This window comes from Macaca mulatta, chromosome 6, assembly GCF_049350105.2.
Source record: "Macaca mulatta isolate MMU2019108-1 chromosome 6, T2T-MMU8v2.0, whole genome shotgun sequence".
In the NCBI taxonomy this organism is placed as follows: domain Eukaryota; kingdom Metazoa; phylum Chordata; class Mammalia; order Primates; family Cercopithecidae; genus Macaca; species Macaca mulatta.
In genome coordinates, this window is record NC_133411.1 from 50,641,899 (window position 1) to 50,713,987 (window position 72,089).

A 72,089-nucleotide genomic window follows, 5' to 3' on the forward strand; every position below is an offset into this window, starting at 1 on the left:
ATCTCACAGAGTTACAGCTTTCCCCTCAAGAAGCCTTTCGCTAAGACAGTTCTTGTGGAATTGGCAAAGTGATATTTGGAAGCCCATAGAGGGCTATGGTGAAAAAGGAAATATCCTCCGATGAAATCTGGAAAGAAGCTTTCTGAGAAACTGTTTAGTGTTCTGTTAGTTCATCTCACAGAGTTACATCTATATTTCGTGGATCTCTTTGCTAGCCTTATTTCTGTGGAATCTGAGAACAGATATTTCGGATCCCTTTGAAGACTATAGGGCCAAAGTAAATATCCTCCGATAACAAAGAGAAAGAAGCTTTCTGAGAAACTTCTTTGTGTTCCGTGAAATCATCTCACAGAGTTACAGCTTTCCCCTCATGAAGCCTTTCGCTAAGACAGTTCTTGTGGAATTGGCCAAGTGATATTTGGAAGGCCATAGAGGGCTATGGTGAAAAAGGAAATATCCTCAGATGAAATCTGGAAAGAAGCTTTCTGAGAAACTGCTTAGTGTTCTGTTAATTCATCTCACAGAGTTACATCTGTATTTCGTGGATCTCTTTGCTAGCCTTATTTCTGTGGAATCTGAGAACAGATATTTCGGATCCCTTTGAAGACTATAGGGCCAAAGGAAATATACTCCGATAACAAAGAGAAAGAAGCTTTGTGAGAAATTTCTTTGTGTTCCATGTAATCATCTCACAGAGTTACAGCTTTCCCCTCAAGAAGCCTTTCGCTAAGACAGTTCTTGTGGAAATGGCAAAGTGATATTTGGAAGCCCATAGAGGGCTATGGTGAAAAAGGAAATATAATTAGATGAAATCTGGAAAGAAGCTTTCTGAGAAAGTGCTTAGTGTTTTGTTAATTCATCTCACAGAGTTATATCTGTATTTCGTGGATCACTTGGCTAGCCTTATTTCTGTGGAATCTGAGAACAGATATTTCGGATCCCTTTGTAGACCATAGGGCCAAAGGAAATATCCTCCGATAACTAAGAGAAAGAAGCTTTCTGAGAAACTTCTTTGTGTTCTGTAAAATCGTCTCACAGAGTTACAGCTTTCCCCTCAAGAAGCCTTTCGCTAAGACAGTTCTTGTGGAATTGGCAAATTGATATTTGGAAGCCCATAGAGGGCTATGGTGAAAAAGGAAATATCCTCAGATGAAATCTGGAAAGAAGCTTTCTGAGAAACTGCTCAGTGTTCTGTTAATTCATCTCACAGAGTTACATCTGTATTTCGTGGATCTCTTTGCTAGCCTTATTTCTGTGGAATCTGAGAACAGATATTTCGGATCCCTTTGAACACTATAGGGCAAAAGGAAATATCCTCCGATAACAAAGAGAAAGAAGCTTTTTGAGAAACTTCTTTGTGTTCTGTGAAATCATCTCACAGAGTTACAGCTTTCCCCTCAAGAAGCCTTTCGCTAAGACAGTTCTTGTGGAATTGGCAAAGTGATATTTGGAAGCCCATAGAGGGCTATGGTGAAAAAGGAAATATCCTCAGATGAAATCTGGAAAGAAGCTTTCTGAGAAACTGCTTAGTGTTCTCTTAATTCATCTCACAGAGTTACATCTATATTTCGTGCATCTCTTTGCTAGCCTTATTTCTGTGGAATCTGAGAACAGATATTTCGGATCCCTTTGAAGACTATAGGGCCAAAGGAAATATCCTCCGATAACTAAGAGAAAGAAGCTTTCTGAGAAACTTCTTTGTGTTCTGTGAAATCATCTCACAGAGTTACAGCTTTCCCCTCAAGAAGCCTTTCGCTAAGACAGTTCTTGTGGAATTGGCAAAGTGATATTTGGAAGCCCATAGAGGGCTATGGTGAAAAAGGAAATATCCTCCGATGAAATCTGGAAAGAAGCTTTCTGAGAAACTGCTTAGTGTTCTGTTAATTCATCTCACAGAGTTACATCTATATTTCGTGGATCTCTTTGCTAGCCTTATTTCTGTGGAATCTGAGAACAGATATTTCCGATCCGTTTGAAGACTATAGGGCCAAAGGAAATATCCTCCGAAAACTAAGAGAAAGAAGCTTTCTGAGAAACTTCTTTGTGTTCTGTGAAATCATCTCACAGAGTTACAGCTTTCCCCTCAAGAAGCCTTTCGCTAAGACAGTTCTTGTGGAATTGGCCAAGTGATATTAGGAAGCCCATAGAGGGCTATGGTGAAAAAGGAAATATCCTCCGATGAAATCTGGAAAGAAGCTTTCTGAGAAACTGCTTAGTGTTCTGTTAATTCATCTCACAGAGTTACATCTGTGTTTCGTGGATCACTTGGCTAGCCTTATTTCTGTGGAATCTGACAACAGATATTTCGGATCCCTTTGAAGACTATAGGGCCAAAGGAAATATCCTCCGATAACTAAGAGAAAGAAGCTTTCTCAGAAACTTCTTTGTGTTCTGTGAAATCATCTCACAGAGTTACAGCTTTCCCCTCAAGAAGCCTTTCGCTAAGACAGTTCTTTTGGAATTGGCAAAGTGATATTTGGAAGCCCATAGAGGGCTATGGTGAAAAAGGAAATATCCTCAGATGAAATCTGGAAAGAAGCTTTCTGAGAAACTGCTTAGTGTTCTGTTAATTCATCTCACAGAGTTACATCTGTATTTCGTGGATCTCTTTGCTAGCCTTATGTCTGTGGAATCTCAAAACAGATATTTCGGATCCCTTTGAAGACTATACGGCCAAAGGAAATATCCTCCGATAACTAAGAGAAAGAAGCTTTCTGAGAAACTTCTTTGTGTTCTGTGAAATCATCTCACAGAGTTACAGCTTTCCCCTCAAGAAGCCTTTCGCTAAGACAGTTCTTGTGGAATTGGCAAAGTGATATTTGGAAGCCCATAGAGGGCTATGGTGAAAAAGGAAATATCCTCCGATGAAATCTGGAAAGAAGCTTTCTGAGAAACTGTTTAGTGTTCTGTTAGTTCATCTCACAGAGTTACATCTATATTTCGTGGATCTCTTTGCTAGCCTTATTTCTGTGGAATCTGAGAACAGATATTTCGGATCCCTTTGAAGACTATAGGGCCAAAGTAAATATCCTCCGATAACAAAGAGAAAGAAGCTTTCTGAGAAACTTCTTTGTGTTCCGTGAAATCATCTCACAGAGTTACAGCTTTCCCCTCATGAAGCCTTTCGCTAAGACAGTTCTTGTGGAATTGGCCAAGTGATATTTGGAAGGCCATAGAGGGCTATGGTGAAAAAGGAAATATCCTCAGATGAAATCTGGAAAGAAGCTTTCTGAGAAACTGCTTAGTGTTCTGTTAATTCATCTCACAGAGTTACATCTGTATTTCGTGGATCTCTTTGCTAGCCTTATTTCTGTGGAATCTGAGAACAGATATTTCGGATCCCTTTGAAGACTATAGGGCCAAAGGAAATATACTCCGATAACAAAGAGAAAGAAGCTTTGTGAGAAATTTCTTTGTGTTCCATGTAATCATCTCACAGAGTTACAGCTTTCCCCTCAAGAAGCCTTTCGCTAAGACAGTTCTTGTGGAAATGGCAAAGTGATATTTGGAAGCCCATAGAGGGCTATGGTGAAAAAGGAAATATAATTAGATGAAATCTGGAAAGAAGCTTTCTGAGAAAGTGCTTAGTGTTTTGTTAATTCATCTCACAGAGTTATATCTGTATTTCGTGGATCACTTGGCTAGCCTTATTTCTGTGGAATCTGAGAACAGATATTTCGGATCCCTTTGTAGACCATAGGGCCAAAGGAAATATCCTCCGATAACTAAGAGAAAGAAGCTTTCTGAGAAACTTCTTTGTGTTCTGTAAAATCGTCTCACAGAGTTACAGCTTTCCCCTCAAGAAGCCTTTCGCTAAGACAGTTCTTGTGGAATTGGCAAATTGATATTTGGAAGCCCATAGAGGGCTATGGTGAAAAAGGAAATATCCTCAGATGAAATCTGGAAAGAAGCTTTCTGAGAAACTGCTCAGTGTTCTGTTAATTCATCTCACAGAGTTACATCTGTATTTCTTGGATCTCTTTGCTAGGCTTATTTCTGTGGAATCTGAGAACAGATATTTCGGATCCCTTTGAAGACTATAGGGCCAAAGGAAATATCCTCCGATAACTAAGAGAAAGAAGCTTTCTGAGAAACTTCTTTGTGTTCTGTGAAATCATCTCACAGAGTTACAGCTTTCCCCTCAAGAAGCCTTTCGCTAAGACAGTTCTTGTGGAATTGGCAAAGTGATATTTGGAAGCCCATAGAGGGCTATGGTGAAAAAGGAAATATCCTCCGATGAAATCTGGAAAGAAGCTTTCTGAGAAACTGCTTAGTGTTCTGTTAATTCATCTCACAGAGTTACATCTATATTTCGTGGATCTCTTTGCTAGCCTTATTTCTGTGGAATCTGAGAACAGATATTTCCGATCCGTTTGAAGACTATAGGGCCAAAGGAAATATCCTCCGAAAACTAAGAGAAAGAAGCTTTCTGAGAAACTTCTTTGTGTTCTGTGAAATGAGCTCACAGAGTTACAGCTTTCCCCTCAAGAAGCCTTTCGATAAGACAGTTCTTGTGGAATTGGCAAAGTGATATTTGGAAGCCCATAGAGGGCTATGGTGAAAAAGGAAATATCCTCCGATGAAATCTGGAAAGAAGCTTTCTGAGAAACTGCTTAGTGTTCTGTTAATTCATCTCACAGAGTTACATCTGTATTTCGTGGATCTCTTTGCTAGCCTTATTTCTGTGGAATCTGAGAACAGATATTTCGGATCCGTTTGAAGACTATAGGGCCAAAGGAAATATCCTCCGATAACTAAGAGAAAGAAGCTTTCTGAGAAACTTCTTTGTGTTCTGTGAAATCATCTCACAGAGTTACAGCTTTCCCCTCAAGAATCCTTTCGCTAAGACAGTTCTTGTGGAATTGGCAAAGTGATATTTGGAAGCCCATAGAGGGCTATGGTGAAAAACGAAATATCCTCAGATGAAATCTGGAAAAAAGCTTTCTGAGAAACTGCTTAGTGTTCTGTTAATTCATCTCACAGAGTTACATCTGTATTTCGTGGATCTCTTTGCTAGCCTTATTTCTGTGGAATCTGAGAACAGATATTTCGGATCCGTTTGAAGACTATAGGGCCAAAGGAAATATCCTCCGAAAACTAAGAGAATGAAGCTTTCTGAGAAACTTCTTTGTGTTCTGTAAAATCGTCTCACAGAGTTACAGCTTTCCCCTCAAGAATCCTTTCGCTAAGACAGTTCTTGTGGAATTGGCAAAGTGATATTTGGAAGCCCATAGAGGGCTATGGTGAAAAAGGAAATATTCTCAGATGAAATCTGGAAAGAAGCTTTCTGAGAAACTGCTTAGTGTTCTGTTAATTCATCTCACAGAGTTACATCTATATTTCGTGGATCTCTTTGCTAGCCTTATTTCTGTGGAATCTGAGAACAGATATTTCGGATCCCTTTGAAGACTATAGGGCCAAAGGAAATATCCTCCGATAACTAAGAGAAAGAAGCTTTCTGAGAAACTTCTTTGTGTTCTGTGAAATCATCTCACAGAGTTACAGCTTTCCCCTCAAGAAGCCTTTCGCTAAGACAGTTCTTGTGGAATTGGCAAAGTGATATTTGGAAGCCCATAAAGGGCTCTGGTGAAAAAGGAAATATCCTCCGATGAAATCTGGAAAGAAGCTTTCTGAGAAACTGCTTTGTGTTCTGTTAATTCATCTCACAGAGTTACATCTATATTTCGTGGATCTCTTTGCTAGCCTTATTTCTGTGGAATGTGAGAACAGATATTTCGGATCCCTTTGAAGACTATAGGGCCAAAGGAAATATCCTCCGATAACTAAGAGAAAGAAGCTTTCTGAGAAACTTCTTTGTGTTCTGTCAAATCAGCTCACAGAGTTACAGCTTTCCCCTCAAGAAGCCTTTCGCTAAGACAGTTCTTGTGGAATTGGCAAAGTGATATTTGGAAGCCCATAGAGGGCTATGGTGAAAAAGGAAATATCCTCAGATGAAATCTGGAAAGAAGCTTTCTCAGAAACTGCTTAGTGTTCTGTTAATTCATCTCACAGAGTTACATCTATATTTCGTGGATCTCTTTGCTAGCCTTATTTCTGTGGAATCTGAGAACAAATATTTCGGATCCCTTTGAAGACTATAGGGCCAAAGGAAATATCCTCCTATAACTAAGAGAAAGAAGCTTTCTGAGAAACTTCTTTGTGTTCTGTGAAATGAGCTCACAGAGTTACAGCTTTCCCCTCAAGAAGCCTTTCGCTAAGACAGTTCTTGTGGAATTGGCCAAGTGATATTTGGAAGCCCATAGAGGGCTATGGTGAAAAAGGAAATATCCTCCGATGAAATCTGGAAAGAAGCTTTGTGAGAAACTGCTTAGTGTTCTGTTAATTCATTTCACAGAGTTACATCTATATTTCGTGGATCTCTTTGCTAGCCTTATTTCTGTGGAATCTGAGAACAGATATTTCGGATCCGTTTGAAGACTATAGGGCCAAAGGAAATATCCTCCGAAAACTAAGAGAAAGAAGCTTTCTGAGAAACTTCTTTGTGTTCTGTGAAATCATCTCACAGAGTTACAGCTTTCCCCTCAAGAATCCTTTCGCTAAGACAGTTCTTGTGGAATTCGCAAAGTGATATTTGGAAGCCCATAGAGGGCTATGGTGAAAAAGGAAATATCCTCAGATGAAATCTGGAAAGAAGCTTTCTGAGAAACTGCTTAGTGTTCTGTTAATTCATCTCACAGAGTTACATCTGTATTTCGTGGATCTCTTTGCTAGCCTTATTTCTGTGGAATCTCAAAACAGATATTTCGGATCCCTTTGAAGACTATACGGCCAAAGGAAATATCCTCCGATAACTAAGAGAAAGAAGCTTTCTGAGAAACTTCTTTGTGTTCTGTGAAATGAGCTCACAGAGTTACAGCTTTCCCCTCAAGAAGCCTTTTGCTAAGACAGTTCTTGTGTAATTGGCAAAGTGATATTTGGAAGCCCATAGAGGGCTATGGTGAAAAAGGAAATATCCTCCGATGAAATCTGGAAAGAAGCTTTCTGAGAAACTGCTTAGTGGTCTGTCAGTTCATCTCACAGATTTACATCTATATTTCGTGGATCTCTTTGCTAGCCTTATTTCTGTGGAATCTGAGAACAGATATTTCGGATCCCTTTGAAGACTATAGGGCCAAAGGAAATATCCTCCGATAACAAAGAGAAAGAAGCTTTCTGAGAAACTTCTTTGTGTTCTGTGAAATCATCTCACAGAGTTACAGCTTTCCCCTCAAGAAGCCTTTCGCTAAGACAGTTCTTGTGGAATTGGACAAGTGATATTTGGAAGCCCATAGAGGGCTATGGTGAAAAAGGAAATATCCTCAGATGAAATCTGGAAAGAAGCTTTCTGAGAAACTGCTTAGTGTTCTGTTAATTCATCTCACAGAGTTACATCTGTATTTCGTGGATCTCTTTGCTAGCCTTATTTCTGTGGAATCTGAGAACAGATATTTCGGATCCCTTTGAAGACTATAGGGCCAAAGGAAATATACTCCGATAACAAAGAGAAAGAAGCTTTGTGAGAAATTTCTTTGTGTTCCATGTAATCATCTCACAGAGTTACAGCTTGCCCCTCAAGAAGCCTTTCGCTAAGACAGTTCTTGTGGAAATGGCAAAGTGATATTTGGAAGCCCATAGAGGTCTATGGTGAAAAAGGAAATATAATTAGATGAAATCTGGAAAGAAGCTTTCTGAGAAAGTGCTTAGTGTTTTGTTAATTCATCTCACAGAGTTATATCTGTATTTCGTGGATCACTTGGCTAGCCTTATTTCTGTGGAATCTGAGAACAGATAATTCGGATCCCTTTGTAGACCATAGGGCCAAAGGAAATATCCTCCGATAACTAAGAGAAAGAAGCTTTCTGAGAAACTTCTTTGTGTTCCTGAAAATCGTCTCACAGAGTTACAGCTTTCCCCTCAAGAAGCCTTTCGCTAAGACAGTTCTTGTGGAATTGGCAAATTGATATTTGGAAGCCCATAGAGGGCTATGGTGAAAAAGGAAATATCCTCAGATGAAATCTGGAAAGAAGCTTTCTGAGAAACTGCTCAGTGTTCTGTTAATTCATCTCACAGAGTTACATCTGTATTTCGTGGATCTCTTTGCTAGCCTTATTTCTGTGGAATCTGAGAACAGATATTTCGGATCCCTTTGAACACTAGAGGGCAAAAGGAAATATCCTCCGATAACAAAGAGAAAGAAGCTTTCTGAGAAACTTCTTTGTGTTCTGTGAAATCAACTCACAGAGTTACAGCTTTCCCCTCAAGAAGCCTTTCGCTAAGACAGTTCTTGTGGAATTGGCAAAGTGATATTTGGAAGCCCATAGAGGGCTATGGTGAAAAAGGAAATATCCTCAGATGAAATCTGGAAAGAAGCTTTCTGAGAAACTGCTTAGTGTTCTGTTAATTCATCTCACAGAGTTACATCTATATTTCGTGCATCTCTTTGCTAGCCTTATTTCTGTGGAATCTGAGAACAGATATTTCGGATCCCTTTGAAGACTATAGGGCCAAAGGAAATATCCTCCGATAACTAAGAGAAAGAAGCTTTCTGAGAAACTTCTTTGTGTTCTGTGAAATCATCTCACAGAGTTACAGCTTTCCCCTCAAGAAGCCTTTCGCTAAGACAGTTCTTGTGGAATTGGCCAAGTGATATTTGGAAGCCCATAGAGGGCTATGGTGAAAAAGGAAATATCCTCCGATGAAATCTGGAAAGAAGCTTTCTGAGAAACTGCTTAGTGTTCTGTTAATTCATCTCACAGAGTTACATCTGTGTTTCGTGGATCACTTGGCTAGCCTTATTTCTGTGGAATCTGACAACAGATATTTCGGATCCCTTTGAAGACTATAGGGCCAAAGGAAATATCCTCCGATAACTAAGAGAAAGAAGCTTTCTCAGAAACTTCTTTGTGTTCTGTGAAATCATCTCACAGAGTTACAGCTTTCCCCTCAAGAAGCCTTTCGCTAAGACAGTTCTTTTGGAATTGGCAAAGTGATATTTGGAAGCCCATAGAGCGCTATGGTGAAAAAGGAAATATCCTCAGATGAAATCTGGAAAGAAGCTTTCTGAGAAACTGCTTAGTGTTCTGTTAATTCATCTCACAGAGTTACATCTGTATTTCGTGGATCTCTTTGCTAGCCTTATTTCTGTGGAATCTCAAAACAGATATTTCGGATCCCTTTGAAGACTATACGGCCAAAGGAAATATCCTCCGATAACTAAGAGAAAGAAGCTTTCTGAGAAACTTCTTTGTGTTCTGTGAAATCATCTCACAGAGTTACAGCTTTCCCCTCAAGAAGCCTTTCGCTAAGACAGTTCTTGTGGAATTGGCAAAGTGATATTTGGAAGCCCATAGAGGGCTATGGTGAAAAAGGAAATATCCTCCGATGAAATCTGGAAAGAAGCTTTCTGAGAAACTGTTTAGTGTTCTGTTAGTTCATCTCACAGAGTTACATCTATATTTCGTGGATCTCTTTGCTAGCCTTATTTCTGTGGAATCTGAGAACAGATATTTCGGATCCCTTTGAAGACTATAGGGCCAAAGTAAATATCCTCCGATAACAAAGAGAAAGAAGCTTTCTGAGAAACTTCTTTGTGTTCTGTGAAATCATCTCACAGAGTTACAGCTTTCCCCTCATGAAGTCTTTCGCTAAGACAGTTCTTGTGGAATTGGCCAAGTGATATTTGGAAGGCCATAGAGGGCTATGGTGAAAAAGGAAATATCCTCAGATGAAATCTGGAAAGAAGCTTTCTGAGAAACTGCTTAGTGTTCTGTTAATTCATCTCACAGAGTTACATCTGTATTTCGTGGATCTCTTTGCTAGCCTTATTTCTGTGGAATCTGAGAACAGATATTTCGGATCCCTTTGAAGACTATAGGGCCAAAGGAAATATACTCCGATAACAAAGAGAAAGAAGCTTTGTGAGAAATTTCTTTGTGTTCCATGTAATCATCTCACAGAGTTACAGCTTTCCCCTCAAGAAGCCTTTCGCTAAGACAGTTCTTGTGGAAATGGCAAAGTGATATTTGGAAGCCCATAGAGGGCTATGGTGAAAAAGGAAATATAATTAGATGAAATCTGGAAAGAAGCTTTCTGAGAAAGTGCTTAGTGTTTTGTTAATTCATCTCACAGAGTTATATCTGTATTTCGTGGATCACTTGGCTAGCCTTATTTCTGTGGAATCTGAGAACAGATATTTCGGATCCCTTTGTAGACCATAGGGCCAAAGGAAATATCCTCCGATAACTAAGAGAAAGAAGCTTTCTGAGAAACTTCTTTGTGTTCTGTAAAATCGTCTCACAGAGTTACAGCTTTCCCCTCAAGAAGCCTTTCGCTAAGACAGTTCTTGTGGAATTGGCAAATTGATATTTGGAAGCCCATAGAGGGCTATGGTGAAAAAGGAAATATCCTCAGATGAAATCTGGAAAGAAGCTTTCTGAGAAACTGCTCAGTGTTCTGTTAATTCATCTCACAGAGTTACATCTGTATTTCGTGGATCTCTTTGCTAGCCTTATTTCTGTGGAATCTGAGAACAGATATTTCGGATCCCTTTGAACACTATAGGGCAAAAGGAAATATCCTCCGATAACAAAGAGAAAGAAGCTTTTTGAGAAACTTCTTTGTGTTCTGTGAAATCATCTCACAGAGTTACAGCTTTCCCCTCAAGAAGCCTTTCGCTAAGACAGTTCTTGTGGAATTGTCAAAGTGATATTTGGAAGCCCATAGAGGGCTATGGTGAAAAAGGAAATATCCTCAGATGAAATCTGGAAAGAAGCTTTCTGAGAAACTGCTTAGTGTTCTCTTAATTCATCTCACAGAGTTACATCTATATTTCGTGCATCTCTTTGCTAGCCTTATTTCTGTGGAATCTGAGAACAGATATTTCGGATCCCTTTGAAGACTATAGGGCCAAAGGAAATATCCTCCGATAACTAAGAGAAAGAAGCTTTCTGAGAAACTTCTTTGTGTTCTGTGAAATCATCTCACAGAGTTACAGCTTTCCCCTCAAGAAGCCTTTCGCTAAGACAGTTCTTGTGGAATTGGCAAAGTGATATTTGGAAGCCCATAGAGGGCTATGGTGAAAAAGGAAATATCCTCCGATGAAATCTGGAAAGAAGCTTTCTGAGAAACTCCTTAGTGTTCTGTTAATTCATCTCACAGAGTTACATCTATATTTCGTGGATCTCTTTGCTAGCCTTATTTCTGTGGAATCTGAGAACAGATATTTCCGATCCGTTTGAAGACTATAGGGCCAAAGGAAATATCCTCCGATAACTAAGAGAAAGAAGCTTTCTGAGAAACTTCTTTGTGTTCTGTGAAATCATCTCACAGAGTTACAGCTTTCCCCTCAAGAAGCCTTTCGCTAAGACAGTTCTTGTGGAACTGGCCAAGTGATATTAGGAAGCCCATAGAGGGCTATGGTGAAAAAGGAAATATCCTCAGATGAAATCTGGAAAGAAGCTTTCTGAGAAACTGCTTAGTGTTCTGTTAATTCATCTCACAGAGTTACATCTGTATTTCGTGGATCTCTTTGCTAGCCTTATTTCTGTGGAATCTGAGAACAGATATTCCGGATCCCTTTGAAGACTATAGGGCCAAAGGAAATATCCTCCCATAACTAAGAGAAAGAAGCTTTCTCAGAAACTTCTTTGTGTTCTGTCAAATCAGCTCACAGAGTTACAGCTTTCCCCTCAAGAAGCCTTTCGCTAAGACAGTTCTTGTGGAATTGGCAAAGTGATATTTGGAAGCCCATAGAGGGCTATGGTGAAAAAGGAAATATCCTCAGATGAAATCTGGAAAGAAGCTTTCTGAGAAACTGCTTAGTGTTCTGTTAATTCATCTCACAGAGTTACATCTATATTTCGTGCATCTCTTTGCTAGCCTTATTTCTGTGGAATCTGAGAACAGATATTTCGGATCCCTTTGAAGACTATAGGGCCAAAGGAAATATCCTCCGAAAACTAAGAGAAAGAAGCTTTCTGAGAAACTTCTTTGTGTTCTGTGAAATGAGCTCACAGAGTTACAGCTTTCCCCTCAAGAAGCCTTTCGATAAGACAGTTCTTGTGGAATTGGCAAAGTGATATTTGGAAGCCCATAGAGGGCTATGGTGAAAAAGGAAATATCCTCCGATGAAATCTGGAAAGAAGCTTTCTGAGAAACTGCTTAGTGTTATGTTAATTCATCTCACAGAGTTACATCTATATTTCGTGGATCTCTTTGCTAGCCTTATTTCTGTGGAATCTGAGAACAGATATTTCGGATCCGTTTGAAGACTATAGGGCCAAAGGAAATATCCACCGAAAACTAAGAGAAAGAAGCTTTCTGAGAAAGTTCTTTGTGTTCTGTGAAATCATCTCACAGAGTTACAGCTTTCCCCTCAAGAATCCTTTCGCTAAGACAGTTCTTGTGGAATTGGCAAAGTGATATTTGGAAGCCCATAGAGGGCTATGGTGAAAAAGGAAATATCCTCAGATGAAATCTGGAAAAAAGCTTTCTGAGAAACTGCTTAGTGTTCTGTTAATTCATCTCACAGAGTTACATCTGTATTTCGTGGATCTCTTTGCTAGCCTTATTTCTGTGGAATCTGAGAACAGATATTTCGGATCCGTTTGAAGAATATAGGGCCAAAGGAAATATCCTCCGAAAACTAAGAGAAAGAAGCTTTCTGAGAAACTTCTTTGTGTTCTGTGAAATCATCGCACAGAGTTACAGCTTTCCCCTCAAGAATCCTTTCGCTAAGACAGTTCTTGTGGAATTGGCAAAGTGATATTTGGAAGCCCATAGAGGGCTATGGTGAAAAAGGAAATATTCTCAGATGAAATCTGGAAAGAAGCTTTCTGAGAAACTGCTTAGTGTTCTGTTAATTCATCTCACAGAGTTACATCTGTATTTCATGGATCTCTTTGCTAGCCTTATTTCTGTGGAATCTGAGAACAGATATTTCGGATCCCTTTGAAGACTATAGGGCCAAAGGAAATATCCTCCGATAACTAAGAGAAAGAAGCTTTCTGAGAAACTTCTTTGTGTTCTTTGAAATCATCTCACAGAGTTACAGCTTTCCCCTCAAGAAGCCTTTCGCTAAGACAGTTCTTGTGGAATTGGCAAAGTGATATTTGGAAGCCCATAGAGGGCTATGGTGAAAAAGGAAATATCCTCCGATGAAATCTGGAAAGAAGCTTTCTGAGAAACTGCTTTGTGTTCTGTTAATTCATCTCACAGAGTTACATCTATATTTCGTGGATCTCTTTGCTAGCCTTATTTCTGTGGAATGTGAGAACAGATATTTCGGATCCCTTTGAAGACTATAGGGCCAAAGGAAATATCCTCCGATAACTAAGAGAAAGAAGCTTTCTGAGAAACTTCTTTGGGTTCTGTCAAATCAGCTCACAGAGTTACAGCTTTCCCCTCAAGAAGCCTTTCGCTAAGACAGTTCTTGTGGAATTGGCAAAGTGATATTTGGAAGCCCATAGAGGGCTATGGTGAAAAAGGAAATATCCTCAGATGAAATCTGGAAAGAAGCTTTCTCAGAAACTGCTTAGTGTTCTGTTAATTCATCTCACAGAGTTACATCTATATTTCGTGGATCTCTTTGCTAGCCTTATTTCTGTGGAATCTGAGAACAAATATTTCGGATCCCTTTGAAGACTATAGGGCCAAAGGAAATATCCTCCTATAACTAAGAGAAAGAAGCTTTCTGAGAAACTTCTTTGTGTTCTGTGAAATGAGCTCACAGAGTTACAGCTTTCCCCTCAAGAAGCCTTTCGCTAAGACAGTTCTTGTGGAATTGGCCAAGTGATATTTGGAAGCCCATAGAGGGCTATGGTGAAAAAGGAAATATCCTCCGATGAAATCTGGAAAGAAGCTTTGTGAGAAACTGCTTAGTGTTCTGTTAATTCATCTCACAGAGTTACATCTATATTTCGTGGATCTCTTTGCTAGCCTTATTTCTGTGGAATCTGAGAACAGATATTTCGGATACGTTTGAAGACTATAGGGCCAAAGGAAATATCCTCGGAAAACTAAGAGAAAGAAGCTTTCTGAGAAACTTCTTTGTGTTCTGTGAAATCATCTCACAGAGTTACAGCTTTCCCCTCAAGAATCCTTTCGCTAAGACAGTTCTTGTGGAATTCGCAAAGTGATATTTGGAAGCCCATAGAGGGCTATGGTGAAAAAGGAAATATCCTCAGATGAAATCTGGAAAGAAGCTTTCTGAGAAACTGCTTAGTGTTCTGTTAATTCATCTCACAGAGTTACATCTGTATTTCGTGGATCTCTTTGCTAGCCTTATTTCTGTGGAATCTCAAAACAGATATTTCGGATCCCTTTGAAGACTATACGGCCAAAGGAAATATCCTCCGATAACTAAGAGAAAGAAGCTTTCTGAGAAACTTCTTTGTGTTCTGTGAAATGAGCTCACAGAGTTACAGCTTTCCCCTCAAGAAGCCTTTTGCTAAGACAGTTCTTGTGTAATTGGCAAAGTGATATTTGGAAGCCCATAGAGGGCTATGGTGAAAAAGGAAATATCCTCCGATGAAATCTGGAAAGAAGCTTTCTGAGAAACTGCTTAGTGTTCTGTCAGTTCATCTCACAGATTTACATCTATATTTCGTGGATCTCTTTGCTAGCCTTATTTCTGTGGAATCTGAGAACAGATATTTCGGATCCCTTTGAAGACTATAGGGCCAAAGGAAATATCCTCCGATAACAAAGAGAAAGAAGCTTTCTGAGAAACTTCTTTGTGTTCTGTGAAATCATCTCACAGAGTTACAGCTTTCCCCTCAAGAAGCCTTTCGTTAAGACAGTTCTTGTGGAATTGGCCAAGTGATATTTGGAAGCCCATAGAGGGCTATGGTGAAAAAGGAAATATCCTCAGATGAAATCTGGAAAGAAGCTTTCTGAGAAACTGCTCAGTGTTCTGTTAATTCATCTCACAGAGTTACATCTGTATTTCGTGGATCTCTTTGCTAGCCTTATTTCTGTGGAATGTGAGAACAGATATTTCGGATCCCTTTGAAGACTATAGGGCCAAAGGAAATATCCTCCGATAACTAAGAGAAAGAAGCTTTCTGAGAAACTTCTTTGGGTTCTGTCAAATCAGCTCACAGAGTTACAGCTTTCCCCTCAAGAAGCCTTTCGCTAAGACAGTTCTTGTGGAATTGGCAAAGTGATATTTGGAAGATCATAGAGGGCTATGGTGAAAAAGGAAATATCCTCAGATGAAATCTGGAAAGAAGCTTTCTCAGAAACTGCTTAGTGTTCTGTTAATTCATCTCACAGAGTTACATCTATATTTCGTGGATCTCTTTGCTAGCCTTATTTCTGTGGAATCTGAGAACAGATATTTCGGATCCCTTTGAAGACTATAGGGCCAAAGGAAATATCCTCATATAACTAAGAGAAAGAAGCTTTCTGAGAAACTTCTTTGTGTTCTGTGAAATGAGCTCACAGAGTTACAGCTTTCCCCTCAAGAAGCCTTTCGCTAAGACAGTTCTTGTGGAATTGGCCAAGTGATATTTGGAAGCCCATAGAGGGCTATGGTGAAAAAGGAAATATCCTCCAATGAAATATGGAAAGAAGCTTTGTGAGAAAGTGCTTAGTGTTCTGTTAATTCATCTCACAGAGTTACATCTATATTTCGTGGATCTCTTTGCTAGCCTTATTTCTGTGGAATCTGAGAACAGATATTTCGGATACGTTTGAAGACTATAGGGCCAAAGGAAATATCCTCCGAAAACTAAGAGAAAGAAGCTTTCTGAGAAACTTCTTTGTGTTCTGTGAAATCATCTCACAGAGTTACAGCTTTCCCCTCAAGAATCCTTTCGCTAAGACAGTTCTTGTGGAATTGGCCAAGTGATATTTGGAAGCCCATAGAGGGCTATGGTGAAAAAGGAAATATCCTCAGATGAAATCTGGAAAGAAGCTTTCTGAGAAACTGCTTAGTGTTCTGTTAATTCATCTCACAGAGTTACATCTGTATTTCGTGGATCTCTTTGCTAGCCTTATTTCTGTGGAATCTCAAAACAGATATTTCGGATCCCTTTGAAGACTATACGGCCAAAGGAAATATCCTCCGATAACTAAGAGAAAGAAGCTTTCTGAGAAACTTCTTTGTGTTCTGTGAAATGAGCTCACAGAGTTACAGCTTTCCCCTCAAGAATCCTTTCGCTAAGACAGTTCTTGTGGAATTGGCAAAGTGATATTTGGAAGCCCCTAGAGGGCTATGGTGAAAAAGGAAATATCCTCCGATGAAATCTGGAAAGAAGCTTTCTGAGAAACTGCTTAGTGTTCTGTGAGTTCACCTCACAGATTTACATCTATATTTCGTGGATCTCTTTGCTAGCCTTATTTCTGTGTAATCTGAGAACAGATATTTCGGATCCCTTTGAAGACTATAGGGCCAAAGGAAATATCCTCTGATAACAAAGAGAAAGAAGCTTTCTGAGAAACTTCTTTGTGTTCTGTGAAATCATCTCACAGAGTTACAGCTTTCCCCTCAAGAAGCCTTTCGTTAAGACAGTTCTTGTGGAATTGGCCAAGTGATATTTGGAAGCCCATAGAGGGCTATGGTGAAAAAGGAAATATCCTCAGATGAAATCTGGAAAGAAGCTTTCTGAGAAACTGCTTAGTGTTCTGTTAATTCATCTCACAGAGTTACATCTGTATTTCGTGGATCTCTTTGCTAGCCTTATTTCTGTGGAATCTGAGAACAGATATTTCGGATCCCTTTGAAGACTATAGGGCCAAAGGAAATATACTCCGATAACAAAGAGAAAGAAGCTTTGTGAGAAATTTCTTTGTGTTCCATGTAATCATCTCACAGAGTTACAGCTTTCCCCTCAAGAAGCCTTTCGCTAAGACAGTTCTTGTGGAAATGGCAAAGTGATATTTGGAAGCCCATAGAGGGCTATGGTGAAAAAGGAAATATAATTAGATGAAATCTGGAAAGAAGCTTTCTGAGAAAGTGCTTAGTGTTTTGTTAATTCATCTCACAGAGTTATATCTGTATTTCGTGGATCACTTGGCTAGCCTTATTTCTGTGGAATCTGAGAACAGATATTTCGGATCCCTTTGTAGACTATAGGGCCAAAGGAAATATCCTCCGATAACTAAGAGAAAGAAGCTTTCTGAGAAACTTCTTTGTGTTCTGTAAAATCGTCTCACAGAGTTACAGCTTTCCCCTCAAGAAGCCTTTCGCTAAGACAGTTCTTGTGGAATTGGCAAATTGATATTTGGAAGCCCATAGAGGGCTATGGTGAAAAAGGAAATATCCTCAGATGAAATCTGGAAAGAAGCTTTCTGAGAAACTGCTCAGTGTTCTGTTAATTCATCTCACAGAGTTACATCTATATTTCGTGGATCTCTTTGCTAGCCTTATTTCTGTGGAATCTGAGAACAGATATTTCGGATCCCTTTGAACACTACAGGGCAAAAGGAAATATCCTCCGATAACAAAGAGAAAGAAGCTTTCTGAGAAACTTCTTTGTGTTCTGTGAAATCATCTCACAGAGTTACAGCTTTCCCCTCAAGAAGCCTTTCGCTAAGACAGTTCTTGTGGAATTGGCAAAGTGATATTTGGAAGCCCATAGAGGGCTATGGTGAAAAAGGAAATATCCTCAGATGAAAGCTGGAAAGAAGCTTTCTGAGAAACTGCTTAGTGTTCTGTTAATTCATCTCACAGAGTTACATCTATATTTCGTGCATCTCTTTGCTAGCCTTATTTCTGTGTAATCTGAGAACAGATATTTCGGATCCCTTTGAAGACTATAGGGCCAAAGGAAATATCCTCCGATAACTAAGAGAAAGAAGCTTTCTGAGAAACTTCTTTGTGTTCTGTGAAATCATCTCACAGAGTTACAGCTTTCCCCTCAAGAAGCCTTTCGCTAAGACAGTTCTTGTGGAATTGGCAAAGTGATATTTGGAAGCCCATAGAGGGCTATGGTGAAAAAGGAAATATCCTCCGATGAAATCTGGAAAGAAGCTTTCTGAGAAACTGCTTAGTGTTCTGTTAATTCATCTCACAGAGTTACATCTATATTTCGTGGATCTCTTTGCTAGCCTTATTTCTGTGGAATCTGAGAACAGATATTTCCGATCCGTTTGAAGACTATAGGGCCAAAGGAAATATCCTCCGAAAACTAAGAGAAAGAAGCTTTCTGAGAAACTTCTTTGTGTTCTGTGAAATCATCTCACACAGTTACAGCTTTCCCCTCAAGAAGCCTTTCGCTAAGACAGTTCTTGTGGAATTGGCCAAGTGATATTAGGAAGCCCATAGAGGGCTATGGTGAAAAAGGAAATATCCTCCGATGAAATCTGGAAAGAAGCTTTCTGAGAAACTGCTTAGTGTTCTGTTAATTCATCTCACAGAGTTACATCTGTATTTCGTGGATCTCTTTGCTAGCCTTATTTCTGTGGAATCTGAGAACAGATATTCCGGATACCTTTGAAGACTATAGGGCCAAAGGAAATATCCTCCGATAACTAAGAGAAAGAAGCTTTCTCAGAAACTTCTTTGTGTTCTGTCAAATCAGCTCACAGAGTTACAGCTTTCCCCTCAAGAAGCCTTTCGCTAAGACAGTTCTTGTGGAATTGGCAAAGTGATATTTGGAAGCCCATAGAGGGCTATGGTGAAAAAGGAAATATCCTCAGATGAAATCTGGAAAGAAGCTTTCTGAGAAACTGCTTAGTGTTCTGTTAATTCATCTCACAGAGTTACATCTATATTTCGTGCATCTCTTTGCTAGCCTTATTTCTGTGGAATCTGAGAACAGATATTTCGGATCCCTTTGAAGACTATAGGGCCAAAGGAAATATCCTCCGAAAACTGAGAGAAAGAAGCTTTCTGAGAAACTTCTTTGTGTTCTGTGAAATCATCTCACAGAGTTACAGCTTTCCCCTCAAGAAGCCTTTCGCTAAGACAGTTCTTGTGGAATTGGCCAAGTGATATTAGGAAGCCCATAGAGGGCTATGGTGAAAAAGGAAATATCCTCCGATGAAATCTGGAAAGAAGCTTTCTGAGAAACTGCTTAGTGTTCTGTTAATTCATCTCACAGAGTTACATCTGTATTTCGTGGATCTCTTTGCTAGCCTTATTTCTGTGGAATCTGAGAACAGATATTCCGGATCCCTTTGAAGACTATAGGGCCAAAGGAAATATCCTCCGATAACTAAGAGAAAGAAGCTTTCTCAGAAACTTCTTTGTGTTCTGTCAAATCAGCTCACAGAGTTACAGCTTTCCCCTCAAGAAGCCTTTCGCTAAGACAGTTCTTGTGGAATTGGCAAAGTGATATTTGGAAGCCCATAGAGGGCTATGGTGAAAAAGGAAATATCCTCAGATGAAATCTGGAAAGAAGCTTTCTGAGAAACTGCTTAGTGTTCTGTGAATTCATCTCACAGAGTTACATCTATATTTCGTGCATCTCTTTGCTAGCCTTATTTCTGTGGAATCTGAGAACAGATATTTCGGATCCCTTTGAAGACTATAGGGCCAAAGGAAATATCCTCCGATAACAAAGAGAAAGAAGCTTTCTGAAAAACTTCTTTGTGTTCTGTGAAATCATCTCACAGAGTTACAGCTTTCCCCTCAAGAAGCCTTTCTTTAAGACAGTTCTTGTGGAATTGGCCAAGTGATATTTGGAAGCCCATAAAGGGCTATGGTGAAAAAGGAAATATCCTCAGATGAAATCTGGAAAGAAGCTTTCTGAGAAACTGCTTAGTGTTCTGTTAATTCATCTCACAGAGTTACATCTGTATTTCGTGGATCTCTTTGCTAGCCTTATTTCTGTGGAATCTGAGAACAGATATTTCGGATCCCTTTGAAGACTATAGGGCCAAAGGAAATATACTCCGATAACAAAGAGCAAGAAGCTTTGTGAGAAATTTCTTTGTGTTCCATGTAATCATCTCACAGAGTTACAGCTTTCCCCTCAAGAAGCCTTTCGCTAAGACAGTTCTTGTGGAATTGGCAAAGTGATATTTGGAAGCCCATAGAGGGCTATGGTGAAAAAGGAAATATAATTAGATGAAATCTGGAAAGAAGCTTTCTGAGAAAGTGCTTAGTGTTTTGTTAATTCATCTCACAGAGTTATATCTGTATTTCGTGGATCACTTGGCTAGCCTTATTTCTGTGGAATCTGAGAACAGATATTTCGGATCCCTTTGTAGACTATAGGGCCAAAGGAAATATCCTCCGATAACTAAGAGAAAGAAGCTTTCTGAGAAACTTCTTTGTGTTCTGTAAAATCGTCTCACAGAGTTACAGCTTTCCCCTCAAGAAGCCTTTCGCTAAGACAGTTCTTGTGGAATTGGCAAATTGATATTTGGAAGCCCATAGAGGGCTATGGTGAAAAAGGAAATATCCTAGATGAAATCTGGAAAGAAGCTTTCTGAGAAACTGCTCAGTGTTCTGTTAATTCATCTCACAGAGTTACATCTGTATTTCGTGGATCTCTTTGCTAGCCTTATTTCTGTGGAATCTGAGAACAGATATTTCGGATCCCTTTGAACACTATAGGGCAAAAGGAAATATCCTCCGATAACAAAGAGAAAGAAGCTTTCTGAGAAACTTCTTTGTGTTCTGTGAAATCATCTCACAGAGTTACAGCTTTCCCCTCAAGAAGCCTTTCGCTAAGACAGTTCTTGTGGAATTGGCAAAGTGATATTTGGAAGCCCATAGAGGGCTATGGTGAAAAAGGAAATATCCTCAGATGAAATCTGGAAAGAAGCTTTCTGAGAAACTGCTTAGTGTTCTGTTAATTCATCTCACAGAGTTACATCTATATTTCGTGCATCTCTTTGCTAGCCTTATTTCTGTGTAATCTGAGAACAGACATTTCGGATCCCTTTGAAGACTATAGGGCCAAAGGAAATATCCTCCGATAACTAAGAGAAAGAAGCTTTCTGAGAAACTTCTTTGTGTTCTGTGAAATCATCTCACAGAGTTACAGCTTTCCCCTCAAGAAGCCTTTCGCTAAGACAGTTCTTGTGGAATTGGCAAAGTGATATTTGGAAGCCCATAGAGGGCTATGGTGAAAAAGGAAATATCCTCCGATGAAATCTGGAAAGAAGCTTTCTGAGAAACTGCTTAGTGTTCTGTTAATTCATCTCACAGAGTTACATCTATATTTCGTGGATCTCTTTCCTAGCCTTATTTCTGTGGAATCTGAGAACAGATATTTCCGATCCGTTTGAAGACTATAGGGCCAAAGGAAATATCCTCCGAAAACTAAGAGAAAGAAGCTTTCTGAGAAACTTCTTTGTGTTCTGTGAAATCATCTCACAGAGTTACAGCTTTCCCCTCAAGAAGCCTTTCGCTAAGACTGTTCTTGTGGAATTGGCCAAGTGATATTAGGAAGCCCATAGAGGGCTATGGTGAAAAAGGAAATATCCTCCGATGAAATCTGGAAAGAAGCTTTCTGAGAAACTGCTTAGTGTTCTGTTAATTCATCTCACAGAGTTACATCTGTATTTCGTGGATCTCTTTGCTAGCCTTATTTCTGTGGAATCTGAGAACAGATATTCCGGATCCCTTTGAAGACTATAGGGCCAAAGGAAATATCCTCCGATAACTAAGAGAGAGAAGCTTTCTCAGAAACTTCTTTGTGTTCTGTCAAATCAGCTCACAGAGTTACAGCTTTCCCCTCAAGAAGCCTTTCGCTAAGACAGTTCTTGTGGAATTGGCAAAGTGATATTTGGAAGCCCATAGAGGGCTATGGTGAAAAAGGAAATATCCTCAGATGAAATCTGGAAAGAAGCTTTCTGAGAAACTGCTTAGTGTTCTGTTAATTCATCTCACAGAGTTACATCTATATTTCGTGCATCTCTTTGCTAGCCTTATTTCTGTGGAATCTGAGAACAGATATTTCGGATCCCTTTGAAGACTATAGGGCCAAAGGAAATATCCTCCGAAAACTGAGAGAAAGAAGCTTTCTGAGAAACTTCTTTGTGTTCTGTGAAATCATCTCACAGAGTTACAGCTTTCCCCTCAAGAAGCCTTTCGCTAAGACAGTTCTTGTGGAATTGGCCAAGTGATATTAGGAAGCCCATAGAGGGCTATGGTGAAAAAGGAAATATCCTCCGATGAAATCTGGAAAGAAGCTTTCTGAGAAACTGCTTAGTGTTCTGTTAATTCATCTCACAGAGTTACATCTGTATTTCGTGGATCTCTTTGCTAGCCTTATTTCTGTGGAATCTGAGAACAGATATTCCGGATCCCTTTGAAGACTATAGGGCCAAAGGAAATATCCTCCGATAACTAAGAGAAAGAAGCTTTCTCAGAAACTTCTTTGTGTTCTGTCAAATCAGCTCACAGAGTTACAGCTTTCCCCTCAAGAAGCCTTTCGCTAAGACAGTTCTTGTGGAATTGGCAAAGTGATATTTGGAAGCCCATAGAGGGCTATGGTGAAAAAGGAAATATCCTCAGATGAAATCTGGAAAGAAGCTTTCTGAGAAACTGCTTAGTGTTCTGTGAATTCATCTCACAGAGTTACATCTATATTTCGTGCATCTCTTTGCTAGCCTTATTTCTGTGGAATCTGAGAACAGATATTTCGGATCCCTTTGAAGACTATAGGGCCAAAGGAAATATCCTCCGATAACAAAGAGAAAGAAGCTTTCTGAAAAACTTCTTTGTGTTCTGTGAAATCATCTCACAGAGTTACAGCTTTCCCCTCAAGAAGCCTTTCTTTAAGACAGTTCTTGTGGAATTGGCCAAGTGATATTTGGAAGCCCATAAAGGGCTATGGTGAAAAAGGAAATATCCTCAGATGAAATCTGGAAAGAAGCTTTCTGAGAAACTGCTTAGTGTTCTGTTAATTCATCTCACAGAGTTACATCTGTATTTCGTGGATCTCTTTGCTAGCCTTATTTCTGTGGAATCTGAGAACAGATATTTCGGATCCCTTTGAAGACTATAGGGCCAAAGGAAATATACTCCGATAACAAAGAGCAAGAAGCTTTGTGAGAAATTTCTTTGTGTTCCATGTAATCATCTCACAGAGTTACAGCTTTCCCCTCAAGAAGCCTTTCGCTAAGACAGTTCTTGTGGAATTGGCAAAGTGATATTTGGAAGCCCATAGAGGGCTATGGTGAAAAAGGAAATATAATTAGATGAAATCTGGAAAGAAGCTTTCTGAGAAAGTGCTTAGTGTTTCGTTAATTCATCTCACAGAGTTATATCTGTATTTCGTGGATCACTTGGCTAGCCTTATTTCTGTGGAATCTGAGAACAGATATTTCGGATCCCTTTGTAGACTATAGGGCCAAAGGAAATATCCTCCGATAACTAAGAGAAAGAAGCTTTCTGAGAAACTTCTTTGTGTTCTGTAAAATCGTCTCACAGAGTTACAGCTTTCCCCTCAAGAAGCCTTTCGCTAAGACAGTTCTTGTGGAATTGGCAAATTGATATTTGGAAGCCCATAGAGGGCTATGGTGAAAAAGGAAATATCCTAGATGAAATCTGGAAAGAAGCTTTCTGAGAAACTGCTCAGTGTTCTGTTAATTCATCTCACAGAGTTACATCTGTATTTCGTGGATCTCTTTGCTAGCCTTATTTCTGTGGAATCTGAGAACAGATATTTCGGATCCCTTTGAACACTATAGGGCAAAAGGAAATATCCTCCGATAACAAAGAGAAAGAAGCTTTCTGAGAAACTTCTTTGTGTTCTGTGAAATCATCTCACAGAGTTACAGCTTTCCCCTCAAGAAGCCTTTCGCTAAGACAGTTCTTGTGGAATTGGCAAAGTGATATTTGGAAGCCCATAGAGGGCTATGGTGAAAAAGGAAATATCCTCAGATGAAATCTGGAAAGAAGCTTTCTGAGAAACTGCTTAGTGTTCTGTTAATTCATCTCACAGAGTTACATCTATATTTCGTGCATCTCTTTGCTAGCCTTATTTCTGTGTAATCTGAGAACAGACATTTCGGATCCCTTTGAAGACTATAGGGCCAAAGGAAATATCCTCCGATAACTAAGAGAAAGAAGCTTTCTGAGAAACTTCTTTGTGTTCTGTGAAATCATCTCACAGAGTTACAGCTTTCCCCTCAAGAAGCCTTTCGCTAAGACAGTTCTTGTGGAATTGGCAAAGTGATATTTGGAAGCCCATAGAGGGCTATGGTGAAAAAGGAAATATCCTCCGATGAAATCTGGAAAGAAGCTTTCTGAGAAACTGCTTAGTGTTCTGTTAATTCATCTCACAGAGTTACATCTATATTTCGTGGATCTCTTTCCTAGCCTTATTTCTGTGGAATCTGAGAACAGATATTTCCGATCCGTTTGAAGACTATAGGGCCAAAGGAAATATCCTCCGAAAACTAAGAGAAAGAAGCTTTCTGAGAAACTTCTTTGTGTTCTGTGAAATCATCTCACAGAGTTACAGCTTTCCCCTCAAGAAGCCTTTCGCTAAGACTGTTCTTGTGGAATTGGCCAAGTGATATTAGGAAGCCCATAGAGGGCTATGGTGAAAAAGGAAATATCCTCCGATGAAATCTGGAAAGAAGCTTTCTGAGAAACTGCTTAGTGTTCTGTTAATTCATCTCACAGAGTTACATCTGTATTTCGTGGATCTCTTTGCTAGCCTTATTTCTGTGGAATCTGAGAACAGATATTCCGGATCCCTTTGAAGACTATAGGGCCAAAGGAAATATCCTCCGATAACTAAGAGAGAGAAGCTTTCTCAGAAACTTCTTTGTGTTCTGTCAAATCAGCTCACAGAGTTACAGCTTTCCCCTCAAGAAGCCTTTCGCTAAGACAGTTCTTGTGGAATTGGCAAAGTGATATTTGGAAGCCCATAGAGGGCTTTGGTGAAAAAGGAAATATCCTCAGATGAAATCTGGAAAGAAGCTTTCTGAGAAACTGCTTAGTGTTCTGTTAATTCATCTCACAGAGTTACATCTATATTTCGTGCATCTCTTTGCTAGCCTTATTTCTGTGGAATCTGAGAACAGATATTTCGGATCCCTTTGAAGACTATAGGGCCAAAGGAAATATCCTCCGAAAACTAAGAGAAAGAAGCTTTCTGAGAAACTTCTTTGTGTTCTGTGAAATGAGCTCACAGAGTTACAGCTTTCCCCTCAAGAAGCCTTTCGATAAGACAGTTCTTGTGGAATTGGCAAAGTGATATTTGGAAGCCCATAGAGGGCTATGGTGAAAAAGGAAATATCCTCCGATGAAATCTGGAAAGAAGCTTTCTGAGAAACTGCTTAGTGTTCTGTTAATTCATCTCACCGAGTTACATCTATATTTCGTGGATCTCTTTGCTAGCCTTATTTCTGTGGAATCTGAGAACAGATATTTCGGATCCGTTTGAAGACTATAGGGCCAAAGGAAATATCCTCCGAAAACTAAGAGAAAGAAGCTTTCTGAGAAACTTCTTTGTGTTCTGTGAAATCATCTCACAGAGTTACAGCTTTCCCCTCAAGAATCCTTTCGCTAAGACAGTTCTTGTGGAATTGGCAAAGTGATATTTGGAAGCCCATAGAGGGCTATGGTGAAAAAGGAAATATCCTCAGATGAAATCTGGAAAAAAGCTTTCTGAGAAACTGCTTAGTGTTCTGTTAATTCATCTCACAGAGTTACATCTGTATTTCGTGGATCTCTTTGCTAGCCTTATTTTTGTGGAATCTGACAACAGATATTTCGGATCCCTTTGAAGACTATAGGGCCAAAGGAAATATCCTCCGATAACTAAGAGAAAGAAGCTTTCTGAGAAACTTCTTTGTGTTCTGTGAAATCATCTCACAGAGTTACAGCTTTCCCCTCAAGAAGCCTTTCGCTAAGACAGTTCTTGTGGAATTGGCAAAGTGATATTTGGAAGCCCATAGAGGGCTATGGTGAAAAAGGAAATATCCTCAGATGAAATCTGGAAAGAAGCTTTCTGAGAAACTGTTTAGTGTTCTGTTAATTCATCTCACAGAGTTACATCTATATTTCGTGGATCTCTTTGCTAGCCGTATTTCTGTGGAATCTGAGAACAGATATTTCGGATCCGTTTGAAGACTATAGGGCCAAAGGAAATATCCTCCGAAAACTAAGAGAAAGAAGCTTTCTGAGAAACTTCTTTGTGTTCTGTGAAATCATCGCACAGAGTTACGGCTTTCCCCTCAAGAATCCTTTCGCTAAGACAGTTCTTGTGGAATTGGCAAAGTGATATTTGGAAGCCCATAGAGGGCTATGGTGAAAAAGGAAATATCCTCAGATGAAATCTGGAAAGAAGCTTTCTGAGAAACTGCTTAGTGTTCTGTTAATTCATCTCACAGAGTTACATCTGTATTTCATGGATCTCTTTGCTAGCCTTATTTCTGTGGAATCTGAGAACAGATATTTCGGATCCCTTTGAAGACTATAGGGCCAAAGCAAATATCCTCCGATAACTAAGAGAAAGAAGCTTTCTGAGAAACTTCTTTGTGTTCTGTGAAATCATCTCACAGAGTTACAGCTTTCCCCTCAAGAAGCCTTTCGCTAAGACAGTTCTTGTGGAATTGGCCAAGTGATATTTGGAAGCCCATAGAGGTCTATGGTGAAAAAGGAAATATCCTCCGATGAAATCTGGAAAGAAGCTTTCTGAGAAACTGCTTAGTGTTCTGTTAATTCATCTCACACAGTTACATCTGTATTTCGTGGATCTCTTTGCTAGCCTTATTTCTGTGGAATCTGAGAACAGATATTTCGGATCGCTTTGAAGACTATTGGGCCAAAGGAAATATCCTCCGATAACAAAGAGAAAGAAGCTTTCTGAGAAACTTCTTTGTGTTCTGTGAAATCATCTCACAGAGTTACAGCTTTCCCCTCAAGAAGCCTTTCGCTAAGACATTTCTTGTGGAATTGGCAAAGTGATATTTGGAAGCCCATAGAGGGCTATGGTGAAAAAGGAAATATCCTCAGATGAAATCTGGAAAGAAGCTTTCTGAGAAACTGCTTAGTGATCTGTTAATTCATCTCACAGAGTTACATCTGTATTTCGTGGATCTCTTTGCTAGCCTTATTTCTGTGGAATCTGACAACAGATATTTCGGATCCCTTTGAAGACTATAGGGCCAAAGGAAATATCCTCCGATAACTAAGAGAAAGAAGCTTTCTGAGAAACTTCTTTGTGTTCTGTGAAATGAGCTCACAGAGTTACAGCTTTCCCCTCAAGAAGCCTTTCGCTAAGACAGTTCTTGTGGAATTGGCCAAGTGATATTTGGAAGCCCATAGAGGGCTATGGTGAAAAAGGAAATATCCTCCGATGAAATCTGGAATGAAGCTTTGTGAGAAACTGCTTAGTGTTCTGTTAATTCATCTCACAGAGTTACATCTATATTTCGTGGATCTCTTTGCTAGCCTTATTTCTGTGGAATCTGAGAACAGATATTTCGGATACGTTTGAAGACTATAGGGCCAAAGGAAATATCCTCCGAAAACTAAGAGAAAGAAGCTTTCTGAGAAACTTCTTTGTGTTCTGTGAAATCATCTCACAGAGTTACAGCTTTCCCCTCAAGAATCCTTTCGCTAAGACAGTTCTTGTGGAATTCGCAAAGTGATATTTGGAAGCCCATAGAGGGCTATGGTGAAAAAGGAAATATCCTCAGATGAAATCTGGAAAGAAGCTTTCTGAGAAACTGCTTAGTGTTATGTTAATTCATCTCACAGAGTTACATCTGTATTTCGTGGATCTCTTTGCTAGCCTTATTTCTGTGGAATCTGAGAACAGATATTTCGGATCCCTTTGAAGACTATAGGGCCAAAGGAAATATCCTCCGATAACTTAGAGAAAGAAGCTTTCTGAGAAACTTCTTTGTCTTCAGTGAAATCATCTCACAGAGTTACAGCTTTCCCCTCAAGAAGCCTTTCGCTAAGACAGTTCTTGTGGAATTGGCAAAGTGATATTTGGAAGCCCATAGAGGGCTATGGTGAAAAAGGAAATATCCTCCGATGAAATCTGGAAAGAAGCTTTCTGAGAAACTGCTTAGTGTTCTGTTAATTCATCTCACAGAGTTACATCTATATTTCGTGGATCTCTTTGCTAGCCTTATTTCTGTGGAACCTGAGAACAGATATTTCGGATCCGTTTGAAGACTATAGGGCCAAAGGAAATATCCTCCGAAAACTAAGAGAAAGAAGCTTTCTGAGAAACTTCTTTGTGTTCTGTGAAATCATCTCACAGAGTTACAGCTTTCCCCTCAAGAATCCTTTCGCTAAGAAAGTTCTTGTGGAATTGGCAAAGTGATATTTGGAAGCCCATAGAGGGCTATGGTGAAAAAGGAAATATCCTCAGATGAAATCTGGAAAGAAGCTTTCTGAGAAACTGCTTAGTGTTCTGTTAATTCATCTCACAGAGTTACATCTGTATTTCGTGGATCTCTTTGCTAGCCTTATTTCTGTGGAATCTGAGAACAGATATTTCGGATCCCTTTGAAGACTATAGGGCCAAAGGAAATATCCTCCGATAACTAAGAGAAAGAAGCTTTCTGAGAAACTTCTTTGTGTTCTGTGAAATCATCTCACAGAGTTACAGCTTTCCCCTCAAGAAGCCTTTCGCTAAGACAGTTCTTGTGGAATTGGCCAAGTGATATTTGGAAGCCCATAGAGGTCTATGGTGAAAAAGGAAATATCCTCCGATGAAATCTGGAAAGAAGCTTTCTGAGAAACTGCTTAGTGTTCTGTTAATTCATCTCACAGAGTTACATCTGTATTTCGTGGATCTCTTTGCTAGCCTTATTTCTGTGGAATCTGAGAACAGATATTTCTGATCCCTTTGAAGACTATTGGGCCAAAGGAAATATCCTCCGATAACAAAGAGAAAGAAGCTTTCTGAGAAACTTCTTTGTGTTCTGTGAAATCATCTCACAGAGTTACAGCTTTCCCCTCAAGAAGCCTTTCGCTAAGACATTTCTTGTGGAATTGGCAAAGTGATATTTGGAAGCCCATAGAGGGCTATGGTGAAAAAGGAAATATCCTCAGATGAAATCTGGAAAGAAGCTTTCTGAGAAACTGCTTAGTGATCTGTTAATTCATCTCACAGAGTTACATCTGTATTTCGTGGATCTCTTTGCTAGCCTTATTTCTGTGGAATCTGACAACAGATATTTCGGATCCCTTTGAAGACTATAGGGCCAAAGGAAATATCCTCCGATAACTAAGAGAAAGAAGCTTTCTGAGAAACTTCTTTGTGTTCTGTGAAATGAGCTCACAGAGTTACAGCTTTCCCCTCAAGAAGCCTTTCGCTAAGACAGTTCTTGTGGAATTGGCCAAGTGATATTTGGAAGCCCATAGAGGGCTATGGTGAAAAAGGAAATATCCTCCGATGAAATCTGGAATGAAGCTTTGTGAGAAACTGCTTAGTGTTCTGTTAATTCATCTCACAGAGTTACATCTATATTTCGTGGATCTCTTTGCTAACCTTATTTCTGTGGAATCTGAGAACAGATATTTCGGATACGTTTGAAGACTATAGGGCCAAAGGAAATATCCTCCGAAAACTAAGAGAAAGAAGCTTTCTGAGAAACTTCTTTGTGTTCTGTGAAATCATCTCACAGAGTTACAGCTTTCCCCTCAAGAATCCTTTCGCTAAGACAGTTCTTGTGGAATTCGCAAAGTGATATTTGGAAGCCCATAGAGGGCTATGGTGAAAAAGGAAATATCCTCAGATTAAATCTGGAAAGAAGCTTTCTGAGAAACTGCTTAGTGTTATGTTAATTAATCTCACAGAGTTACATCTGTATTTCGTGGATCTCTTTGCTAGCCTTATTTCTGTGGAATCTGAGAACAGATATTTCGGATCCCTTTGAAGACTATAGGGCCAAAGGAAATATCCTCCGATAACTAAGAGAAAGAAGCTTTCTGAGAAACTTCTTTGTCTTCAGTGAAATCATCTCACAGAGTTACAGCTTTCCCCTCAAGAAGCCTTTCGCTAAGACAGTTCTTGTGGAATTGGCAAAGTGATATTTGGAAGCCCATAGAGGGCTATGGTGAAAAAGGAAATATCCTCCGATGAAATCTGGAAAGAAGCTTTCTGAGAAACTGCTTAGTGTTCTGTTAATTCATCTCACAGAGTTACATCTATATTTCGTGGATCTCTTTGCTAGCCTTATTTCTGTGGAACCTGAGAACAGATATTTCGGATCCGTTTGAAGACTATAGGGCCAAAGGAAATATCCTCCGAAAACTAAGAGAAAGAAGCTTTCTGAGAAACTTCTTTGTGTTCTGTGAAATCATCTCACAGAGTTACAGCTTTCCCCTCAAGAATCCTTTCGCTAAGAAAGTTCTTGTGGAATTGGCAAAGTGATATTTGGAAGCCCATAGAGGGCTATGGTGAAAAAGGAAATATCCTCAGATGAAATCTGGAAAGAAGCTTTCTGAGAAACTGCTTAGTGTTCTGTTAATTCATCTCACAGAGTTACATCTGTATTTCGTGGATCTCTTTGCTAGCCTTATTTCTGTGGAATCTGAGAACAGATATTTCGGATCCCTTTGAAGACTATAGGGCCAAAGGAAATATCCTCCGATAACTAAGAGAAAGAAGCTTTCTGAGAAACTTCTTTGTGTTCTGTGAAATCATCTCACAGAGTTACAGCTTTCCCCTCAAGAAGCCTTTCGCTAAGACAGTTCTTGTGGAATTGGCCAAGTGATATTTGGAAGCCCATAGAGGTCTATGGTGAAAAAGGAAATATCCTCAGATGAAATCTGGAAAGAAGCTTTCTGAGAAACTGCTTAGTGTTCTGTTAATTCATCTCACACAGTTACATCTGTATTTCGTGGATCTCTTTGCTAGCCTTATTTCTGTGGAATCTGAGAACAGATATTTCGGATCCCTTTGAAGACTATAGGGCCAAAGGAAATATCCTCCGATAACAAAGAGAAAGAAGCTTTCTGAGAAACTTCTTTGTGTTCTGTGAAATCATCTCACAGAGTTACAGCTTTCCCCTCAAGAAGCCTTTCGCTAAGACATTTCTTGTGGAATTGGCAAAGTGATATTTGGAAGCCCATAGAGGGCTATGGTGAAAAAGGAAATATCCTCAGATGAAATCTGGAAAGAAGCTTTCTGAGAAACTGCTTAGTGATCTGTTAATTCATCTCACAGTGTTACATCTGTATTTCGTGGGTCTCTTTGCTAGCCTTATTTCTGTGGAATCTGACAACAGATATTTCGGATCCCTTTGAAGACTATAGGGCCAAAGGAAATATCCTCCGATAACTAAGAGAAAGAAGCTTTCTGAGAAACTTCTTTGTGTTCTGTGAAATCATCTCACAGAGTTACAGCTTTCCCCTCAAGAAGCCTTTCGCTAAGACAGTTCTTGTGGAATTGGCAAAGTGATATTTGGAAGCCCATAGAGGGCTATGGTGAAAAAGGAAATATCCTCCGATGAAATCTGGAAAGAAGCTTTCTGAGAAACTGCTTAGTGTTCTGTTAATTCATCTCACAGGGTTACATCTATATTTCGTGGATCTCTTTGCTAGCCTTATTTCTGTGGAATCTGAGAACAGATATTTCCGATCCGTTTGAAGACTATAGGGCCAAAGGAAATGTCCTCCGAAAACTAAGAGAAAGAAGCTTTCTGAGAAACTTCTTTGTGTTCTGTGAAATCATCTCACAGAGTTACAGCTTTCCCCTCAAGAAGCCTTTCGCTAAGACAGTTCTTGTGGAATTGGCCAAGTGATATTAGGAAGCCCATAGAGGGCTATGGTGAAAAAGGAAATATCCTCCGATGAAATCTGGAAAGAAGCTTTCTGAGAAACTGCTTAGTGTTCTGTTAATTCATCTCACAGAGTTACATCTGTATTTCGTGGATCTCTTTGCTAGCCTTATTTCTGTGGAATCTGAGAACAGATATTCCGGATCCCTTTGAAGACTATAGGGCCAAAGGAAATATCCTCCGATAACTAAGAGAAAGAAGCTTTCTCAGAAACTTCTTTGTGTTCTGTCAAATCAGCTCACAGAGTTACAGCTTTCCCCTCAAGAAGCCTTTCGCTAAGACAGTTCTTGTGGAATTGGCAAAGTGATATTTGGAAGCCCATAGAGGGCTATGGTGAAAAAGGAAATATCCTCAGATGAAATCTGGAAAGAAGCTTTCTGAGAAACTGCTTAGTGTTCTGTTAATTCATCTCACAGAGTTACATCTATATTTCGTGCATCTCTTTGCTAGCCTTATTTCTGTGGAATCTGAGAACAGATATTTCGGATCCCTTTGAAGACTATAGGGCCAAAGGAAATATCCTCCGAAAACTAAGAGAAAGAAGCTTTCTGAGAAACTTCTTTGTGTTCTGTGAAATGAGCTCACAGAGTTACAGCTTTCCCCTCAAGAAGCCTTTCGATAAGACAGTTCTTGTGGAATTGGCAAAGTGATATTTGGAAGCCCATAGAGGGCTATGGTGAAAAAGGAAATATCCTCCGATGAAATCTGGAAAGAAGCTTTCTGAGAAACTGCTTAGTGTTCTGTTAATTCATCTCACAGAGTTACATCTATATTTCGTGGATCTCTTTGCTAGCCTTATTTCTGTGGAATCTGAGAACAGATATTTCGGATCCGTTTGAAGACTATAGGGCCAAAGGAAATATCCTCCGATAACTAAGAGAAAGAAGCTTTCTGAGAAACTTCTTTGTGTTCTGTGAAATCATCTCACAGAGTTACAGCTTTCCCCTCAAGAATCCTTTCGCTAAGACAGTTCTTGTGGAATTGGCAAAGTGATATTTGGAAGCCCATAGAGGGCTATGGTGAAAAAGGAAATATCCTCCGATGAAATCTGGAAAGAAGCTTTCTGAGAAACTGCTTAGTGTTCTGTTAATTCATCTCACAGAGTTACATCTGTATTTCGTGGATCTCTTTGCTAGCCTTATTTCTGTGGAATTTGAGAACAGATATTTCGGATCCCTTTGAAGACTATAGGGCCAAAGGAAATATCCTCCGATAACTAAGAGAAAGAAGCTTTCTGAGAAACTTCTTTGTGTTCTGTGAAATCATCTCACAGAGTTACAGCTTTCCCCTCAAGAAGCCTTTCGCTAAGACAGTTCTTGTGGAATTGGCAAAGTGATATTTGGAACCCCTAGAGGGCTATGGTGAAAAAGGAAATATCCTCAGATGAAATCTGGAAAGAAGCTTTCTGAGAAACTGCTTAGTGTTCTGTTAATTCATCTCACAGAGTTACATCTGTATTTCGTGGATCTCTTTGCTAGCCTTATTTCTGTGGAATCTGACAACAGATATTTCGGATCCCTTTGAAGAGTATAGGGCCAAAGGAAATATCCTCCGATAACTAAGAGAAAGAAGCTTTCTGAGAAACTTCTTTGTGTTCTGTGAAATCATCTCACAGAGTTACAGCTTTCCCCTCAAGAAGCCTTTAGCTAAGATAGTTCTTGTGGAATTGGCAAAGTGATATTTGGAAGCCCATAGAGGGCTATGGTGAAAAAGGAAATATCCTCCGATGAAATCAGGAAAGAAGATTTCTGAGAAACTGCTTAGTGTTCTGTTAATTCATCTCACAGAGTTACATCTATATTTCGTGTATCTCTTTGCTAGCCTTATTTCTGTGGAATCTGAGAACAGATATTTCGGATCCCTTTGAAGACTATAGGGCCAAAGGAAATATCCTCCGAAAACTAAGAGAAAGAAGCTTTCTGAGAAACTTCTTTGTGTTCTGTGAAATCATCTCACAGAGTTACAGCTTTCCCCTCAAGAAGCCTTTCGCTAAGACACTTCTTGTGGAATTGACAAAGTGATATTTGGAAGCCCATAGAGGGCTATGGTGAAAAAGGAAATATCCTCAGATGAAATCTGGAAAGAAGCTTTCTGAGAAACTGCTCAGTGTTCTGTTAATTCATCTCACAGAGTTACATCTGTATTTCGTGGATCTCTTTGCTAGCCTTATTTCTGTGGAATCTGACAACAGATATTCCGGATCCCTTTGAAGACTATAGGGCCAAAGGAAATATCCTCCGATAACTAAGAGAAAGAAGCTTTCTGAGAAACTTCTCTGTGTTCTGTGAAATCATCTCACAGAGTTACAGCTTTCCCCTCAAGAAGCCTTTAGCTAAGACAGTTCTTGTGGAATTGGCAAAGTGATATTTGGAAGCCCATAGAGGGCTATGGTAAAAAAGGAAATATCCTCCGATGAAATCTGGAAAGAAGCTTTCTTAGAAACTGCTTAGTGTTCTGTTAATTCATCTCACAGAGTTACATCTATATTTCGTGGATCTCTTTGCTAGCCTTATTTCTGTGGAATCCGAGAACAGATATTTCGGATCCCTTTGAAGACTATAGGGCCAAGGGAAATATCCTCCGAAAACTAAGAGAAAGAAGCTTTCTGAGAAACTTCTTTGTGTTCTGTGAAATCATCTCACAGAGTTACAGCTTTCCCCTCAAGAAGCCTTTAGCTAAGGCAGTTCTTGTGGAAGTGGCAAAGTGATATTTGGAAGCCCATAGAGGGCTATGGTGAAAAAGGAAATATCCTCAGATGAAATCTGGAAAGAAGCTTTCTGAGAAACTGCTTAGTGTTCTGTTAATTCATCTCACAGAGTTACATCTGTGTTTCGTGGATCTCTTTGCTAGCCTTATTTCTGTGGAATCTGGAAACAGATATTTCGGATCCCTTTGAAGACGATAGGGCCAAAGGAAATATCCTCCGATAACTAAGAGAAAGAAGCTTTCTGAGAAACTTCTTTGTGTTCTGTGAAATCATCTCACAGAGTTACAGCTTTCCCCTCAAGAAGCCTTTCGCTAAGACAGTTCTTGTGGAATTGGCCAAGTGATATTTGGTAGCCGATAGAGGGCTATGGTGAAAAAGGAAATATCCTCCGATGAAATCTAGAAAGAAGCTTTCTGAGAAACTGCTCAATGTTCTGTTAATTCATCTCACAGAGTTACATCTGTATTTCGTGGATCTCTTTGCTAGGCTTATTTCTGTGGAATCTTAGAACAGATATTTCGGATCCCTTTGAAGACTATAGGGCCAAAGGAAATATCCTCCGATAACTAAGAGAAAGAAGCTTTCTGAGAAACTTCTTTGTGTTCTGTGAAATCATCTCACAGAGTTACAGCTTTCCCCTCAAGAAGCCTTTCGCTAAGACAGTTCTTGTGGAATTGGCAAAGTGATATTTGGAAGCCCATAGAGGGCTATGGTGAAAAAGGAAATATCCTCCGATGAAATCTGGAAAGAAGCTTTCTGAGAAACTGCTCAGTGTTCTGTTAATTCATCTCACAAAGTTACATCTGTATTTCGTGGATCTCTTTGCTAGGCTTATTTCTGTGGAATCTGAGAACAGATATTTCGGATCCCTTTGAAGACTATAGGGCCAAAGGAAATATCCTCCGATAACAAAGAAAAAGAAGCTTTCTGAGAAACTTCTTTGTGTTCTGTGAAATCATCTCACAGAGTTACAGCTTTCCCCTCAAGAAGCCTTTCGCTAAGACAGTTCTTGTGGAATTGGCAAAGTGATATTTGGAACCCCTAGAGGGCTATGGTGAAAAAGAAAATATCCTCAGATGATATCTGGAAAGAAGCTTTCTGAGAAACTGCTTAGTGTTCTGTTAATTCATCTCACAGAGTTACATCTGTATTTCGTGGATCTCTTTGCTAGCCTTATTTCTGTGGAATCTGACAACAGATATTTGGGATCCCTTTGAAGACTATAAGGCCAAAGGAAATATCCTCCGATAACTAAGAGAAAGAAGCTTTCTGAGAAACTTCTTTGTGTTCTGTGAAATCATCTCACAGAGTTACAGCTTTCCCCTCAAGAAGCCTTTAGCTAAGACAGTTCTTGTGGAATTGGCAAAGTGATATTTGGAAGCCCATAGAGGGCTATGGTGAAAAAGGAAATATCCTCCGATGAAATATGGAAAGAAGCTTTCTGAGAAACTGCTCAGTGTGCTGTTAATTCATCTCACAGAGTTACATCTGTATTTCGTGGATCTCTTTGCTAGGCTTATTTCTGTGGAATCTGAGAACAGATATTTCGGATCCCTTTGAAGACTATAGGGCCAAAGAAAATATCCTCGGATAACAAAGAAAAAGAAGCTTTCTGAGAAACTTCTTTGTGTTCTGTGAAATCATCTCACAGAGTTACAGCTTTCCCCTCAAGAAGCCTTTCGCTAAGACAGTTCTTGTGGAATTGGCAAAGTGATATTTGGAACCCCTAGAGGGCTATGGTGAAAAAGGAAATATCCTCAGATGAAATCTGTAAAGAAGCTTTATGACAAACTGCTTAGTGTTCTGTTAATTCATCTCACAGAGTTACATCTGTATTTCGTGGATCTCTTTGCTAGCCTTATTTCTGTGGAATCTGACAACAGATATTTCGGATCCCTTTGAAGACTATAGGGCCAAAGGAAATATCCTCCGATAACTAAGAGAAAGAAGCTTTCTGAGAAACTTCTTTGTGTTCTGTGAAATCATCTCACAGAGTTACAGCTTTCCCCTCAAGAAGCCTTTCGCTAAGACAGTTCTTGTGGAATTTGCAAAGTGATATTTGGAAGCCCATAGAAGGCTATGGTGAAAAAGGAAATATCCTCCGATGAAATCTGGAAAGAAGCTTTCTGAGAAACTACTCAGTGTTCTGTTAATTCATCTCACAGAGTTACATCTGTATTTCGTGGATCTCTTTGCTAGGCTTATTTCTGTGGAATCTGAGAACAGATATTTCGGATCCCTTTGAAGACTATAGGGCCAAAGGAAATATCCTCCGAAAACTAAGAGAAAGAAGCTTTCTGAGAAACTTCTTTGTGTTCTGTGAAATCATCTCACAGAGTTACAGCTTTCCCCTCAAGAAGCCTTTCGCTAAGACAGTTCTTTTGGAATTGGCACAGTGATATTTGGAAGCCCATAGAAGGCTATGGTGAAAAAGGAAATATCCTCAGATGAAATCTGGAAAGAAGCTTTCCGAGAAACTGCTTAGTGTTCTGTTAATTCATCTCGCAGAGTTACATCTGTATTTCGTGGATCTCTTTACTAGCCTTACTTCTGTGGAATCTGACAACAGATATTTCGGATCCCTTTGAAGACTATTGGGCCAAAGGAAATATCCTCCGATAACTAAGAGAAAGAAGCTTTCTGAGAAACTTCTTTGTGTTCTGTGAAATCATCTCACAGAGTTACAGCTTTCCCCTCAAGAAGCCTTTTGCTAAGACAGTTCTTGTGGAATTGGCAAAGTGATATTTGGATACCCATAGAGGGCTATGGTGAAAAAGGAAATATCCTCAGATGAAATCTGGAAAGAAGCTTTCTGACAAACTGCTTAGTGTTCTCTTAGTTCATCTCACAGAGTTACATCTATATTTCGTGGATCTCTTTGCTAGCCTTATTTCTGTGGAATCTGAGAACACATATTTCGGATCCCTTTGAAGACTATAGGGCCAAAGGAAATATCCTCCGATAACAAAGAGAAAGAAGCTTTCTGAGAAACTTCTTTGTGTTCTGTCAAATCATCTCACAGAGTTACAGCTTTCCCCTCAAGAAGCCTTTCGCTAAGACAGTTCTTGTGGAATTGGCCAAGTGATATTTGGAAGCCCATAGAGGGATATGGTGAAAAAGGAAATATCCTCAGATGAAATCTGGAAAGAAGCTTTCTGAGAAACTGCTTAGTGTTCTGTTAATTCATCTCACAGAGTTACATCTGTATTTCGTGGATCTCTTTGCTAGCCTTATTTCTGTGGAATCTGAGAACAGATATTTCGGATCCCTTTGAAGACTATAGGGCCAAAGGAAATATCCTCCGATAAATAAGAGAAAGAAGTTTTCTGAGAAACTTCTCTGTGTTCTGTGAAATCATCTCTCAGAGTTACAGCTTTCTCCTCAAGAAGCCTTTCGCTAAGACATTTCTTGTTTAATTGGCAAAGTGATATTTGGAAGCCCATAGAGGGCTTTGTTGAAAAAGGAAATATCTTCCGATGAAATCTGGAAAGAAGCTTTCTGAGAAGCTGCTTAGTGTTCTGTTAATTCATCTCACAGAGTTACTTCTATATTTCGTGGATCCCTTTGCTAGCCTTATTTCTGTGGAATCTGAGAACAGATATTTCGAATCCCTTTGAAGACTTTAGGGCCAAAGGAAATATCCTCCGATAACAAAGAGAAAGAAGCTTTCTGAGAAACTTCTTTGTGTTCTGTGAAATCATCTCACAGAGTTACAGCTTTCCCCTCAAGAAGCCTTTCGCTAAGACAGTTCTTGTGGAATTGGCCAAGTGATATTTGGAAGCCCATAGAGGGCTATGGTGAAAAAGGAAATATCCTCCGATGAAATCTGGAAAGAAGTTTTCTGAGAAACTGCTTAGTGTTCTGTTAATTCATCTCACAGAGTTACATCTGTGTTTCGTGGATCACTTGGCTAGCCTTATTTCTGTGGAATCTGACAACAGATATTTCGGATCCCTTTGAAGACTATAGGGCCAAAGGAAATATCCTCCGATAACTAAGAGAAAGAAGCTTTCTCAGAAACTTCTTTGTGTTCTGTGAAATCATCTCACAGAGTTACAGCTTTCCCCTCAAGAATCCTTTCGCTAAGACAGTTCTTTTGGAATTGGCAAAGTGATATTTGGAAGCCCATAGAGGGCTATGGTGAAAAAGGAAATATCCTCAGATGAAATCTGGAAAGAAGCTTTCTGAGAAACTGCTTAGTGTTCTGTTAATTCATCTCACAGAGTTACATCTGTATTTCGTGGATCTCTTTGCTAGCCTTATTTCTGTGGAATCTGAGAACAGATATTTCGGATCCCTTTGAAGACTATAGGGCCAAAGGAAATATCCTCCTATAACTAAGAGAAAGAAGCTTTCTGAGAAACTTCTTTGTGTTCTGTGAAATCATCTCACAGAGTTACAGCTTTCCCCTCAAGAAGCCTTTCGCTAAGACAGTTCTTGTGTAATTGGCAAAGTGATATTTGGAAGCCCATAGAGGGCTATGGTGAAAAAGGAAATATCCTCCGATGAAATCTGGAAAGAAGTTTCTGAGAAACTGCTAAGTGTTCTGTCAGTTCATCTCACAGATTTACATCTATATTTCGTGGATCTCTTTGCTAGCCTTATTTCTGTGGAATCTGAGAACAGATATTTCGGATCCCTTTGAAGACTATAGGGCCAAAGGAAATATCCTCCGATAACAAAGAGAAAGAATCTTTCTGAGAAACTTCTTTGTGTTCTCTGAAATCATCTCACAGAGTTACAGCTTTCCCCTCAAGAAGCCTTTCGCTAAGACAGTTCTTGTGGAATTGGCCAAGTGATATTTGGAAGCCCATAGAGGGCTATGGTGAAAAAGGAAATATCCTCAGATGAAATCTGGAAAAAAGCTTTCTGAGAAACTGCTTAGTGTTCTGTTAATTCATCTCACACAGTTACATCTGTATTTCGTGGATCTCTTTGCTAGCCTTATTTCTGTGGAATCTGAGAACAGATATTTCGGATCCCTTTGAAGACTATAGGGCCAAAGGAAATATACTCCGATAACAAAGAGAAAGAAGCTTTGTGAGAAATTTCTTTGTGTTCCATGTAATCATCTCACAGAGTTACAGCTTTCCCCTCAAGAAGCCTTTCGCTAAGACAGTTCTTGTGGAAATGGCAAAGTGATATTTGGAAGCCCATAGAGGGCTATGGTGAAACAGGAAATATCCTCCGATGAAATCTGGAAAGAAGCTTTCTGAGAAACTGCTGAGTGGTCTGTTAATTCATCTCACAGAGTTACATCTATATTTCGTGGATCTCTTTGCTAGCCTTATTTCTGTGGAATCTGAGAACAGATATTTCGGATCCCTTTGAAGACTATAGGGCCAAAGGAAATATCCTCCGATAACTAAGAGAAAGAAGCTTTCTGAGAAACTTCTTTGTGTTCTGTAAAATCATCTCACAGAGTTACAGCTTTCCCCTCAAGAAGCCTTTCGCTAAGACAGTTCTTGTGGAATTGGCAATTTGATATTTGGAAGCCCATAGAGGGCTATGGTGAAAAAGGAAATATCCTCAGATGAAATCTGGAAAGAAGCTTTCTGAGAAACTGCTCAGTGTTCTGTTAATTCATCTCACAGAGTTACATCTGTATTTCGTGGATCTCTTTGCTAGCCTTATTTCTGTGGAATCTGAGAACAGATATTTCGGATCCCTTTGAAGACTATAGGGCAAAAGGAAATATCCTCCGATAACAAAGAGAAAGAAGCTTTCTGAGAAACTTCTTTGTGTTCTGTGAAATCATCTCACAGAGTTACAGCTTTCCCCTCAAGAAGCCTTTCGCTAAGACAGTTCTTGTAGAATTGGCAAAGTGATATTTGGAAGCCCATAGAGGGCTATGGTGAAAAAGGAAATATCCTCCGATGAAATCTGGAAAGAAGCTTTCTGAGAAACTGCTTAGTGTTCTGTTAATTCATCTCACAGAGTTACTTCTATATTTCGTGGATCTCTTTGCTAGCCTTATTTCTGTGGAATCTGAGAACAGATATTTCGGATCCGTTTGAAGACTATAGGGCCAAAGGAAATATCCTCCGAAAACTAAGAGAAAGAAGCTTTCTGAGAAACTTCTTTGTGTTCTGTGACATCATCTCACGGAGTTACAGCTTTCCCCTCAAGAATCCTTTCGCTAAGACAGTTCTTGTGGAATTGGCAAAGCGATATTTGGAAGCCCATAGAGGGCTATGTTGAAAAAGGAAATATCCTCAGATGAAATCTGGAAAGAAGCCTTCTGAGAAACTGCTTAGTGTTCTGTTAATTCATCTCACAGAGTTACATCTGTATTTCATGGATCTCTTTGCTAGGCTTATTTCTGTGGAATCTTAGAACAGATATTTCGGATCCCTTTGAAGACTATAGGGCCAAAGGAAATATCCTCCGATAACTAAGAGAAAGAAGCTTTCTGAGAAACTTCTTTGTGTTCTGTGAAATCATCTCACAGAGTTACAGCTTTCCCCTCAAGAAGCCTTTCCCTAAGGCAGTTCTTGTGGAATTGGCAAAGTGATATTTGGAAGCCCATAGAGGGCTATGGTGAAAAAGGAAATATAATTAGATGAAATCTGGAAAAAAGCTTTCTGAGAAACTGCTTAGTGTTTTGTTAATTCATCTCACAGAGTTATATCTGTATTTCGTGGATCACTCGGCTAGCCTTATTTCTGTGGAATCTGAGAACAGATATTTCGGATCCCTTTGTAGACTATAGGGCCAAAGGAAATATCCTCCGATAACTAAGAGAAAGAAGCTTTCTGAGAAACTTCTTTGTGTTCTGTGAAATCATCTAACAGAGTTACAGCTTTCCCCTCAAGAAGCCTTTCGCTAAGACAGTTCTTGTGGAATTGGCAAATTGATATTTGGAAGCCCATAGAGGGCTATGGTGAAAAAGGAAATATCCTCCGATGAAATCTGGAAAGAAGCTTTCTGAGAAACTGCTTAGTGTTCTGTTAATTCATCTCACAGAGTTACATCTGTATTTCGTGGATCTCTTTGCTAGCCTTATTTCTGTGGAATCTGAGAACAGATATTCCGGATCCCTTTGAAGACTATAGGGCCAAAGGAAATATCCTCCGATAACTAAGAGAAAGAAGCTTTCTCAGAAACTTCTTTGTGTTCTGTCAAATCAGCTCATAGAGTTACAGCTTTCCTTTCAAGAAGCCTTTCGCTAAGACAGTTCTTGTGGAATTGGCAAAGTGATATTTGGAAGCCCATAGAGGGCTATGGTGAAAAAGGAAATATCCTCAGATGAAATCTGGAAAGAAGCTTTCTGAGAAACTGCTTAGTGTTCTGTTAATTCATCTCACAGAGTTACATCTATATTTCGTGCATCTCTTTGCTAGCCTTATTTCTGTGGAATCTGAGAACAGATATTTCGGATCCCTTTGAAGACTATAGGGGCAAAGGAAATATCCTCCGAAAACTAAGAGAAAGAAGCTTTCTGAGAAACTTCTTTGTGTTCTGTGAAATGAGCTCACAGAGTTACAGCTTTCCCCTCAAGAAGCCTTTCGATAAGACAGTTCTTGTGGAATTGGCAAAGTGATATTTGGAAGCCCATAGAGGGCTATGGTGAAAAAGGAAATATCCTCCGATGAAATCTGGAAAGAAGCTTTCTGAGAAACTGCTTAGTGTTCTGTTAATTCATCTCACAGAGTTACATCTATATTTCGTGGATCTCTTTGCTAGCCTTATTTCTGTGGAATCTGAGAACAGATATTTCGGATCCGTTTGAAGACTATAGGGCCAAAGGAAATATCCTCCGATAACTAAGAGAAAGAAGCTTTCTGAGAAACTTCTTTGTGTTCTGTGAAATCATCTCACAGAGTTACAGCTTTCCCCTCAAGAATCCTTTCGCTAAGACAGTTCTTGTGGAATTGGCAAAGTGATATTTGGAAGCCCATAGAGGGCTATGGTGAAAAAGGAAATATACTCAGATGAAATCTGGAAAGAAGCTTTCTGAGAAACTGCTTAGTGTTCTGTTAATTCATCTCACAGAGTTACATCTGTATTTCGTGGATCTCTTTGCTAGCCTTATTTCTGTGGAATCTGAGAACAGATATTTCGGATCCCTTTGAAGTCTATAGGGCCAAAGGAAATATCCTCCGATAACTAAGAGAAAGAAGCTTTCTGAGAAACTTCTTTGTGTTCTTTGAAATTATCTCACAGAGTTACAGCTTTCCCCTCCAGAAGCCTTTCGCTAAGACAGTTCTTGTGGAATTGGCAAAGTGATATTTGGAAGCCCATAGAGGGCTATGGTGAAAAAGGAAATATCCTCCGATGAAATCTGGAAAGAAGCTTTCTGAGAAACTGCTTAGTGTTCTGTTAATTCATCTCACAGAGTTACATCTGTATTTCGTGGATCTCTTTGCTTGGCTTATTTCTGTGGAATCTGAGAACAGATATTTCTTATCCCTTTGAAGACTATAGGGCCAAAGGAAATATCCTCCGAAAACTAAGAGAAAGAAGCTTTCTGAGAAACTTCTTTGTGTTCTGTGAAATGAGCTCACAGAGTTACAGCTTTCCCCTCAAGAAGCCTTTCGCTAAGACAGTTCTTGTGGAATTGGCAAAGTGATATTTGGAAGCCCATAGAGGGCTATGGTGAAAAAGGAAATATCCTCCGATGAAATCTGGAAAGAAGCTTTCTGAGAAACTGCTGAGTGGTCTGTTAATTCATCTCACAGAGTTACATCTATATTTCGTGGATCTCTTTGCTAGCCTTATTTCTGTGGAATCTGAGAACAGATATTTCGGATCCCTTTGAAGACTATAGGGCCAAAGGAAATATCCTCTGATAACTAAGAGAAAGAAGCTTTCTGAGAAACTTCTTTGTGTTCTGTGAAATTATCTCACAGAGTTACAGCTTTCCCCTCAAGAAGCCTTTCGCTAAGACAGTTCTTGTGGAATTGGCAAAGGGATATTTGGAAGCCCATAGAGGGCTATGGTGAAACAGGAAATATCCTCCGATGAAATATGGAAAGAAGCTTTCTGAGAAACTGTTTAGTGTTCTGTTAATTCATCTCACAGAGTTACATCTATATTTCGTGGATCTCTTTGCTAGCCTTATTTCTGTGGAATCTGAGAACAGATATTTCGGATCCGTTTGAAGACTATAGGGCCAAAGGAAATATCCACCGAAAACTAAGAGAAAGAAGCTTTCTGAGAAACTTCTTTGTGTTCTGTGAAATCATCTCACAGAGTTACAGCTTTCTCCTCAAGAAGCCTTTCGCTAAGACATTTCTTGTGGAATTGGCAAAGTGATATTTGGAAGCCCATAGAGGGCTATGGTGAAAAAGGAAATATCCTCCGATGAAATCTGGAAAGAAGCTTTCTGAGAAACTGCTTAGTGTTCTGTTAATTCATCTCACAGAGTTACATCTGTATTTCGTGGATCTCTTTGCTAGCCTTATTTCTGTGGAATCTGACAACAGATATTTCGGATCCCTTTGAAGACTCTAGGGCCAAAGGAAATATCCTCTGATAACTAAGAGAAAGAAGCTTTCTCAGAAACTTCTTTGTGTTCTGTGAAATCATCTCACAGAGTTACAGCTTTCCCCTCAAGAAGCCTTTCGCTAAGACAGTTCTTGTGGAATTGGCAAAGTGATATTTGGAAGCCCATAGAGGGCTATGGTGAAAAAGGAAATATCCTCAGATGACATCTGGAAAGAAGCTTTCTGAGAAACTGCTTAGTGTTCTGTTAATTCATCTCACAGAGTTACTTCTGTATTTCGTGGATCTCTTTGCTAGCCTTATTTCTGTGTAATCTGACAACAGATATTTCGAATCCCATTGAAGACTATAGGGCCAAAGGAAATATCCTCCGATAACTAAGAGAAAGAAGCTTTCTGAGAAACTTCTTTGTGTTCTGTGAAATCATCTCACAGAGTTACAGCTTTCCCCTCAAGAAGCCTTTCGCTAAGACAGTTCTTGTGGAATTGGCAAAGTGATATTTGGAAGCCCTTAGAGGGCTATGGTGAAAAAGGAAATATCCTCCGATGAAATCTGGAAAGAAGCTTTCTGAGAAACTGCTTAGTGTTCTGTTAATTCATCTCACAGAGTTACATCTGCATTTCGTGGATCTCTTTGCTAGCCTTATTTCTGTGGAATCTGACAACAGATATTTCGGATCCCTTTGAAGACTATAGGGCCAAAGGAAATACCCTCTGATAACTAAGAGAAAGAAGCTTTCTCAGAAACTTCTTTGTGTTCTGTGAAATCATCTCACAGAGTTACAGCTTTCCCCTCAAGAAGCCTTTCGCTAAGACAGTTCTTGTGGAATTGGCAAAGTGATATTTGGAAGCCCATAGAGGGCTATGGTGAAAAAGGAAATATCCTCAGATGACATCTGGAAAGAAGCTTTCTGAGAAACTGCTTAGTGTTCTGTTAATTCATCTCACAGAGTTACTTCTGTATTTCGTGGATCTCTTTGCTAGCCTTATTTCTGTGTAATCTGACAACAGATATTTCGAATCCCATTGAAGACTATAGGGCCAAAGGAAATATCCTCCGATAACTAAGAGAAAGAAGCTTTCTGAGAAACTTCTTTGTGTTCTGTGAAATCATCTCACAGAGTTACAGCTTTCCCCTCAAGAAGCCTTTCGCTAAGACAGTTCTTGTGGAATTGGCAAAGTGATATTTGGAAGCCCTTAGAGGGCTATGGTGAAAAAGGAAATATCCTCCGATGAAATCTGGAAAGAAGCTTTCTGAGAAACTGCTTAGTGTTCTGTTAATTCATCTCACAGAGTTACATCTGCATTTCGTGGATCTCTTTGCTAGCCTTATTTCTGTGGAATCTGACAACAGATATTTCGGATCCCTTTGAAGACTATAGGGCCAAAGGAAATACCCTCTGATAACTAAGAGAAAGAAGCTTTCTCAGAAACTTCTTTGTGTTCTGTGAAATCATCTCACAGAGTTACAGCTTTCCCCTCAAGAAGCCTTTCGCTAAGACAGTTCTTGTGGAATTGGCAAAGTGATATTTGGAAGCCCATAGAGGGCTATGGTGAAAAAGGAAATATCCTCAGATGACATCTGGAAAGAAGCTTTCTGAGAAACTGCTTAGTGTTCTGTTAATTCATCTCACAGAGTTACATCTGTATTTCGTGGATCTCTTTGCTAGCCTTATTTCTGTGGAATCTGACAACAGATATTTCGAATCCCATTGAAGACTATAGGGCCAAAGGAAATATCCTCCGATAACTAAGAGAAAGAAGCTTTCTGAGAAACTTCTTTGTGTTCTGTGAAATCATCTCACAGAGTTACAGCTTTCCCCTCAAGAAGCCTTTCGCTAAGACAGTTCTTGTGCAATTGGCAAAGTGATATTTGGAAGCCCATAGAGGGCTATGGTGAAAAAGGAAATATCCTCCGATGAAATCTGGAAAGAAGCTTTCTGAGAAACTGCTTAGTGTTCTGTTAATTCATCTCACAGAGTTACATCTATATTTCGTGGATCTCTTTGCTAGCCTTATTTCTGTGGAATCTGAGAACAGATATTTCGGATCCCTTTGAAGACTATAGGGCCAAAGGAAATATCCTCCGAAAACTAAGAGAAAGAAGGTTTCTGAGAAACTTCTTTGTGTTCTGTCAAATCAGCTCACAGAGTTACAGCTTTCCTCTCAAGAAGCCTTTCGCTAAGACAGTTCTTGTGGAATTGGCAAAGTGATATTTGGAAGCCCATAGAGGGCTATGGTGAAAAAGGAAATATCCTCCGATGAAATCTGGAAAGAAGCTTTCTGAGAAACTGCTTAGAGTTCTGTTAATTCATCTCACAGAGTTACATCTATATTTCGTGGATCTCTTTGCTAGCCTTATTTCTGTGGAATCTGAGAACAGATATTTCGGATCCGTTTGAAGACTATAGGGCCAAAGGAAATATCCTCCGAAAACTAAGAGAAAGAAGCTTTCTGAGAAACTTCTTTGTGTTCTGTGAAATGAGCTCACAGAGTTACAGCTTTCCACTCAAGAAGCCTTTCGCTAAGACAGTTCTTGTGGAATTGGCAAAGTGATATTTGGAAGCCCATAGAGGGCTATAGTGAAAAAGGAAATATCCTCCGATGAAATCTGGAAAGAAGCTTTCTGAGAAACTGCTTAGTGTTCTCTTAATTCATCTCACAGAGTTACATCTATATTTCGTGGATCTCTTTGCTAGCCTTATTTCTGTGGAATCTGAGAACAGATATTTCGGATCCCTTTGAAGACTATAGGGCCAAAGGAAATATCCTCCGAAAACTAAGAGAAAGAAGCTTTCTGAGAAACTTCTTTGTGTTCTGTGAAATCATCTCACAGAGTTACAGCTTTCCCCTCAAGAATCCTTTCGCTAAGAAAGTTCTTGTGGAATTGGCAAAGTGATATTTGGAAGCCCATAGAGGGCTATGGTGAAAAAGGAAATATCCTCAGATGAAATCTGGAAAGAAGCTTTCTGAGAAACTGCTTAGTGTTCTGTTAATTCATCTCACAGAGTTACATCTGTATTTCGTGGATCTCTTTGCTAGCCTTATTTCTGTGGAATCTGAGAACAGATATTTCGGATCCCTTTGAAGAGTATAGGGCCAAAGGAAATATCCTCCGATAACTAAGAGAAAGAAGCTTTCTGAGAAACTTCTTTGTGTTCTGTGAAATCATCTCACAGAGTTACAGCTTTCCCCTCAAGAAGCCTTTCGCTAAGACATTTCTTGTGGAATTGGCAAAGTGATATTTGGAAGCCCATAGAGGGCTATGGTGAAAAAGGAAATATCCTCAGATGAAATCTGGAAAGAAGCTTTCTGAGAAACTGCTTAGTGTTCTGTTAATTCATCTCACAGAGTTACATCTGTATTTCGTGGATCTCTTTGCTAGCCTTATTTCTGTGGAATCTGACAACAGATATTTCGGATCCCTTTGAAGACTCTAGGGCCAAAGGAAATATCCTCTGATAACTAAGAGAAAGAAGCTTTCTCAGAAACTTCTTTGTGTTCTGTGAAATCATCTCACAGAGTTACAGCTTTCCCCTCAAGAAGCCTTTCGCTAAGACAGTTCTTGTGGAATTGGCAAAGTGATATTTGGAAGCCCGTAGAGGGCTATGGTGAAAAAGGAAATATCCTCAGATGAAATCTGGAAAGAAGCTTTCTGAGAAACTGCTTAGTGTTCTGTTAATTCATCTCACAGAGTTACATCTATATTTCGTGGATCTCTTTGCTAGCCTTATTTCTGTGGAACCTGAGAACAGATATTTCGGATCCGTTTGAAGACTATAGGGCCAAAGGAAATATCCTCCGAAAACTAAGAGAAAGAAGCTTTCTGAGAAACTTCTTTGTGTTCTGTGAAATCATCTCACAGAGTTACAGCTTTCCCCTCAAGAATCCTTTCGCTAAGAAAGTTCTTGTGGAATTGGCAAAGTGATATTTGGAAGCCCATAGAGGGCTATGGTGAAAAAGGAAATATCCTCAGATGAAATCTGGAAAGAAGCTTTCTGAGAAACTGCTTAGTGTTCTGTTAATTCATCTCACAGAGTTACATCTGTATTTCGTGGATCTCTTTGCTAGCCTTATTTCTGTGGAATCTGAGAACAGATATTTCGGATCCCTTTGAAGACTATAGGGCCAAAGGAAATATCCTCCGATAACTAAGAGAAAGAAGCTTTCTGAGAAACTTCTTTGTGTTCTGTGAAATCATCTCACAGAGTTACAGCTTTCCCCTCAAGAAGCCTTTCGCTAAGACACTTCTTGTGGAATTGGCAAAGTGATATTTGGAATCCCATAGAGGGCTATGGTGAAAAAGGAAATATCCTCAGATGAAATCTGGAAAGAAGCTTTCTGAGAAACTGCTTAGTGTTCTGTTAATTCATCTCACAGAGTTACATCTGCATTTCGTGGATCTCTTTGCTAGCCTTATTTCTGTGGAATCTGACAACAGATATTTCGGATCCCTTTGAAGACTATAGGGCCAAAGGAAATATCCTCTGATAACTAAGAGAAAGAAGCTTTCTCAGAAACTTCTTTGTGTTCTGTGAAATCATCTCACAGAGTTACAGCTTTCCCCTCAAGAAGCCTTTCGCTAAGACAGTTCTTGTGGAATTGGCAAAGTGATATTTGGAAGCCCATAGAGGGCTATGGTGAAAAAGGAAATATCCTCAGATGACATCTGGAAAGAAGCTTTCTGAGAAACTGCTTAGTGTTCTGTTAATTCATCTCACAGAGTTACATCTGTATTTCGTGGATCTCTTTGCTAGCCTTATTTCTGTGGAATCTGACAACAGATATTTCGAATCCCATTGAAGACTATAGGGCCAAAGGAAATATCCTCCGATAACTAAGAGAAAGAAGCTTTCTGAGAAACTTCTTTGTGTTCTGTGAAATCATCTCACAGAGTTACAGCTTTCCCCTCAAGAAGCCTTTCGCTAAGACAGTTCTTGTGGAATTGGCAAAGTGATATTTGGAAGCCCATAGAGGGCTATGGTGAAAAAGGAAATATCCTCCGATGAAATCTGGAAAGAAGCTTTCTGAGAAACTGCTTAGTGTTCTGTTAATTCATCTCACAGAGTTACATCTATATTTCGTGGATCTCTTTGCTAGCCTTATTTCTGTGGAATCTGAGAACAGATATTTCGGATCCCTTTGAAGACTATAGGGCCAAAGGAAATATCCTCCGAAAACTAAGAGAAAGAAGGTTTCTGAGAAACTTCTTTGTGTTCTGTCAAATCAGCTCACAGAGTTACAGCTTTCCTCTCAAGAAGCCTTTCGCTAAGACAGTTCTTGTGGAATTGGCAAAGTGATATTTGGAAGCCCATAGAGGGCTATGGTGAAAAAGGAAATATCCTGAGATGAAATCTGGAAAGAAGCTTTCTGAGAAACTGCTTAGAGTTCTGTTAATTCATCTCACAGAGTTACATCTATATTTCGTGGATCTCTTTGCTAGCCTTATTTCTGTGGAATCTGAGAACAGATATTTCGGATCCGTTTGAAGACTATAGGGCCAAAGGAAATATCCTCCGAAAACTAAGAGAAAGAAGCTTTCTGAGAAACTTCTTTGTGTTCTGTGAAATGAGTTCACAGAGTTACAGCTTTCCACTCAAGAAGCCTTTCGCTAAGACAGTTCTTGTGGAATTGGCAAAGTGATATTTGGAAGCCCATAGAGGGCTATGGTGAAAAAGGAAATATCCTCCGATGAAATCTGGAAAGAAGCTTTCTGAGAAACTGCTTAGTGTTCTCTTAATTCATCTCACAGAGTTACATCTATATTTCGTGGATCTCTTTGCTAGCCTTATTACTGTGGAATCTGAGAACAGATATTTCGGATCCCTTTGAAGACTATAGGGCCAAAGGAAATATCCTCCGAAAACTAAGAGAAAGAAGCTTTCTGAGAAACTTCTTTGTGTTCTGTCAAATCAGCTCACAGAGTTACAGCTTTCCTCTCAAGAAGCCTTTCGCTAAGACAGTTCTTGTGGAATTGGCAAAGTGATATTTGGAAGCCCATAGAGGGCTATGGTGAAAAAGGAAATATCCTCAGATGAAATCTGGAAAGAAGCTTTCTCAGAAACTGCTTAGTGTTTTGTTAATTCATCTCACAGAGTTACATCTATATTTCGTGGATCTCTTTGCTAGCCTTATTTCTGTGGAATCTGAGAACAGATATTTCGGATCCCTTTGAAGACTATAGGGCCAAAGGAAATATCCTCCTATAACTAAGAGAAAGAAGCTTTTTGAGAAACTTCTTTGTGTTCTGTGAAATGAGCTCACAGAGTTACAGCTTTCCTCTCAAGAAGCCTTTCGCTAAGACAGTTCTTGTGGAATTGGCAAAGTGATATTTGGAAGCCCATAGAGGGCTATGGTGAAAAAGGAAATATCCTCCGATGAAATCTGGAAAGAAGCTTTCTGAGAAACTGCTTAGTGTTCTGTTAATTCATCTCACAGAGTTACATCTATATTTCGTGGATCTCTTTGCTAGCCTTATTTCTGTGGAATCTGAGAACAGATATTTCGGATCCGTTTGAAGACTATAGGGCCAAAGGAAATATCCTCCGAAAACTAAGAGAAAGAAGCTTTCTGAGAAACTTCTTTGTGTTCTGTGAAATCATCTCACAGAGTTACAGCTTTCCCCTCAAGAATCCTTTCGCTAAGAAAGTTCTTGTGGAATTGGCAAAGTGATATTTGGAAGCCCATAGAGGGCTATGGTGAAAAAGGAAATATCCTCAGATGAAATCTGGAAAGAAGCTTTCTGAGAAACTGCTTAGTGTTCTGTTAATTCATCTCACAGAGTTACATCTGTATTTCGTGGATCTCTTTGCTAGCCTTATTTCTGTGGAATCTGAGAACAGATATTTCGGATCCCTTTGAAGACTATAAGGCAAAAGGAAATATCCTCCGATAACTAAGAGAAAGAAGCTTTCTGAGAAACTTCTTTGTGTTCTGTGAAATCATCTCACAGAGTTACAGCTTTCCCCTCTAGAAGCCTTTCGCTAAGAAATTTCTTGTGTAATTGGCAAAGTGATATTTGGAAGCCCATAGAGGGCTATGGTGAAAAAGGAAATATCCTCAGATGAAATCTGGAAAGAAGCTTTCTCGGAAACTGCTTAGTGTTCTGTTAATTCATCTCACAGAGTTACATCTGTATTTCGTGGATCTCTTTGCTAGCCTTATTTCTGTGGAATCTGAGAACAGATATTTCGGATCCCTTTGAAGACTATAGGGCCAAAGGAAATATCCTCCGAAAACTAAGAGAAAGAAGCTTTCTGAGAAACTTCTTTGTGTTCTGTGAAATCAGCTCACAGAGTTACAGCTTTCCCCTCAAGAAGCCTTTCGCTAAGACAGTTCTTGTGGAATTGGCCAAGTGATATTTGGAAGCCCATAGAGGGCTATGGTGAAAAAGGAAATATCCTCCGATGAAATCTGGAAAGAAGCTTTCTGAGAAACTGCTTAGTGTTCTGTTAATTCATCTCACAGAGTTACATCTATATTTCGTGGATCTCTTTGCTAGCCTTATTTCTGTGGAATCTGAGAACAGATATTTCGGATCCGTTTGAAGACTATAGGGCCAAAGGAAATATCCTCCGAAAACTAAGAGAAAGAAGCTTTCTGAGAAACTTCTTTGTGTTCTGTGAAATCATCTCACAGAGTTACAGCTTTCCCCTCAAGAATCCTTTCGCTAAGAAAGTTCTTGTGGAATTGGCAAAGTGATATTTGGAAGCCCATAGAGGGCTATGGTGAAAAAGGAAATATCCTCAGATGAAATCTGGAAAGAAGCTTTCTGAGAAACTGCTTAGTGTTCTGTTAATTCATCTCACAGAGTTACATCTGTATTTCATGGATCTCTTTGCTAGCCTTATTTCTGTGGAATCTGAGAACAGATATTTCGGATCCCTTTGAAGACTATAGGGCCAAAGGAAATATCCTCCGATAACTAAGAGAAAGAAGCTTTCTGAGAAACTTCTTTGTGTTCTGTGAAATCATCTCACAGAGTTACAGCTTTCCCCTCTAGAAGCCTTTCGCTAAGAAATTTCTTGTGGAATTGGCAAAGTGATATTTGGAAGCCCATAGAGGGCTATGGTGAAAAAGGAAATATCCTCAGATGAAATCTGGAAAGAAGCTTTCTGAGAAACTGCTTAGTGTTCTGTTAATTCATCTCACAGAGTTACATCTGTATTTCGTGGATCTCTTTGCTAGCCTTATTTTTGTGGAATCTGAGAACATATATTTCGGATCCCTTTGAAGACTATAGGGCCAAAGGAAATATCCTCCGATAACTAAGAGAAAGAAGCTTTCTCAGAAACTTCTTTGTGTTCTGTGAAATCATCTCACAGAGTTACAGCTTTCCCCTCAAGAAGCCTTTCGCTAAGACAGTTCTTGTGGAATTGGCAAAGTGATATTTGGAAGCCCATAGAGGGCTACGGTGAAAAGGAAATATCCTCAGATGAAATCTGGAAAGAAGCTTTCTGAGAAACTGCTTAGTGTTCTGTTAATTCATCTCACAGAGTTACATCTGTATTTCGTGGATCTCTTTGCTAGCCTTATTTCTGTGGAATCTGACATCAGATATTTCGAATCCCATTGAAGACTATAGGGCCAAAGGAAATATCCTCCGATAACTAAGAGAAAGAAGCTTTCTGAGAAACTTCTTTGTGTTCTGTGAAATCATCTCACAGAGTTACAGCTTTCCCCTCAAGAAGCCTTTCGCTAAGACAGTTCTTGTGGAATTGGCAAAGTGATATTTGGAAGCCCATAGAGGGCTATGGTGAAAAAGGAAATATCCTCCGATGAAATCTGGAAAGAAGCTTTCTGAGAAACTGCTTAGTGTTCTGTTAATTCATCTCACAGAGTTACATCTATATTTCGTGGATCTCTTTGCTAGCCTTATTTCTGTGGAATCTGAGAACAGATATTTCGGATCCCTTTGAAGACTATAGGGCCAAAGGAAATATCGTCCGAAAACTAAGAGAAAGAAGCTTTCTGAGAAACTTCTTTGTGTTCTGTGAAATGATCTCACAGAGTTACAGCTTTCCACTCAAGAAGCCTTTCGCTAAGACAGTTCTTGTGGAATTGGCAAAGTGATATTTGGAAGCCCATAGAGGGCTATGGTGAAAAAGGAAATATCCTCCGATGAAATCTGGAAAGAAGCTTTCTGAGAAACTGCTTAGTGTTCTGTTAATTCATCTCACAGAGTTACATCTATATTTCGTGGATCTCTTTGCTAGCCTTATTTCTGTGGAATCTGAGAACAGATATTACGGATCCCTTTGAAGACTATAGGGCCAAAGGAAATATCCTCCGACAACTAAGAGAAAGAAGGTTTCTGAGAAACTTCTTTGTGTTCTGTCAAATCAGCTCACAGAGTTACAGCTTTCCTCTCAAGAAGCCTTTCGCTAAGACAGTTCTTGTGGAATTGGCAAAGTGATATTTGGAAGCCCATAGAGGGCTATGGTCAAAAAGGAAATCTCCTGAGAATAAATCTGGAAAGAAGCTTTCTGAGAAACTGCTTAGAGTTCTGTTAATTCATCTCACAGAGTTACATCTATATTTCGTGGATCTCTTTGCTAGCCTTATTTCTGTGGAATCTGAGAACAGATATTTCGGATCCCTTTGAAGACTATAGGGCCAAAGGAAATATCCTCCGAAAACTAAGAGAAAGAAGCTGTCTGAGAAACTTCTTTGTGTTCTGTGAAATGAGCTCACAGAGTTACAGCTTTCCCCTCAAGAAGCCTTTCGCTAAGACAGTTCTTGTGGAATTGGCAAAGTGATATTTGGAAGCCCATAGAGGGCTATGGTGAAAAAGGAAATATCCTCCGATGAAATCTGGAAAGAAGCTCTCTGAGAAACTGCTTAGTGTTCTGTTAATTCATCTCACAGAGTTACATCTATATTTCGTGGATCTCTTTGCTAGCCTTATTTCTGTGGAATCTGAGAACAGATATTTCGGATCCGTTTGAAGACTATAGGGACAAAGGAAATATCCTCCGAAAACTAAGAGAAAGAAGCTTTCTGAGAAACTTCTTTGTGTTCTGTGAAATGAGCTCACAGAGTTACAGCTTTCCACTCAAGAAGCCTTTCGCTAAGACAGTTCTTGTGGAATTGGCAAAGTGATATTTGGAAGCCCATAGAGGGCTATGGTGAAAAAGGAAATATCCTCAGATGAAATCTGGAAAGAAGCTTTCTGAGAAACTGCTTAGTGTTCTGTTAATTCATCTCACAGAGTTACATCTGTATTTCGTGGATTTCTTTGCTAGCCTTATTTCTGTGGAATCTGAGAACAGATATTTCGGATCCCTTTGAAGACTATAGGGCCAAAGGAAATATCCTCCGATAACAAAGAGAAAGAAGCTTTGTGAGAAATTTCTTTGTGTTCTATGTAATCATCTCACAGAGTTACAGCTTTCCCCTCAAGAAGCCTTTCGCTAAGACAGTTCTTGTGGAATTGGCAAAGTGATATTTGGAAGCCCATAGAGGGCTATGGTGAAAAAGGAAATATCCTCCGATGAAATATGGAAAGAAGCTTTCTGAGAAACTGCTTAGTGTTCTGTTAATTCATCTCACAGAGTTACATCTATATTTCGTGGATCTCTTTGCTAGGCTTATTTCTGTGGAATCTGAAAACAGATATTTCGGATCCCTTTGAAGACTATAGGGCCAAAGGAAATATCCTCCGATATCTAAGAGAAAGAAGCTTTCTGAGAAACTTCTTTGTGTTCTGTGAAATCATCTCACGGAGTTACAGCTTTCCCCTCAAGAAGCCTTTCGCTAAGACAGTTCTTGTGGAATTGGCCAAGTGATATTTGGAAGCCCATAGAGTGCTATGGTGAATAAGGAAATATCCTCAGATGAAATCTGGAAAGAAGCTTTCTGAGAAACTGCTTAGTGTTCTGTTAATTCATCTCACAGAGTTACATCTGTATTTCGTGGATCTCTTTGCTAGCCTTATTTCTGTGGAATCTGAGAACAGATATTCCGGATCCCTTTGAAGACTATAGGGCCAAAGGAAATATCCTCCGATAACTAAGAGAAAGAAGCTTTCTGAGAAACTTCTTTGTGTTCTGTGAAATCATCTCACAGAGTTACAGCTTTCCCCTCAAGAAGCCTTTCGCTAAGACAGTTCTTGTGGAATTGGCAAAGTGATATTTGGAAGCCCATAGAGGGCTATGGTGAAAAAGGAAATATCCTCCGATGAAATCTGGAAAGAAGCTTTCTGAGAAACTGCTTAGTGTTCTGTTAATTCATCTCACAGAGTTACATCTATATTTCGTGGATCTCTTTGCTAGCCTTATTTCTGTGGATCTGAGAACAGATATTTCGGATCCCTTTGAAGACTATAGGGCCAAAGGAAATATCCTCCGAAAACTAAGAGAAAGAAGCTTTCTGAGAAACTTCTTTGTGTTCTGTGAAATCATCTCACAGAGTTACAGCTTTCCCCTCAAGAATCCTTTCGCTAAGACAGTTCTTGTGGAATTGGCAAAGTGATATTTGGAAGCCCATAGAGGGCTATGGTGAAAAAGGAAATATCCTCAGATGAAATCTGGAAAGAAGCTTTCTGAGAAACTGCTTAGTGTTCTGTTAATTCATCTCACAGAGTTACATCTGTATTTCGTGGATCTCTTTGCTAGCCTTATTTCTGTGGAATCTGAGAACAGATATTTCGGATCCCTTTGAAGACTATAGGGCCAAAGGAAATATCCTCCGATAACTAAGAGAAAGAAGCTTTCTGAGAAACTTCTTTGTGTTCTGTGAAATCATCTCACAGAGTTACAGCTTTCCCCTCAAGAAGCCTTTCGCTAAGACAGTTCTTGTGGAATTAGCAAAGTGATATTTGGAAGCCCATAGAGGGCTATGGTGAAAAAGGAAATATCCTCCGATGAAATCTGGAAAGAAGCTTTCTGAGAAACTGCTTAGTGTTCTGTTAATTCATCTCACAGAGTTACATCTATATTTCGTGGATCTCTTTGCTGGCCTTATTTCTGTGGAACATGAGAACAGATATTTCGGATCCGTTTGAAGACTATAGGGCCAAAGGAAATATCCTCCGAAAACTAAGAGAAAGAAGCTTTCTGAGAAACTTCTTTGTGTTCTGTGAAATCATCTCACAGAGTTACAGCTTTCCCCTCAAGAATCCTTTCGCTAAGAAAGTTCTTGTGGAATTGGCAAAGTGATATTTGGAAGCCCATAGAGGGCTATGGTGAAAAAGGAAATATCCTCAGATGAAATCTGGAAAGAAGCTTTCTGAGAAACTGCTTAGTGTTCTGTTAATTCATCTCACAGAGTTACATCTGTATTTCGTGGATCTCTTTGCTAGCCTTATTTCTGTGGAATCTGAGAACAGATATTTCGGATCCCTTTGAAGACTATAGGGCCAAAGGAAATATCCTCCGATAACAAAGAGAAAGAAGCTTTGTGAGAAATTTCTTTGTGTTCTATGTAATCATCTCACAGAGTTACAGCTTTCCCCTCAAGAAGCCTTTCGCTAAGACAGTTCTTGTGGAATTGGCAAAGTGATATTTGGAAGCCCATAGAGGGCTATGGTGAAAAAGGAAATATCCTCCGATGAAATATGGAAAGAAGCTTTCTGAGAAACTGCTTAGTGTTCTGTTAATTCATCTCACAGAGTTACATCTATATTTCGTGGATCTCTTTGCTAGGCTTATTTCTGTGGAATCTGAAAACAGATATTTCGGATCCCTTTGAAGACTATAGGGCCAAAGGAAATATCCTCCGATATCTAAGAGAAAGAAGCTTTCTGAGAAACTTCTTTGTGTTCTGTGAAATCATCTCACGGAGTTACAGCTTTCCCCTCAAGAAGCCTTTCGCTAAGACAGTTCTTGTGGAATTGGCCAAGTGATATTTGGAAGCCCATAGAGTGCTATGGTGAATAAGGAAATATCCTCAGATGAAATCTGGAAAGAAGCTTTCTGAGAAACTGCTTAGTGTTCTGTTAATTCATCTCACAGAGTTACATCTGTATTTCGTGGATCTCTTTGCTAGCCTTATTTCTGTGGAATCTGAGAACAGATATTCCGGATCCCTTTGAAGACTATAGGGCCAAAGGAAATATCCTCCGATAACTAAGAGAAAGAAGCTTTCTGAGAAACTTCTTTGTGTTCTGTGAAATCATCTCACAGAGTTACAGCTTTCCCCTCAAGAAGCCTTTCGCTAAGACAGTTCTTGTGGAATTGGCAAAGTGATATTTGGAAGCCCATAGAGGGCTATGGTGAAAAAGGAAATATCCTCCGATGAAATCTGGAAAGAAGCTTTCTGAGAAACTGCTTAGTGTTCTGTTAATTCATCTCACAGAGTTACATCTATATTTCGTGGATCTCTTTGCTAGCCTTATTTCTGTGGATCTGAGAACAGATATTTCGGATCCCTTTGAAGACTATAGGGCCAAAGGAAATATCCTCCGAAAACTAAGAGAAAGAAGCTTTCTGAGAAACTTCTTTGTGTTCTGTGAAATCATCTCACAGAGTTACAGCTTTCCCCTCAAGAATCCTTTCGCTAAGACAGTTCTTGTGGAATTGGCAAAGTGATATTTGGAAGCCCATAGAGGGCTATGGTGAAAAAGGAAATATCCTCAGATGAAATCTGGAAAGAAGCTTTCTGAGAAACTGCTTAGTGTTCTGTTAATTCATCTCACAGAGTTACATCTGTATTTCGTGGATCTCTTTGCTAGCCTTATTTCTGTGGAATCTGAGAACAGATATTTCGGATCCCTTTGAAGACTATAGGGCCAAAGGAAATATCCTCCGATAACTAAGAGAAAGAAGCTTTCTGAGAAACTTCTTTGTGTTCTGTGAAATCATCTCACAGAGTTACAGCTTTCCCCTCAAGAAGCCTTTCGCTAAGACAGTTCTTGTGGAATTAGCAAAGTGATATTTGGAAGCCCATAGAGGGCTATGGTGAAAAAGGAAATATCCTCCGATGAAATCTGGAAAGAAGCTTTCTGAGAAACTGCTTAGTGTTCTGTTAATTCATCTCACAGAGTTACATCTATATTTCGTGGATCTCTTTGCTGGCCTTATTTCTGTGGAACATGAGAACAGATATTTCGGATCCGTTTGAAGACTATAGGGCCAAAGGAAATATCCTCCGAAAACTAAGAGAAAGAAGCTTTCTGAGAAACTTCTTTGTGTTCTGTGAAATCATCTCACAGAGTTACAGCTTTCCCCTCAAGAATCCTTTCGCTAAGAAAGTTCTTGTGGAATTGGCAAAGTGATATTTGGAAGCCCATAGAGGGCTATGGTGAAAAAGGAAATATCCTCAGATGAAATCTGGAAAGAAGCTTTCTGAGAAACTGCTTAGTGTTCTGTTAATTCATCTCACAGAGTTACATCTGTATTTCGTGGATCTCTTTGCTAGCCTTATTTCTGTGGAATCTGAGAACAGATATTTCGGATCCCTTTGAAGACTATAGGGCCAAAGGAAATATCCTCCGATAACTAAGAGAAAGAAGCTTTCTGAGAAACTTCTTTGTGTTCTGTGAAATCATCTCACAGAGTTACAGCTTTCCCCTCAAGAAGCCTTTCGCTAAGACATTTCTTGTGGAATTGGCAAAGTGATATTTGGAAGCCCATAGAGGGCTATGGTGAAAAAGGAAATATCCTCAGATGAAATCTGGAAAGAAGCTTTCTGAGAAACTGCTTAGTGTTCTGTTAATTCATCTCACAGAGTTACATCTGTATTTCGTGGATCTCTTTGCTAGCCTTATTTCTGTGGAATCTGACAACAGATATTTCGGATCCCTTTGAAGACTATAGGGCCAAAGGAAATATCCTCTGATAACTAAGAGAAAGAAGCTTTCTCAGAAACTTCTTTGTGTTCTGTGAAATCATCTCACAGAGTTACAGCTTTCCCCTCAAGAAGCCTTTCGCTAAGACAGTTCTTGTGGAATTGGCAAAGTGATATTTGGAAGCCCATAGAGGGCTATGGTGAAAAAGCAAATATCCTCAGATGACATCTGGAAAGAAGCTTTCTGAGAAACTGCTTAGTGTTCTGTTAATTCATCTCACAGAGTTACTTCTGTATTTCGTGGATCTCTTTGCTAGCCTTATTTCTGTGGAATCTGACAACAGATATTTCGAATCCCTTTGAAGACTATACGGCCAAAGGAAATATCCTCCGATAACTAAGAGAAAGAAGCTTTCTGAGAAACTTCTTTGTGTTCTGTGAAATCATCTCACAGAGTTACAGCTTTCCCCTCAAGAAGCCTTTCGCTAAGACAGTTCTTGTGGAATTGGCAAAGTGATATTTGGAAGCCCATAGAGGGCTATGGTGAAAAAGGAAATATCCTCCGATGAAATCTGGAAAGAAGCTTTCTGAGAAACTGCTTAGTGTTCTGTTAATTCATCTCACAGAGTTACATCTATATTTCGTGGATCTCTTTGCTAGCCTTATTTCTGTGGAATCTGAGAACAGATATTTCGGATCCCTTTGAAGACTATAGGGCCAAAGGAAATATCGTCCGAAAACTAAGAGAAAGAAGCTTTCTGAGAAACTTCTTTGTGTTCTGTGAAATGAGCTCACAGAGTTACAGCTTTCCACTCAAGAAGCCTTTCGCTAAGACAGTTCTTGTGGAATTGGCAAAGTGATATTTGGAAGCCCATAGAGGGCTACGGTGAAAAAGGAAATATCCTCCGATGAAATCTGGAAAGAAGCTTTCTGAGAAACTGCTTAGTGTTCTGTTAATTCATCTCACAGAGTTACATCTATATTTCGTGGATCTCTTTGCTAGCCTTATTTCTGTGGAATCTGAGAACAGATATTACGGATCCCTTTAAAGACTATAGGGCCAAAGGAAATATCCTCCGACAACTAAGAGAAAGAAGGTTTCTGAGAAACTTCTTTGTGTTCTGTCAAATCAGCTCACAGAGTTACAGCTTTCCTCTCAAGAAGCCTTTCGCTAAGACAGTTCTTGTGGAATTGGCAAAGTGATATTTGGAAGCCCATAGAGGGCTATGGTCAAAAAGGAAATCTCCTGAGAATAAATCTGGAAAGAAGCTTTCTGAGAAACTGCTTAGAGTTCTGTTAATTCATCTCACAGAGTTACATCTATATTTCATGGATCTCTTTGCTAGCCTTATTTCTGTGGAATCTGAGAACAGATATTTCGGATCCCTTTGAAGACTATAGGGCCAAAGGAAATATCCTCCGAAAACTAAGAGAAAGAAGCTGTCTGAGAAACTTCTTTGTGTTCTGTGAAATGAGCTCACAGAGTTACAGCTTTCCACTCAAGAAGCCTTTCGCTAAGACAGTTCTTGTGGAATTGGCAAAGTGATATTTGGAAGCCCATAGAGGGCTATGGTGAAAAAGGAAATATCCTCAGATGAAATCTGGAAAGAAGCTTTCTGAGAAACTGCTTAGTGTTCTGTTAATTCATCTCACAGAGTTACATCTGTATTTCGTGGATTTCTTTGCTAGCCTTATTTCTGTGGAATCTGAGAACAGATATTTCGGATCCCTTTGAAGACTATAGGGCCAAAGGAAATATCCTCCGATAACAAAGAGAAAGAAGCTTTGTGAGAAATTTCTTTGTGTTCTATGTAATCATCTCACAGAGTTACAGCTTTCCCCTCAAGAAGCCTTTCGCTAAGACAGTTCTTGTGGAATTGGCAAAGTGATATTTGGAAGCCCATAGAGGGCTATGGTGAAAAAGGAAATATCCTCCGATGAAATATGGAAAGAAGCTTTCTGAGAAACTGCTTAGTGTTCTGTTAATTCATCTCACAGAGTTACATCTATATTTCGTGGATCTCTTTGCTAGGCTTATTTCTGTGGAATCTGAAAACAGATATTTCGGATCCCTTTGAAGACTATAGGGCCAAAGGAAATATCCTCCGATATCTAAGAGAAAGAAGCTTTCTGAGAAACTTCTTTGTGTTCTGTGAAATCATCTCACGGAGTTACAGCTTTCCCCTCAAGAAGCCTTTCGCTAAGACAGTTCTTGTGGAATTGGCCAAGTGATATTTGGAAGCCCACAGAGTGCTATGGTGAATAAGGAAATATCCTCAGATGAAATCTGGAAAGAAGCTTTCTGAGAAACTGCTTAGTGTTCTGTTAATTCATCTCACAGAGTTACATCTGTATTTCGTGGATCTCTTTGCTAGCCTTATTTCTGTGGAATCTGAGAACAGATATTCCGGATCCCTTTGAAGACTATAGGGCCAAAGGAAATATCCTCCGATAACTAAGAGAAAGAAGCTTTCTCAGAAACTTCTTTGTGTTCTGTGAAATCATCTCACAGAGTTACAGCTTTCCCCTCAAGAAGCCTTTCGCTAAGACAGTTCTTGTGGAATTGGCAAAGTGATATTTGGAAGCCCATAGAGGGCTATGGTGAAAAAGGAAATATCCTCCGATGAAATCTGGAAAGAAGCTTTCTGAGAAACTGCTTAGTGTTCTGTTAATTCATCTCACAGAGTTACATCTATATTTCGTGGATCTCTTTGCTAGCCTTATTTCTGTGGATCTGAGAACAGATATTTCGGATCCCTTTGAAGACTATAGGGCCAAAGGAAATATCCTCCGAAAACTAAGAGAAAGAAGCTTTCTGAGAAACTTCTTTGTGTTCTGTGAAATCATCTCACAGAGTTACAGCTTTCCCCTCAAGAATCCTTTCGCTAAGACAGTTCTTGTGGAATTGGCAAAGTGATATTTGGAAGCCCATAGAGGGCTATGGTGAAAAAGGAAATATCCTCAGATGAAATCTGGAAAGAAGCTTTCTGAGAAACTGCTTAGTGTTCTGTTAATTCATCTCACAGAGTTACATCTGTATTTCGTGGATCTCTTTGCTAGCCTTATTTCTGTGGAATCTGAGAACAGATATTTCGGATCCCTTTGAAGACTATAGGGCCAAAGGAAATATCCTCCGATAACTAAGAGAAAGAAGCTTTCTGAGAAACTTCTTTGTGTTCTGTGAAATCATCTCACAGAGTTGCAGCTTTCCCCTCAAGAAGCCTTTCGCTAAGACAGTTCTTGTGGAATTAGCAAAGTGATATTTGGAAGCCCATAGAGGGCTATGGTGAAAAAGGAAATATCCTCCGATGAAATCTGGAAAGAAGCTTTCTGAGATACTGCTTAGTGTTCTGTTAATTCATCTCACAGAGTTACATCTATATTTCGTGGATCTCTTTGCTGGCCTTATTTCTGTGGAACATGAGAACAGATATTTCGGGTCCGTTTGAAGACTATAGGGCCAAAGGAAATATCCTCCGAAAACTAAGAGAAAGAAGCTTTCTGAGAAACTTCTTTGTGTTCTGTGAAATCATCTCACAGAGTTACAGCTTTCCCCTCAAGAATCCTTTCGCTAAGAAAGTTCTTGTGGAATTGGCAAAGTGATATTTGGAAGCCCATAGAGGGCTATGGTGAAAAAGGAAATATCCTCAGATGAAATCTGGAAAGAAGCTTTCTGAGAAACTGCTTAGTGTTCTGTTAATTCATCTCACAGAGTTACATCTGTATTTCGTGGATCTCTTTGCTAGCCTTATTTCTGTGGAATCTGAGAACAGATATTTCGGATCCCTTTGAAGACTATAGGGCCAAAGGAAATATCCTCCGATAACTAAGAGAAAGAAGCTTTCTGAGAAACTTCTTTGTGTTCTGTGAAATCATCTCACAGAGTTACAGCTTTCCCCTCAAGAAGCCTTTCGCTAAGACATTTCTTGTGGAATTGGCAAAGTGATATTTGGAAGCCCATAGAGGGCTATGGTGAAAAAGGAAATATCCTCAGATGAAATCTGGAAAGAAGCTTTCTGAGAAACTGCTTAGTGTTCTGTTAATTCATCTCACAGAGTTACATCTGTATTTCGTGGATCTCTTTGCTAGCCTTATTTCTGTGGAATCTGACAACAGATATTTCGGATCCCTTTGAAGACTATAGGGTCAAAGGAAATATCCTCTGATAACTAAGAGAAAGAAGCTTTCTCAGAAACTTCTTTGTGTTCTGTGAAATCATCTCACAGAGTTACAGCTTTCCCCTCAAGAAGCCTTTCGCTAAGACAGTTCTTGTGGAATTGGCAAAGTGATATTTGGAAGCCCATAGAGGGCTATGGTGAAAAAGGAAATATCCTCAGATGACATCTGGAAAGAAGCTTTCTGAGAAACTGCTTAGTGTTCTGTTAATTCATCTCACAGAGTTACTTCTGTATTTCGTGGATCTCTTTGCTAGCCTTATTTCTGTGGAATCTGACAACAGATATTTCGAATCCCTTTGAAGACTATACGGCCAAAGGAAATATCCTCCGATAACTAAGAGAAAGAAGCTTTCTCAGAAACTTCTTTGTGTTCTGTGAAATCATCTCACAGAGTTACAGCTTTCCCCTCAAGAAGCCTTTCGCTAAGACAGTTCTTGTGGAATTGGCAAAGTGATATTTGGAAGCCCATAGAGGGCTACGGTGAAAAAGGAAATATCCTCAGATGAAATCTGGAAAGAAGCTTTCTGAGAAACTGCTTAGTGTTCTGTTAATTCATCTCACAGAGTTACATCTGTATTTCGTGGATCTCTTTGCTAGCCTTATTTCTGTGGAATCTGACAACAGATATTTCGAAACCCATTGAAGACTACAGGGCCAAAGGAAATATCCTCCGAAAACTAAGAGAAAGAAGCTTTCTGAGAAACTTCTTTGTGTTCTGTGAAATGAGCTCACAGAGTTACAGCTTTCCACTCAAGAAGCCTTTCGCTAAGACAGTTCTTGTGGAATTGGCAAAGTGATATTTGGAAGCCCATAGAGGGCTATGGTGAAAAAGGAAATATCCTCCGATGAAATCTGGAAAGAAGCTTTCTGAGAAACTGCTTAGTGTTCTGTTAATTCATCTCAAAGAGTTACATCTGTATTTCGTGGATTTCTTTGCTAGCCTTATTTCTGTGGAATCTGAGAACAGATATTTCGGATCCCTTTGAAGACTATAGGGCCAAAGGAAATATCCTCCGATAACAAAGAGAAAGAAGCTTTGTGAGAAATTTCTTTGTGTTCTATGTAATCATCTCACAGAGTTACAACTTTCCCCTCAAGAAGCCTTTCGCTAAGACAGTTCTTGGGGAATTGGCAAAGTGATATTTGGAAGCCCATAGAGGGCTATGGTGAAAAAGGAAATATCCTCCGATGAAATATGGAAAGAAGCTTTCTGAGAAACTGCTTAGTGTTCTGTTAATTCATCTCACAGAGTTACATCTGTATTTCGTGGATCTCTTTGCTAGGCTTATTTCTGTGGAATCTGAGAACAGATATTTCGGATCCCTTTGAAGACTATAGGGCCAAAGGAAATATCCTCGGATAACAAAGAAAAGAAGCTTTCTGAGAAACTTTTTTGTGTTCTGTGAAATCATCTCACAGAGTTACAGCTTTCCCCTCAAGAAGCCTTTCGCTAAGACAGTTCTTGTGGAATTGGCAAAGTGATATTTGGAAGCCCATAGAGGGCTATGGTGAAAAAGGAAATATCCTCCGATGAAATCTGGAAAGAAGCTATCTGAGAAACTGCTTAGTGTTCTGTTAATTCATCTCACAGAGTTACATCTGTATTTCGTGGATCTCTTTGCTAGCCTTATTTCTGTGGAATTTGAGAACAGATATTTCGGATCCCTTTGAAGACTATAGGGCCAAAGGAAATATCCTCCGATAACTAAGAGAAAGAAGCTTTCTGAGAAACTTCTTTGTGTTCTGTGAAATCATCTCACAGAGTTACAGCTTTCCCCTGAAGAAGCCTTTCGCTAAGACATTTCTTGTGGAATTGGCAAAGTGATATTTGGAAGCCCATAGAGGGCTATGGTGAAAAAGGAAATATCCTCAGATGAAATCTGGAAAGAAGCTTTCTGAGAAACTGCTTAGTGTTCTGTTAATTCATCTCACAGAGTTACATCTGTATTTCGTGGATCTCTTTGCTAGCCTTATTTCTGTGGAATCTGACAACAGATATTTCGGATCCCTTTGAAGACTATAGGGCCAAAGGAAATATCCTCCGATAACTAAGAGAAAGAAGCTTTCTCAGAAACTTCTTTGTGTTCTGTGAAATCATCTCACAGAGTTACAGCTTTCCCCTCAAGAAGCCTTTCGCTAAGACAGTTCTTGTGGATTTGGCAAAGTGATATTTGGAAGCCCATAGAGGGCTATGGTGAAAAAGGAAATATCCTCCGATGAAATCTGGAAAGAAGCTTTCTGAGAAACTGCTCAGTGTTCTTTGAATTCATCTCACAGAGTTACATCTGTATTTCGTGGATCTCCTTGCTAGGCTTATTTCTGTGGAATCTGAGAACAGATATTTCGGATCCCTTTGAAGACTATAGGGCCAAAGGAAATATCCTCGGATAACAAAGAAAAAGAAGCTTTCTGAGAAACTTCTTTGTGTTCTGTGAAATCATCTCACAGAGTTACAGCTTCCCCCTCAAGAAGCCTTTCGCTAAGACAGTTCTTGTGGAATTGGCAAAGTGATATTTGGAAGCCCGTAGAAGGCTATGGTGAAAAAGGAAATATCCTCAGATGAAATCTGGAAAGAAGCTTTCTGAGAAACTGCTTAGTGTTCTGTTAATTCATCTCACAGAGTTACATCTGTATTTCGTGGATCTCTTTGCTAGCCTTATTTCTGTGGAATCTGACAACAGATATTTCGGATCCCTTTGAAGACTATAGGGTCAAAGGAAATATCCTCCGATAACTAAGAGAAAGAAGCTTTCTGAGAAACTTCTTTGTGTTCTGTGAAATCATCTCACAGAGTTACAGCTTTCCCCTCAAAAAGCCTTTCGCTAAGACAGTTCTTGTGGAATTGGCAAAGTGATATTTGGAAGCCCATAGAGGGCTATGGTGAAAAAGGAAATATCCTCAGATGAAATCTGGAAAGAAGCTTTCTGAGAAACTGCTTCGTGTTCTGTTAATTCATCTCACAGAGTTACATCTGTATTTCGTGGATCTCTTTGCTAGCCTTATTTCTGTGGAATCTGACAACATATATTTCGAATCCCTTTGAAGACTATAGGGCCAAAGGAAATATCCTCCGATAACTAAGAGAAAGAAGCTTTCTGAGAAACTTCTTTGTGTTCTGCGAAATCATCTCACAGAGTTACAGCTTTCCCCTCAAGAAGCCTTTCGCTAAGACAGTTCTTGTGGAATTGGCAAAGTGATATTTGGAAGCCCATAGAGGGCTATGGTGAAAAAGGAAATATCCTCCGATGAAATCTGGAAAGAAGCTTTCTGAGAAACTGCTTAGTGTTCTGTTAATTCATCTCACAGAGTTACATCTATATTTCGTGGATCTCTTTGCTAGCCTTATTTCTGTGGAATCTGAGAACAGATATTTCGGATCACTTTGAAGACTATAGGGCCAAAGGAAATATCCTCCGAAAACTAAGAGAAAGAAGGTTTCTGAGAAACTTCTTTGTGTTCTGTCAAATCAGCTCACAGAGTTACAGCTTTCCTCTCAAGAAGCCTTTCGCTAAGACAGTTCTTGTGGAATTGGCAAAGTGATATTTGGAAGCCCATAGAGGGCTATGGTGAAAAAGGAAATATCCTCCGATGAAATCTGGAAAGAAGCTTTCTGAGAAACTGCTTAGTGTTCTGTTAATTCATCTCACAGAGTTACATCTGTATTTCGTGGATCTCTTTGCTAGCCTTATTTCTGTGGAATCTGAGAACAGATATTTCGGATCCCTTTGAAGACTATAGGGCCAAAGGAAATATCCTCCGATAACTAAGAGAAAGAAGCTTTCTGAGAAACTTCTTTGTGTTCTGTGAAATCATCTCACAGAGTTACAGCTTTCCCCTCAAGAAGCCTTTCGCTAAGACAGTTCTTGTGGAATTGGCAAAGTGATATTTGGAAGCCCATAGAGGGCTATGGTGAAAAAGGAAATATCCTCCGATGAAATCTGGAAAGAAGCTTTCTGAGAAACTGCTCAGTGTTCTTTGAATTCCTCTCACAGAGTTACATCTGTATTTCGTGGATCTCTTTGCTAGGCTTATTTCTGTGGAATCTGAGAACAGATATTTCGGATCCCTTTGAAGACTATAGGGCCAAAGGAAATATCCTCGGATAACAAGGAAAAAGAAGCTTTCTGAGAAACTTCTTTGTGTTCTGTGAAATCATCTCACAGATTTACAGCTTTCCCCTCAAGAAGCCTTTCGCTAAGACAGTTCTTGTGGAATTGGCAAAGTGATATTTGGAAGCCCGTAGAAGGCTATGGTGAAAAAGGAAATATCCTCAGATGAAATCTGGAAAGAAGCTTTCTGAGAAACTGCTTAGTGTTCTGTTAATTCATCTCACATAGTTACATCTGTATTTCGTGGATCTCTTTGCTAGCCTTATTTCTGTGGAATCTGAGAACAGATATTTCGGATCCCTTTGAAGACTATAGGGCCAAAGGAAATATCCTCCGATAACTAAGAGAAAGAAGCTTTGTGAGATACTTCTTTGTGTTCTGTGAAATCATCTCACAGAGTTACAGCTTTCCCCTCAAAAAGCCTTTCGCTAAGACAGTTCTTCTGGAATTGGCAAAGTGATATTTGGAAGCCCATAGAGGGCTATGGTGAAAAAGGAAATATCCTCAGATGAAATCTGGAAAGAAGCTTTCTGAGAAACTGCTTAGTGTTCTGTTAATTCATCTCACAGAGTTACATCTGTATTTCGTGGATCACTTGGCTAGCCTTATTTCTGTGGAATCTGAGAACAGATATTTCGGATCCCTTTGAAGACTATAGGGCCAAAGGAAATATCCTCCGATAACTAAGAGAAAGAAGCTTTCTGAGAAACTTCTTTGTGTTCTGTGAAATCATCTCACAGAGTTACAGCTTTCCCCTCAAGAAGCCTTTCGCTAAGACAGTTCTTGTGGAATTGGCAAAGTGATATTTGGAAGCCCATAGAGGGCTATGGTGAAAAAGGAAATATCCTCAGATGAAATCTGGAAAGAAGCTTTCTGAGAAACTGCTTAGTGTTCTGTTAATTCATCTCACAGAGGTACATCTGTATTTCGTGGATCTCTTTGCTAGCCTTATTTCTGTGGAATCTGAGAACAGATATTTCGGATCCCTTTGAAGACTATAGGGCCAAAGGAAATATCCTCCGATAACTAAGAGAAAGAAGCTTTCTGAGAAACTTCTTTGTGTTCTGTGAAATCATCTCACAGAGTTACAGCTTTCCCCTCAAGAAGCCTTTCGCTAAGACAGTTCTTGTGGAATTGGCAAAGTGATATTTGGAAGCCCATAGAGGGCTATGGTGAAAAAGGAAATATCCTCAGATGAAATCTGGAAAGAAGCTTTCTGAGAAACTGCTCAGTGTTCTTTGAATTCATCTCACAGAGTTACATCTGTATTTCGTGGATCTCTTTGCTAGGCTTATTTCTGTGGAATCTGAGAACAGATATTTCGGATCCCTTTGAAGACTATAGGGCCAAAGGAAATATCCTCGGATAACAAAGAAAAAGAAGCTTTCTGAGAAACTTCTTTGTGTTCTGTGAAATCATCTCACAGAGTTACAGCTTTCGCCTCAAGAAGCCTTTCGCTAAGACAGTTCTTGTGGAATTGGCAAAGTGATATTTGGAAGCCCGTAGAAGGCTATGGTGAAAAAGGAAATATCCTCAGATGAAATCTGGAAAGAAGCTTTCTGAGAAACTGCTTAGTGTTCTGTTAATTCATCTCACATAGTTACATCTGTATTTCGTGGATCTCTTTGCTAGCCTTATTTCTGTGGAATCTGACAACAGATATTTCGGATCCCTTTGAAGACTATAGGGCCAAAGGAAATATCCTCCGATAACTAAGAGAAAGAAGCTTTGTGAGATACTTCTTTGTGTTCTGTGAAATCATCTCACAGAGTAACAGCTTTCCCCTCAAAAAGCCTTTCGCTAAGACAGTTCTTCTGGAATTGGCAAAGTGATATTTGGAAGCCCATAGAGGGCTATGGTGAAAAAGGAAATATCCTCAGATGAAATCTGGAAAGAAGCTTTCTGAGAAACTGCTTAGTGTTCTGTTAATTCATCTCACAGAGTTACATCTGTATTTCGTGGATCACTTGGCTAGCCTTATTTCTGTGGAATCTGAGAACAGATATTTCGGATCCCTTTGAAGACTATAGGGCCAAAGGAAATATCCTCCGATAACTAAGAGAAAGAAGCTTTCTCAGAAACTTCTTTGTGTTCTGTGAAATCATCTCACAGAGTTACAGCTTTCCCCTGAAGAAGCCTTTCGCTAAGACAGTTCTTGTGGAATTGGCAAAGTGATATTTGGAAGCCCATAGAGGGCTATGGTGAAAAAGGAAATATCCTCAGATGAAATCTGGAAAGAAGCTTTCTGAGAAACTGCTTAGTGTTCTGTTAATTCATCTCACAGAGTTACATCTGTATTTCGTGGATCTCTTTGCTAGCCTTATTTCTGTGGAATCTGACAACAGATATTTCGGATCCCTTTGAAGACTATAGGGCCAAAGGAAATATCCTCCGATAACTAAGAGAAAGAAGCTTTCTGAGAAACTTCTTTGTGTTCTGTGAAATCATCTCACAGAGTTACAGCTTTCCCCTCAAGAAGCCTTTCGCTAAGACAGTTCTTGTGGAATTGGCAAAGTGATATTTGGAAGCCCATAGAGGGCTATGGTGAAAAAGGAAATATCCTGAGATGAAATCTGGAAAGAAGCTTTCTGAGAAACTGCTTAGTGTTCTGTTAATTCATCTCACAGAGTTACATCTATATTTCGTGGATCTCTTTGCTAGCCTTATTTCTGTGGAATCTGAGAACAGATATTTCGGATCCCTTTGAAGACTATAGGGCCAAAGGAAATATCCTCCGAAAACTAAGAGAAAGAATCTGTCTGAGAAACTTCTTTGTGTTCTGTGAAATGAGCTCACAGAGTTACAGCTTTCCCCTCAAGAAGCCTTTCGCTAAGACAGTTCTTGTGGAATTGGCAAAGTGATATTTGGAAGCCCATAGAGGGCTATGGTGAAAAAGGAAATATCCTCCGATGAAATCTGGAAAGAAGCTCTCTGAGAAACTGCTTAGTGTTCTGTTAATTCATCTCACAGAGTTACATCTATATTTCGTGGATCTCTTTGCTAGCCTTATTTCTGTGGAATCTGAGAACAGATATTTCGGATCCGTTTGAAGACTATAGGGCCAAAGGAAATATCCTCCGAAAACTAAGAGAAAGAAGCTTTCTGAAAAACTTCCTTGTGTTCTGTGAAATGAGCTCACAGAGTTACAGCTTTCCACTCAAGAAGCCTTTCGCTAAGACAGTTCTTGTGGAATTGGCAAAGTGATATTTGGAAGCCCATAGAGGGCTATGGTGAAAAAGGAAATATCCTCAGATGAAATCTGGAAAGAAGCTTTCTGAGAAACTGCTTAGTGTTCTGTTATTCATCTCACAGAGTTACATCTGTATTTCGTGGATCACTTGGCTAGCCTTATTTCTGTGAAATCTGAGAACAGATATTTCGGATCCCTTTGAAGACTATAGGGCCAAAGGAAATATCCTCCGATAACTAAGAGAAAGAAGCTTTCTGAGAAACTTCTTTGTGTTCTGTGAAATCATCTCACAGAGTTACAGCTTTCCCCTCAAGAAGCCTTTCGCTAAGACAGTTCTTGTGGAATTGGCAAAGTGATATTTGGAAGCCCATAGAGGGCTATGGTGAAAAAGGAAATATCCTCAGATGAAATCTGGAAAGAAGCTTTCTGAGAAACTGCTCAGTGTTCTTTGAATTCATCTCACAGAGTTACATCTGTATTTCGTGGATCTCTTTGCTAGGCTTATTTCTGTGGAATCTGAGAACAGATATTTCGGATCCCTTTGAAGACTATAGGGCCAAAGGAAATATCCTCGGATAACAAAGAAAAAGAAGCTTTCTGAGAAACTTCTTTGTGTTCTGTGAAATCATCTCACAGAGTTACAGCTTTCCCCTCAAGAAGCCTTTCGCTAAGACAGTTCTTGTGGAATTGGCAAAGTGATATTTGGAAGCCCGTAGAAGGCTATGGTGAAAAAGGAAATATCCTCAGATGAAATCTGGAAAGAAGCTTTCTGAGAAACTGCTTAGTGTTCTGTTAATTCATCTCACATAGTTACATCTGTATTTCGTGGATCTCTTTGCTAGCCTTATTTCTGTGGAATCTGACAACAGATATTTCGGATCCCTTTGAAGACTATAGGGCCAAAGGAAATATCCTCCGATAACTAAGAGAAAGAAGCTTTGTGAGATACTTCTTTGTGTTCTGTGAAATCATCTCACAGAGTAACAGCTTTCCCCTCAAAAAGCCTTTCGCTAAGACAGTTCTTCTGGAATTGGCAAAGTGATATTTGGAAGCCCATAGAGGGCTATGGTGAAAAAGGAAATATCCTCAGATGAAATCTGGAAAGAAGCTTTCTGAGAAACTGCTTAGTGTTCTGTTAATTCATCTCACAGAGTTACATCTGTATTTCGTGGATCACTTGGCTAGCCTTATTTCTGTGGAATCTGAGAACAGATATTTCGGATCCCTTTGAAGACTATAGGGCCAAAGGAAATATCCTCCGATAACTAAGAGAAAGAAGCTTTCTCAGAAACTTCTTTGTGTTCTGTGAAATCATCTCACAGAGTTACAGCTTTCCCCTCAAGAAGCCTTTCGCTAAGACAGTTCTTGTGGAATTGGCAAAGTGATATTTGGAAGCCCATAGAGGGCTATGGTGAAAAAGGAAATATCCTCAGATGAAATCTGGAAAGAAGCTTTCTGAGAAACTGCTTAGTGTTCTGTTAATTCATCTCACAGAGTTACATCTGTATTTCGTGGATCTCTTTGCTAGCCTTATTTCTGTGGAATCTGACAACAGATATTTCGGATCCCTTTGAAGACTATAGGGCCAAAGGAAATATCCTCCGATAACTAAGAGAAAGAAGCTTTCTGAGAAACTTCTTTGTGTTCTGTGAAATCATCTCACAGAGTTACAGCTTTCCCCTCAAGAAGCCTTTCGCTAAGACAGTTCTTGTGGAATTGGCAAAGTGATATTTGGAAGCCCATAGAGGGCTATGGTGAAAAAGGAAATATCCTGAGATGAAATCTGGAAAGAAGCTTTCTGAGAAACTGCTTAGTGTTCTGTTAATTCATCTCACAGAGTTACATCTATATTTCGTGGATCTCTTTGCTAGCCTTATTTCTGTGGAATCTGAGAACAGATATTTCGGATCCCTTTGAAGACTATAGGGCCAAACGAAATATCCTCCGAAAACTAAGAGAAAGAATCTGTCTGAGAAACTTCTTTGTGTTCTGTGAAATGAGCTCACAGAGTTACAGCTTTCCCCTCAAGAAGCCTTTCGCTAAGACAGTTCTTGTGGAATTGGCAAAGTG